Genomic DNA, 72089 nt, shown 5'->3' with positions numbered 1-72089 from the left:
GGCAGAATGGCTGTGGTGGAGGAGCAGAGACATGTGCTATGGGGAGAACCTCTAATGTGGTATGGGCTTGCGTGCACTTGTGTGCAAAAGTCAGGGCTTTTCTGAATTCTGAGGCACCAGGTAGATCCAGTGAATGCTGTCTGATGTGCAGGCCTCAGAGGTATGAATGGTGCCATTTTTGCGAAAAGGAATGCTCTATTGTTAGAGTTGGCTGGGGCCTGGAGTGCATCGCTGGGGGCAGTTACATCCTGAGGTCGGTTCCGGGTGGCAGTGGTGAGGATTCAGGCTCTGCCCACTTGGGAGGGGCAAGAGGGGAATTCCTGCTCTGTGGCTGGACTCAGGGAATTACCCTGATTATCCAGACTCCCTCTCTTGGGAGGCACTGGCCCCACCTCAGAGCCTGGAAAACACCCCTGTGAGGTGGGCAGGCAGTGGGCCTCGGCTGGCCGAGAGAGTTCTTTATAAATGGCCTAATAAAGCATATCCTTCATGCGCTGCCATGAGAAAAATACGTTCAGGGTCTCTAGCATTATTCTATTTGACTTGGTTCTCAAGTTTGGCAGAGCACTTTGAGGAGAAAAAGACTCTCATGGAACAATTTTTTTAGATCTTTTGGTTAATGACTATTAGTAAGAATAGCTTTGTTTTTGTTCACGTGGACATGAGTATTGGGTAGGACATGCATTTTAAAATGTTTCCATGCCTGGAGCTTCTCCTCGGGCTTGTCTGAGGGTCCTTACTCTCTCCGAGGGCGCTGGCTTCTCTGTGGAGGTTTGCATGGAGCAGACATTCTTGAGGCGAGTCCTGGGTCCCTCCAACTCTGAGCCCCACAGTGGAGCTTATGCACTAGCTTAATTTTTCTGGGTCTCTCAATACTTTCCTCAGGAAATATGGTCTAGGTCTGCCCCCACACAAGCCCTTCTGGGACATGTCTTTGATGGGCTTCATTTCTGTGTCGGCTCTTTGGTTTCCTTCTCCTTCCCTTGGATTACCTATCATAATATCTCAAGGCTCCCTTTGGCAGTCTCCCATTTTCTAAGCATCCTAAGCCTTGGGTCTTTGTATTCAAAACACCCCCATCTGTGTTGTATTCCTGAACTCCCTTTAACTACCACAGACTGCTGGATTCTGGGGCCCCCTGGGGAGACCATCTTTCTGGGTGCAGGAGCCCTGGGGAGGTGTTGCTCTGGCACACGCAGTGGCCTCTGTGCACCACCAACTGAACACAAGGGCCACAGTCCCTTCTGGAGGTCCTCACTTTAAACCTTGATTATTTTTGAATTCTGCATTGTTTTTCTAAGTAGTGTTTTTGGAAGTTCTGCCTTTATTTTCTAGAGAATTTCCTTAGCCTCCCTCCTCTTCCAAGCAGCCAGGAACCCAACCAACTAGACTGTAGCCAGCTGGGGCATTCATTCTTGTGGAAGGTGTGAGAGAAGACTCAACATCCTGCCTTGTGACCCCCTCCTCGGAGCCCGGCCACATGCACACCCTGTCATGGGGACAGTGCAGTGCATGTGATGTCCTGGGCCCTGCTCCGCTGGAGTATTTTCAGATTTGGGGTCCCTGGACAGAAAACGGATCCCGACCTCGGCCCTGGCTTTCCACCCCCACACTGCTCTGGGTCTACATGGAGGGGAGGGCAGTGCTTGAGGTCTGTGGAATGCTCTCAGCCTTTCTAGAGCTTTCATTTGTTTATCCTTTGCACATGGGCCTGCCACTGAGGCTGCCAGAGTGGGGGTCTCACTTTCTTCCTTTGGTGTGTAAGGCACTCAGACATTTCATGTTTATTATTGTTGAATTTTTCTCAGCTAGGCTGCAGAAATGCATCAAGATGGTTTATTCTCACAGGACTGAGTTCAGACCTTTCACAACATATAAATAATTGTCTTTAACATGTGCTGCTTACTCTATGTCTTCTTTGTTTATGAAGAATTTTCCTTAATAAAATGACTAATGCACAGCTCATGGGCTTGGTCTCCAATCCTGGATTCCTGACCTAATCTCATGCATGATTGGTGCTAAGAAAATGCCCTTCAATGTGGTGATGGGATCTGCTGCATCCCACTGTGTGACTGCTGCATGCTACAGAAGGTGCTGGATCTGGAACCCTGGTCCAGACAAAGACTCATAGGGTCCACTGTGGGTTCATCACAGCACATTCTTTTAGTCTGGTCCCAAATGAACTTGTATAACAACCATTTGAATGTGCAAATAAAATTTTGAATTAGAAAGCCAAAAGGACCTTAATAAATCAAATCCATAAATTAATTTCTCCCAGAGAAGCTTAATCCTAAGTCTTTAAAAAACTTACTGGCCATTCAATTTCTGACTTGAAGCTTCTATTAGTTTTTCAAACATAATACATCATACTTTCTGGAAAAGGGTTGTGTGCAATGGCTATTCTGGCCTCCCAGCTTCTGGCATCTCAGAACAGCCCAAGGCATGTCCAAACCAGAACTTACAGAGCAGGAGCTCTGCCTGTCAGAGGCAGGCTTTTTCTCCTAAAATTCACATGTTCTCTCTGCAAATGTATGGTATCTGTGCAAATCAGTACTTTCACAAAAGTCATGATTTAACTCAACAGTGTGATTTTGGTTGCCCTGCCCATACAAAACAAACGTTTTCTAAGCTCTAAAGTAAAATTGGAGGATATCTCCTCTTCATCTTATTTCCATAACATTTCAGACTCAGTTTTGGCACAAAGGAGTGTGTCAAAAGGCACAACTTTTGGGAGAAACAAGAAAATCCAGAGGGCATTAAGTATTTAGCATCTCAAGGCTCCAGATTTTAGCCTAAACGTTATTTAAAAATGTTTTTGAGCAAGGCAGACCTGGACTTGAATTCCACTGATGTTACTTTCCGGTCATGTCACTGAGCAAGTTCCTCTCTGATCCCAGCACCCTTTTGGTAACATGCAGCAAATAGACACCTACCCCACAGGACTGTGTCCACCCACCTGCACATGGTGGTGGGTATATACCCTTGCTCTATGTGGGCACATCTGACAAATTGTTCAGTCTTCTATCCATGTTATCTACCAAATCAAAAAAACCGGATCCCGTAGGTACCAATCCCAATGTGTTCACAGTGGTCTTTTTCTCCTAAGAAAGAAGGATGGGGAATGAAGCATGTTGCAGGTAAGGGTGTGGGATAATGAAGGGACAGAAAGTAGAATCAGGCTGAATTTATTGGTATGGCTTCATTCCACAAAGATCATGTATTTAATGTTGCCTCTTGTTGGGTTAGAAAGGGCTCTAATGTCTGTGTGAGGTGGCTGAAATAGGGACCCCCAAATGCTCAATTGGAAATGCCTGGCATAGCTTAGTTTAATGTAGAGGAAGGGATTCAAAAGTTAGAGTGGATTTGTCATTTAAGATCTACTCACCAATGCTGGGAGGGACCAGAAGACATGCTTTCACAACTATGAGAAATGATTTATGAGGGGAGCCCAACACTATGGAAGAGCACTGTGATTTCTCTCTGTAGGCCGGAACTCACAGTGGAACTGCTGCCATGCAAGTGGGAAGCCTAAAAGCACGGGGAGGAAATGGATCCAGAACTGCAGGGGTCATGAGGGGGCACTCAGCTGCTGAAGGCAAGGTGCACGTGGTTACCGTGAGGGACTGCGGTCATAGCAGCAGCCCAAGAGTCTGGCCTATGCAGACCTATGGTGCTGGCTAGTTGATCATGGTGTCCCTAGAGGTGAAATAGATAAGAAGCCTACTCTATTACCTGATCAGTATGAGCAGAAAAGCTCTAGGTCAATGAACAAAAGTCTACTCTGAACCCTAAAAACAGAAAGTCCCAGTCCCCCCAGGTGATTCTCAAACTTGAGCTAGTTTACAGACCTGGAATCCCTCGAGGAAGAGGAGGTGGGGTCCTATCCAGGAAGGACTCAGGTACACTGCCAAAATCTTACACTGCTAACTTCTCTCCCAGCCTTTCCCAAAGGGCCTTCAGCCTTCAGCTGTGCCATTCGTCTCTGGGGTCGCCAGCCCATCCTGCAGGTTTGGACTAGGCAGTCTCTGTCATCCTGCGAGTCAGCTCCCTAAATGAATCTCCCTCTGTCAGTATACACATCCTACTGGTTGTTTCTCTGCAGAACCCTGACTAATATGGGTACAGAAGAGATATACACACAGCGAGTGACCAGACACTGGTGCCCAGTGTCCCTTGAACTTGGGTGCAGCCTCTTCCCATGCTTTAGTGCCTGCTTGCCCTGGGCCATGTACTTGAGCTCTGCCACCCCTTCAGGTCACAGCTGCCCTCTCTCATGAGCTGGCTCTGGCCACTCCATCAAAAGCTGCACTGTCCTCTGAGTATCCTCTTCTTGCTTTGTTTTTTTCATAGCATGTATTTGACATAATACATATTTTACTTGGTTCTTTTTAAAAAATCTGGTTCTTACTACAGAGTATAAGTTCAACAAGGGTAGAATTTTTTGTTTAGTTCACTGCTGTACCTCCAGTCTCTAGACAGTGCTGGATGCTTAATAGGTATTTACTATTAAATGAATAAATCCTACTTCGTTATGGTAATTTCTCTCAACTAGAGACCAAATCTTCTGTCCTTTTTAACATACTGTGTTTTTTCTTAGAGATCAACTTCTTTTGGGACAGCTCTTTTGTCTCTTTTCATTCTTTGGCTTCCAATGGGTCTGTGATCAAAGCTCTCAGGGAGCCAAAATATAGACACTTTTGCAGGAAGCTGAATATACAATTGTCAGAATGTCTAGCATCAAAAAGACAAGAGGTAACAAATGCTTGTGAGGATGTGGAGAAAAGGAAACTGTGCTGTTGGTGGGAATGTAAACTGGTGCAGCTGCTGTGGAAACCAGCATGGAGGGTCCTCAAAAGATTAAAAATAGAATAATCACATCATCCAGCAATTCCAATGCTGGGAATATATCCAGAGTTAAAGACAACACTATGTCAGAGGGACATCTGCACCCTCAGGTTCATAGTAGTATTATTTACAATAGCCAAGACATGGAAACACCCTACTGTTCATCAACAGATGAACTGATAAAGAGATGGTACATATAAACATTGGAATATTATTCAGCTATGAAAAAGGATATGCTATCATTTGCAACAAGATGGACTTTGAGGGAATTATGCTAAGTGAAATAAATCAGAGGAGTGTGTGTGATTTCACTTGTATGGAGAATCTAAAAAAAAAATTCATAGAAAAATACATCACAATTGTGGTTACCAGAGGCAGAGGCTAGAGGAATGGGAAATTGGAGGAAGGTGGTCAAAATGTACAAGCTTCCAGTTATAAGATGAATAAGTACCAGGGTGGTAATGTGCAGCATTATGATTATAGTTGATGTGGCATATATGAAATATATAGTTGATATAGCTGTATGGTATGTATGAAAGTTGGTAAGAAGGTAAATCCTAGGGCTTTAGGGGTTCTTATCAAAAAGAAAACATTTTTTTTCTTCCTAGGGGTTCTCATCAAAATGGAGAAAGTTATTTTCTTTTTCTTTTTTTTGTACCTATATGAGGTGAAGGATGTTAACTAAAGCTCATATGGTAATCATTTCACAATATATGTAAGTCAAATCATTATGCTGTACACTAAACTTATATAGTGCTATGTATCAATTATATCTCAATAAAACTGGGAAAAAGAGGTGAGTATAACAATGTTTTGTAACTCTGTTTCTTTTTATTTGTATTTCCTGGTGATACCCAACTTGTTAACACTTGTTAAAAATTATTCTTAACACCCAGAAAATGAGTTGCATCTCGGTATATTAGCAATAAGCAATCTAAAAAGGAAATTAAGAAAACAACTCCACTTATAATAACATTGAAAGGAATAGAATTACTTAGGAAAAACTTAATGAAGGAGGTGAAAGATTTGTACAATGAAAACTACAAAATATTGCTGAAAGAAAGAAATCAGAAATAAGTGGAAAGATACCCTGTGTTAGTGGATTCAAAGACAATATTATTAAAATAATAACTTATTGTTAATTAATTGAATAAAATATGTCAAGGCTATCCACAGCTTACAATGCAAGCTCTATAAAAACTCCAATGACTTTGTAGAATGGATAAACAGAATATTATACAGCTTTAAGAAGTAATGAAATTCTGATATATGCTCTAGCATGGATGAGACTTTAAGACATGATGTTGAGTGAAATAAGCCAGACACAAAAATACAAATATTGTATGATTTCACTCATATGAAATATCTAGAATAGGAGAACTCATAGAGACAGAAAGTGGGATGGTGTTTATTGGGGCCTGGAGAGAAGGATGAATGGGGAACTATTTTTTGGTGGGGACAGTTTCAGTTCAGGATGATGAAAAAGTTCTGGAAATGATGGTGGTGATGGTTAAACAACAATGTGCATGTCCTTAATGCCACTGAACTGTACACTTAAAAATGGTTAAGATGGTAAGTCTTATGTCATGTATATTTTACCACAATTAGAAATAAATCATCTTGTCTCTGCACAGGAACCACCAGCTCAGTATGTAACTCTGTATCTCTGACAGCGTGTTCTGCCCATGACCACTGGGGAAGCTGGCCCAAATGTAACTGATGACACATGTGCGTGGTGGGAGGCCACAGTGCTTCTGGGAGCCACTGGTTCATTCTAAATAAAGCAGCTTCACTCAAGGAGAAAAAAAGAGCTGCAATTGCAGAAAATTTTCCTGAACACACGATTATTGTATTAAGTTCCTCTGAACCATGAGCTCTTATTACATGAGTCCCTTGCCCATGTCTGGAACTCTATCTTGTGGTCAAAAAAGGGAAACTTTTGGTAAAACTTTGAGGACATATATTGATTGTAGAGAGAAAGAAGCCAATTTTTAAAAAGTGTCTCTAATCACTTAAAAAAGAGCTGTTGCTGACACTTCAGAGGGACTGGGCAGCAATGCCATATGGCTTTGACTGGCCACCCCCACTTTTTTGGGGACTCCATTCCAAGCCCAAGGCTTTAAGGCTGCAAAGTGGTGTGGCTTATAAATAACCAAATTACGACAGCAAGCCTGCATGAATGATTTTTCCCCCTCTGTAATAATAATGTCAGGACTGTTATTACCCTTGGCTCCATGGGGGAATTGGAAGTGTTTCTCCAAAGGGAAGTGCTTCCAGCTCTCCAGCTCTTTCAAGAGCTCCATTCCCATGTACTTGCTGGAAACTTTCAGGAAACCGCATTCCTTTTCACGTCCGCATTTAGCAATGTGATCTCTCCCAGCCAGAATGCTTCCCAGACCACCTCATCAACCAGGCCTGGGAAAGGAATGTGACCATGAGGGGCCAGTGTGTTGGGGTTTAGGTCCTGTTTCCATGTTGTGTTTGTGAGCAAGAGAGGAAAGGAATTATTTTTTCTCCTGAGAATATTTTGTCAACCCCCAGCATATTTCAAAGGATTCAAAGTCTCTAATCTGGGGATGAGGGGGATGGAACTTGAGATGACAAGGCTATCAAATTCTCTCTCAGAGTGGATGGAGCTGGCCTGGCTTTAGGTCAAGAGGCATTTGACAAGTGTCCAAAAATCCAAAGGACTCTCACTAGTAATTTTCTGTAGCTTCATTTGGAAGTGATCAGACCAAAGGAAACTAATGGTAAGAAGGGTGAGATGGTGATCCCTTGTTTTAAAATTTAGTTAAAAAAAGTGAAGAAGGGAGAAAGAGAATAATCAATTTCTGGAAAACAAGGTAAGGATTTCAAATATTGTATGCCTTTAGATGAATGATTTAGTTCATTTATTTAAAAAATGTCATAAACCAGATCTCAACACAAAGCAAAAATATCCAACAAATCATCACATACCATATCCCACATCACGGCTGATGACTCCATGGAACATTTGGCCATGATGAAGTTCCTTCCTTACCACATGGAGTCTCTGTGGATTGGCCCTTTGATTGGGTGTGGTTTTCATTTTGCTAGGTAAATATAGATGGGGGAATTTTGGTAGAATGGGGGATTTGATGGTGGGAGGAATAATATTCAAAGGGGTGGGGATATTCAATGGTCAGATACAGCCCAGGTTTTATTTCTTCAGGCATGATTTGATCCAACTAGTTAGTATCCTCTATCATATACAAACTTAAAAATTATTTCCTCCCTGACTAAAATCTGTAAACTGAAATCAGGTTGGTTGTCGAAGGTTTCTAGGTAGTACCCAGAAATATGGAGGAAGCCCCACAGTCATTGTGGCAGGGATTTTGACTTTAGAATGTGCTTCTTAGAGAAGTAATGGAAGACAGAAAGGAAGTCTGCAGAGTAACTGAATCCAGTGTTTACTGTAAAAAAGATTGCAGAGAGGCAACTGCTTGCACATCTTACCTCAACATAATCTTTCATCATAGATTTTTATATATTTTTAGAGTTAATTATCATTTGGGTTTGCACATGTTTATCAGTGTCTAAGGCTGACTGATGCTTCTTGAATCTTTTGGATTCACTTTCTACTTTCTTAACACATATCCTTTAGCAGTAATTTTGGTGAGGATCTGTGATTGATAAACCCTTCTTCATCTGAGCAAGTTTCTATTTCACTCTCACTGTTGAATGTTAGTTTGGCTAAGTACAGAATTCAGGTCCATCTTTTTCTTTAAGCTCTTCAAAGTTCGTTGTCTTCCAGGTCTTCACTTGAAGAATATGCTCTTAGTCTAAACATCTTTTCTCTGTGCTTATTTTTAACACTTTCTTTCTCTTCTTAGAGTTTTGAATGTGTCTAGCAGTGGATTTATTTTTAACCTTTCTACTTGGGGCCTGTAAAGATTCTTCCTTTTGAGTTTTCCTTTGGATTTGAAAATTTCTCAGTAACTTTCTCTTTAAAATATTGCCTTACCCCACTCACTCTATTCTTTCCTTCTAGATTATTCCTATCTCATTTGATCAACTAGAAAGATTACATCCAGATGCATCAGACAGAAAACACAATTTAATGGTGGCTTGAGGAAATTAGAGGGAATTATTTTTTCTTACATGACTGGATGTCTGTAGGTAGGTAGCTAAGTGCCTCGTAACTTTCGTTTCATTTTCCTTTGTATATTTGCAAGACAACTGCTCCCCTTTAGCACAGTGCCCGTGTGCACACAGGAGGACTGAGAGGAGAAAGGACAAGCTTTTAAAGAGCATCCTCAGAACTGCATATGGAAACTTGTGCTTCTATTTCATTGGACAAAACTATATCACTTAGTCACCCTGTGCTGGGAGATAACGTTGCTGGGGTTCTGACTGCTATCATATATGTTGGTGCTACTTTTGTGTTATCTCTTTATCTCTCTGTTCTTAGATTCTGGGTGACTTCCTCAGATACACATGCTAGCTCACTAATTTTTTCTTCACCCACATCTACTACAGTGTTTAAACCAGTCATGAGTTTTTAATTGTATTGACTTTATTTTTTTTCCCTTAAAGTTCTAGTTTTTTCCAAACCACCTATTCTTCTTTTAAAGTATCTGATTATTTCTGTATGGATTCTATTATTTCTTTTATCTCTTTAATAATTTAAAAATATTTATTTTATTACTTACTTGATAATATCTTTCTCTTATTTTAAGTTCCTGGGGTTTGTTATGTCTGCTGACTCATTTGTGATAAATACTTCCTTGTGTGTTATTAAAATTCTGATGATGAGATTCTCTTGTGAGGAAATGTTTTCTCCTGCCATCCTGTGTGGTCTTGATGGAAAGAAGGTCCCTCAGAGCAATTTTTGCTTGTTCTCAGGCTCTCATGGTCCCCAAACCATGAGGCTATCAGACCATGTGAGGTGCTCTCACAGGTTTCTGCTGCTCACACACCTGTTAGCATAACCGAAGTCTGGGCAGTGGACATGAGGGCTGGTGTGCTGCTCGTTTTGGTCCAGCTGCTCTCAGGATTTCGGTTCTCACTTGTCTCTGCCCCTATGTGGTGTCTGGTCTGACATGCCACCCCAAGCCCTGGTGGGGACCGGCAGCACTGCAGAGATCTGAACTCACTGGAGTGTGGCTCACAGCTTGGCAGAGATGGGACGGCTTGGGGAGGAAGAAGTGAAAAGCAGTGTGAGATATTCCGGGGACTACAGTAGAAAGGGGGAATGAAAAGAGACAACCCAGAGGGAATTGAGTGTAGTATGTTTTAGTCCAAAAACTCAGGAATGCAGGTGCCTGAGCTATCTGTGGCAGTGTCTTGCCTAGCCTTGCAGACTGTCACTTGGGAAGCACAAGTAACAGTTAATGTTGGGAAAATAAAAAATGATCCACAGTTTCATTAATTTTACTCCCTGTGGCCCTCCAACAGGGTGGTATGTTCATTCAGTGATTCCTGACTCCTGCCTTTCTCCTCTGACCACCCACTGGGTATGAGGCCCTGTTCTGTCCAGGTGGGCAGAGAAGAAGGACTTTGTGTATTTGGAAGGGGAATCACAAACAGGTCAGCATAATGTAGTACATGGATAACTCAGGGCCAGAGGGACACAGAGAAAAGGGTGGCTGAGCTTTAATGAAGACTTCACCAGGAAGTAGCGCTTGGGCTAGATCTTGAAAGATAAGCAGAATTTTGATAGGTAAATAGGTCATGCAGTCACTTAACAAGTTATGAATACAAGGGAAGTTTATCTTTTTTCAAAAAATTAATGATTTTGGTTTTAAATAGGGTAAGTTTGATGCTTATAGAACATCAGTAGACAGTTGCAGTTTTACAGTTCTGGAAATCAAAAGGATGGGAGTTAGAGAACCCGTCTGGGAGTCAGTGGTGTGCTGAGTGGGGCTCAAAACTGGGGGAGTGATGGGCAGTCTGTGAGGCCTTAGGGAGAGAAAAGGGCACAGAGAGGAGCAGGGGAGAGATGCAGGAGGGGTGGGAGGGACGGCCTCTGCTCTGCTCTGAAGGTGGGCACTTTATGAGCAGATGATTGGTCAGCTCCATTAGATCCTGCAAAGAAATCAAGTAGGAAGAAAACCAAGAGTCTACTGAAGTGGTCTTCTTGGAAGCCTTAGTAAGAAAATGTTCTTGCAGACTTTTTCCAGTAGTTTCCAGAGGCATTGCCAGGAAGACAAGAGCCCCTGCTCACCTGAAGGGAAGCTGAGCTGGGGCTGGAGAGCCGGGATGGAGTGGCTCGGGGCAGAGCCGTGACCCTGGGCACCTCCTAGGCTGCCCAAGGGTTATGAGGAGCTCACTGCACGCATGTGAAGGCTGCCGCTACATCTGCCCTCCTCCGCCTGCCTGTGCATTGGAGGCAGACGTTCCTGGAGTAAGGAGGAAAAGGATTAGCTTGGAAGGGGGGCCAGACTTTCTCCCTCTGCACCAGAGGAAGCAGGGCTGTGAAGCAGCAAGCACCAGGACCCCAGGACAGCTGTGCAGGAGGGAGGGGCCCACAGGACCTCTACCTCCTGGGGGGAGGGGGGCGCACCGTCTGGTGAATCCCTGCATGCGACAGCAAGAGTCCTGCTGCAGGTGGGAGCTGTGCTCTAGAGTTGCCATGGCCATTCTCCCACTGTTCCCTGCTAAGTGATTAAGACATGACAGTTGCTCAACAGACAGAAAGTCAGGGACAAGGGACAGGCTTCCCATGGAGCTCATCCCCTGCAGCTCCCACTGTCCCCCACTCCATCCCCTTCCCTCTGGCTTCCTACCCCTTCCACAAGCTCCTGCCCTGCTGCTTGCTTTCTGTGCTTTTCCTACCCCAGGGCCTTTGCACCCACTGTCCTCACTGCTAGGACTGCTTCTCCCTTAGCCTGGCCTGGTGGGCTCCTTCCTTCCATCCTGGTCTCAGTATCTGGGTTACCACCTTGCCCCTTAAAGGAGTGCTGTCATTCTGCTGCGATGTTTGTTGATTCACTCTGTGACCTTCCACCTGACAGTGTTTGCTGGTTCACCAACTTATTACCTATGGCCACCTCCCTCACGGACAATGTGAGACCCATAAGAGTGGAGATATTTTTGTCTTAGTCACAGTACTAAGTCCAGAGCAGAGAAGAATATGCAGAACATAATCATGTATATGGATCATGAGTGAAATGGTATGCCTGATTCCCGGGCAGGGGAGCAGGATGGTGGGTGCACCCTGGGGCTCAGCGCCGTGTGGGGCTGCGCTCTCTCCATGCTCCCTGCTGGCCTCCATGCCTAGTCTTTAGCCTTGCCTGCAAGCCAGTCAGGATTCTTTTTATTTCCTTTTCTTATAGAAGGGAGATAAACAATCTTTTTCTTTTAATTTTTACACATAATAGCTGCAGAATTTATTTATCATCTCTGTCTTGAATTACTTCAAAAGCAGAGCAGCTGTTCCAGTGTCTTCTGGGTGGACTTATTCAGTCTGGTTTGCTTCACTAGAAGAATCTCCATGTCAATCAGACTGTGTCCTATTTGCTTTGTATTATACAGATGCAGAATCATCTTCAAGTTAAAAAAAAGAAAGGAAGAAAAAGAGAGAAAAAAGGAAAAGCATTCCACATTCAAAATGGCCCATACCTTCTTCTTTTCTTCTAGTCCCTAGAGTTCATCAAGGAAACATAAGAGTGTAATGTGTGAGATCTATCATTAGTTCTTCGGAAAGCAAAATGAACATATCACTTTTAAGGTTTCCCTTCTCCAATAGAAGCAATTGCTGGGGTACAGGGTCAGCAGATTTAGCCTGAGGTTCATGTGGATGTCTTCACGAATACCTTCATGACAGGTACCCCTAAGTTCTTACTCACATAGAGCATGTAGTTGACTAAGAAAGTAAATATGTAGCCTTACTTTTTGGCTCTCTGTGTGCATGCCTCATGAGCTGCTAAATTCATGGTAGAGTGGAGAGAGGGGTTTGCCTTAGAAAATGTAAGCTAGACACTAAGACGTTTCACAGTTGCAAAGTGGGTGGTGCCTGTAACTAGCTTCCATCCCCTCAGGCTCCTGTCAAGCCCCCCAACTTTCTGCCCTGGGGACAATAGAGGCAACAGCAGCCCCTGAAAGCAGTGGCCCAGCCAGGCTGTGCTTGGGGACATGTCAGCAGCACAGGCCAAGTGGGGCTGGGCTGCACCTGAGGAGTGCCTTTCAAAGAGAGGCATTTCCGCTGTCTTCAGAAGGGAGTGTCCTTTTGTTCTCTTTCCAGAAGGTCACATGGCCAGTCAGCCTCCTCCAGAGCAGAAGAAATTCCTCCGGAGCGCCCTTGAATTGTGCTTCTGTTCTATATCAGGACACAAGTGGTTGACCGCACTGTTTACAAGACAGCCTGTGTCTCCTCAGAGTGACCTGGTTTGAGAGAGGGGGTCGCAGGTGAGACATGAAAGCTGTCCAGGCTTCCAAGGCTGCAGAAAGCGTTTGTCTGTGAGGCACATCACACCATTTGATTTAGAGAAGATCAAATGCTCTGTGAACAGGGTGGGCACACAGGCATTCTCAGCTTTATTAAGGAATCTGGTGGAATGTGTTAATTCGTGTGGACAAATAAGGCTCCATTAACCCCTCTGCCTGGTTAAAAAAACCAAGCACACCGCCCACCCCAGCACACACAACCCTCCGAATCATTCGGTACTCAGAGAGCACAGGGAGGAGAAAAGCAATACTACAAATGTCTTTTGCTCCTAGCCAATCAGCAGTGTCAACACATTGCCTTTTTTTTGACTGTTACCTTTTTCTGGAATCATCCCTAGGCAAACGCATTTTAGGTCATTTTGACAAGACAGCAACTGGACCCTTTCAGCACTGCTGTTGGAGGAGCACAAGCACCAGTTGAGTAAGATTAAAAAGTTTTGTCACCAGAGTGGAGCAGAAGTTGTTTTTCTTAATTAAAAAGTACGAAGACAGATTTGATAACCATTTTCCCCTTCAACTCTTCCCCACCTGTTAAATGATCCAATCAGTTTTGAAAATGAAATTTTATGAGTACCTGAAGGAAAAGATTTACTTTGTACACTGCGTATGTGTGTGCCTTTTTACCCATTCTGAGAATCTACACTTCAGGGCTGTAACTTAAGTATGCCAGATGTATGCTTATCTGCAATCAGCTTAGTAAGTGACAGGAAAATGCAGACTCTATAATCTGTTTGGAGATTTAACAAAATTTGCACTCTTCAATTCCATGGCCCTTGTGGAAGATGTGGAGCTTAGCCTTCATGGGAGAATGGCATGGCACTGTAATATGAATGAGAGACGTGGGACGTAGGACAGATAGAGATGAAAGGAAAATGAAGCAGGAAATTCTAGTGGCGAAACTCCTTTCTCAAGTCCCACTGAAGGAAAACTCCAGAGTTAATGAGAGTGCTGAGCCCACTTTCTCCCCTGTTTATTTCGGTCAGACATCAGCCAGCCTTCCACCGGAAGACTGGAGGGACGCAGGGAACTCTGGTCATTCTGATTACCACTAACCTGCAACTTGCAAATAGTGTAATGCTTTTGTTAATAGCTCATGAAGCAATTTCTTCCATGTTAAATATTTTTATTCTGTGGTCCTTGAAAATAAAGTATGCCTTAATATAATTCTAGGCCTCAAGTTCAACATACATATTCTCAATCAACAATAAAAGGATTGGTCATAAACATGCATGTTCTCTGTTCTTTTTAAAATGTTATTTCTCTCTCCCAAAGGATGGAAATTAATGCATAACTTCCAGGATTTTGCTTAGGTGTCTGACTTTACCACGTTTATAAAATGTTCAGAAGTACTTAGAACCAAAAGAACACAACTAACAAAACTGTCCCCTGGAAAAGGCTTTTCATGTTTTTATGTGCTGCTCAAATTTATCTCACTGATCACCTGAAGTTTCCTGAAATGCAGGTAGCAAGCAGCATTATTATGATTTTATGAGTGTTGTGGTGAGTTAGAGAAAGACTGACAGACTTTACCTGAAGTCACATAATATTGTAGCAAGCTGCTGGAAAGCTAAAATCACCCCTTCTTTGTTTTATTCCTCCTATAGATGATATACAAAATAAGTTTTGTCTATAAATTCAGTCCTTTAGAATTTTTCTACATACAAGTTCTTGATTTCTCTGTTTTTGTTACCAAACAATAAAAACTAAAGATCAGTGAACAGAATTAGTTTCCAAAATGTTGGGGATAAGGAGCCTGATTTTAACTGCATGACATTCCGCATACCTAGTTATCAGCAGTGCAACAGCTCTACATATGCTGCATGACACAAGCTGGTGACTGATGTGTCCTCTATAGGCTCAGGAGGAGAACGAATGGCAGGCTTGTCCATGCACCGTGTGCCCATACCTCCCTGCTAGCATGGCCAGTGCTCTCAGAAAGCTGTCCTGTCCATATTTATGGAAGCACACACAGAGTGTCATCCAGAAAGCCCTGGAGGCTGTGACATCAGAGATATAATTTTGGGAGGAACTCTACAAGGTCAAATACATCACACATTGTTCAAGGTGTTTGTGAGCGGGGACCTGGCTCATCATTTTACCGATTTCAGTTTATCTTCTCTTATGAAGGATAAGAAGCTGGGATTAGAAGTGCACGGAGCCCAAGTTCAAAGCCCCTGCATTTCAGAGAGACCCCTACAAAGACTGGGGTGGGCTGGGGAGGCTGGGCTCTGTGGACAAACTTGAGTATCAGCCAGGGTGAGTTTCTGCAGGCCCTGAGGCCCTGTGGAGTGAAGCTGGGCTGTGGGCAGGTAGGGCCGGCCACAGGAAAGTACGCTTGGGAAGCCAGACTGACCCCAGGCTCTGTGCATATCGGCCCACACCTGCAGTCAGGTCCTAGCTGCTGGGGGGCTGGCAGTTTGGAAAGGGCTTAGGGTTTGGACTTTGGCAGAGGGTGGACTGTTTTTAAGTCTGGTATCTGTCACAGTGAGTCAGCCTCTCAACACTCTCATCTGTAAATGGAGATAATAATACCCACCCCTCAAAATTACTCTGTGAACAAGATGGATACGGGGCAGTTTTTAGCAGGTAACACATGTCCTTGGATGCTGGTTCCTTCCCAGCTCTGCTAGGTGAGGGCCTCAAGGCCTCAGGCTGTCTAGTAGAGCTGGTGAGGCAGGACCTGTGTGGCCCCTGGTCCTGCTTGTTAGCCCTGGTAAAGCTGCACATGATCCTGTGGCCCCATTTGGAGGCTTTCCTGGGGAGGTATGTGTTTGGTGGAACATGCTGTGCCTAGGGCAAGGTGCAGTTAAGGCTGAAGGATCAGCGGGGACCTTGGTGGGAAACTCAGGGACCACCAAGGATCAGGGAGAGGAGATGTGGGTGCGCTGAGCTCCTTGTGCTCTTTCAGTTTCCTTTCCTAATGCCGGTAAACTCTGAGAGGAAGTTTCACTTTTGCCTTTAACCTTGGACTGAAATGTAGACTGAGTCCTTGGTTCCCCTTGCACTGTAGTGAGGACGTCTCTGGGGCAGACCTGCCGTGGAAGCATGCTTCCCCTTCAGGTGCAGTGCGTTACCTGGTCGTTCCTTCAGCGCTCCTTCCTTCACGTGGTCTGTGTGGGATCATGTCTGTGCTCCCCTCCCACTAGGACACAAGCTCTGCCCATACTGTAACAGATGCTTCCTGTCTTATTTGACGCTAGAATGGTACCTTATCCAAAGTAGGTGAGCAGTGAATTTAAGTGGCTTAAATGATCATCAGATACACCGATGTGAAATACAACACATCAATTATCTAGAAGACTAGGCTTGGCAACAGGAATTCTTTGGAAAACGTCTTTGAATCTAAAAATGAAAATGTGCCCAATGTCTGAAGTATCAAGAAAAAACTCCTTACCCATAAAAGTAGTACTACATTCTTCCAACCCTGATGGTGGGGCGCTCTCTTCCAGTAGCACAAAAGTCTTGGCCAGGTTATCTCGGTTTCCAGTGGACACCAGATTAGAAGGAGCAGACATACATGGTGTTTCGACAGCTCTCTGACTGAGAAGTCAGCGTAGGGTTCTGTAAACACACAAGACAGCCAGAAGACTTGTACTTAGGCCCTGAAGTCCTCCAGGATCGGGTGGAAATCCTGCAATAAACAAAGGGGTGTATTTTTATTTCTCCTGAACATACCCTTAAGACTTGTAGAAGTACTTTACCTATTGTCACTTTATTAGGTGTGGGCACTCGAAAGTATGCTTCATTCTCTGGTGGCCAGTTAGCCATCTCTTCCTTGCTATTGACTTTGATGATGGTGTTTGTTTTGTTCTGAAGATAAAAAATATGGCACTGCCTTCCAAGTCCCACATGAATATCTTTCTTTTTAAAAAAAATACACATAGGGTTTTGTAATACTTGGACTTCAATTAAATTACTAGGACAGCTCTTAAAGATTATTCTTGTCTTTAGGCCATTAGGTGGGGAATATGGCTGTCCTACCAAATGAGACCGACACACTTGGGTCCTGTGAATGAGGCCACGGTGTGGCTGGCCCTCACACAGCTGCTCTTATTTTTAACTGCTTTTGTGTGAGAAAACAAAGAGATCTCTTACAGAAAGAACAGGATGTTTTGGATGTCCACTGCCACTGTATTTCCTAATACTGTAGTTGCAGAGTTTGTAAGACTCATGTGCAGGTGTGCAGAGCATCTAGAATGTACATTATTGTGCTGTAGGCCTTGGTAAGTAACAGCAAAGTTGAAGACACAAATGATATTGGAGTGTATGCCAGAGGTAAGTCATACATCACTCTGGGCTGGAATGATGCACTGACCCAGTGCAGGTAATTTGATTGATGGGGTTGTCTCCTAACTGTGTCATCATGGGCAGCTTTATCATTTTGAGGAGGGGGCTTGGTTTCCATATTTATGAGCTGAGAAAAACAACCCATTCTGTGACTCTTACACAGGGCAAGTGTACAATCACATGAGATGTTGGACAAGAGAGAACTTTGGAACTCTGGGTGCTGGCCGTAGGAGAGGCATTCCTACTTTTTTCTTTGAATTTTTATTCAAAGCACTTCCTCACTTCTGATTCAGTTGTTACAGCAACTCACAAGGTGTCTGTGCTTTGCAGGTGAGGAGGTTCACTTCCAAGTTCAACCCAGTGGGGAGGTGAATTTGGAACTTGTAGCAGCCCCTATTTGAGTCCTCCCCTTATTACTCAAAACAACTTAGGTTGTAAGGTATAAAATTGAATAAGGTGCCATCCCATGGCTATTCCTCCAGAGAATATAAATATAGTGACCATCTGAGAAGGGCAAAGCTCATGTCTCCTTAAACTCTGGGACAGCTGTGTTGAAGAACTCTCGTTTTTCCAGTTAAAAGGAGACTCTCCGAGGGACCTCTCTGCAACAGACTGAACTTGAACGGCCTCTCCTTGTTAGGGTTTCAGCCCTATCGGCTCTATTGACCCCAGGCTAATGTGCAATTTCAGGATCCAACACTGGGTTTAGGAGTGCGACACACCATTTTCTCCTGCAATGCAGATACAGGTCCAGCCTCCCTCTTAGGAGGCTCTCTCAGTGATTTTCACAGAGAAGAAGGAAAGTAAACTTAATGGTTTAATTATAGTACAGCTGCCATCCATTGACAATTGCTCTGAGGGAGAACATAAGCGTCATCCCATCTCCTCCTCCCAGGAGCCAACTTAGCAGTAGAGCTCAGTGGTGAAGAGGCTGATGGCCTGGGTTAAATCTTAGCTCCCTGTGTCAGTGACCCGGGCCAGCTATTCCATGGCTCTGGCCTCAGTGTCCTCATCTGTAGCATGCCTGGTGATTGCTGGGCTGTTGTGAGGTTTAAGTTAGGGTCATGTGAAGCTGCCCAGATGGTACACAGCACAAGGCAAGCCCTCCGTGGCTGCTACCTATTGTTAGTATGCAAGCCCTCCTGACAGGTGAAGAGCTGAAGTTCAGGGAGTGAAACCACTTAGGCAAAGTCACACCACGAGGTGGCTGGACTACCTCTTTCTTTCTTAAACATGATAATTGTCCAAAACTCACAGCATAATCTATAGCTGAGGAGGAAACTGCAAAAAGCCTGCTATCTTTGGTGGAGGATGGCATTTTGCCCTCTTTTGAGGGCGGCCGTCCCTTCCTACCCAGGCTCCTGTGAGTGTAAGGCCAAGAAAAGGCTTGGGGTGTATGAGCCAAAGCCTGACAGCTGCCACTTATAGCAGCTCTCACGTATTCTGACAGCAGTTCTGAAGCCCTTGCATCTTACTCAGAGAACTCCAACTGTCCGCAAAGGAATGATGCTCCTGCACAATGGACAAAATGCTTCCTTTTGTTTTCCCATGTAAAACTCACCACGATAAAATCTTTTTCTTGAAATCGTATGCCTGTAATTCTCACTAACTATGTGGCAGAAGGTGATATCAGTATGAGGATAGCACTGATTTTTATATCAAGTTACCTTTGCAAGGGTCTGGGCCATCTCTCTTGCCTGTGTAGGTCACACTGGCTTCAAGTTCTCGGTAGCAGACCCCGTTGCTGGGTTTCTGGGCCAGGCGGTGGTGGTTTAGGTGCTGGTGTGGTAGCTACAAAGTCAGAGAACATGGTGGGAGAGTCGGGTGGGACGCTTTCTTGGCAGGGGAAGGAGGGAGGCTTTTGGTTGCATCAGGCTTTCTACTGCTGGCACAGTTGACCTTTTGGACAAGATCATCTGTGTGAGGGGGAGGGGCTGTCCTGTGTATGGGCAGTTTGTTTAGCTGCATCCCAGGTCTCTATTCAGCAGACACCAGGAAGAAACCCATTCTCCAGTCATGACAACCAAAAATAGCTCCAGATGTTGCTAAATGTCTCCTCGGGGCAAAATCACCCACAGTTGAGACACACTCTGGAATTTGGAGTTCTTGGTTTGTCCAGGCTGATCAGAGATGGGGCATTTCAGCAGTCCAGTCTGGGTATGTGTGGCAGGGGTGGGAGAGAGGCATTAATTGATAGGATTCTTTGCATATGAAAGTGCATAATCAATAAATGTAATGGCTATTTTGCTGCATAGCTACTCACTTTGTAGCATATCTGATTTTTTTTTTTTTTTAATGGTTAGCTTAGTTTTGCCACATACATCCATAGGCATGTTGGGCTTTATTTCTCAGTGTTTAAAAAACAAACCTGTTATGTGTAAATATATCTGATCCTTACACATATCACCTTCACCTCCTTAGCAAATAAATTCCGTAAAAGAGGAACTGTTTGGGATAGGTAGATTATGTTAACTGTCATGCAGGACTACTGTGTGGTTTTCATTTCTTCTGCCCTGGTTTCTTTGGAGCCCAGAGCATGTTTGTGTGGTTGGTCTAAATCCTCCTCCTTCCCTACTGGGCAGAATTAAGGTGACAGGAAGAAGAAAAACAAAGAAGAGAGGAGCAGGCTGCCCAAGGCAGAACTGAAGGACTTCCTCCTGTTCCCTGACCTGTCTAGCTACAACCACTGTTTCTCAGGGTGTGTGTGTCTGTGTCTGTGCATGACTGTGTGTGCATGGGTGTGTCTGTGTATTTCTGTGTATCTGTGTGTCTTTCTATCTCTGTGTGTGTGTCTCATGTGTCTGTGTGTCCATTTCTGTGGGTGTGACCAGGCATGCCATGTGTGTGTGCCTGTCTCTGTATGTGTGTGTATGTGTATGTGTCTGTGTATATATGCCTGTGTGTGTCTGCTGTGTGTGTGTGTGTGTGCACAGTGTGCTTATCTCTGTGTGTTTCTGCATGTGGGTCTCTGTGCATGTCTCTGTATATGTCTCTGTGTGCATCTGTGTATCTCTGTGTGTCTGCATGTGCATGTATGTTGCTGTGTGTCTCTGTGTATGTATTTCTGTATGTGTGTGTGTCTGTGTGTGTAGCTCGGACTTGGCTCTGTTAATGCTGGGTGGCCCTTCCAGAACAGAAAAGGGCAGTTAGTAAATGTACTTAACTGCTCCTGGGAAGATAGACTTGCTTGGTGGAGCTTGTTTCAAATGAGTTTTGTTTTGAATCTACAAGTTCATTCAAATCCAATCACAGCAAAATTCATAGATTGTGATGTCATGCAGATAGAAACCAAAGAAGGGCTGTATAGGATGCTTTCTGCCAGATTTTACTCATGGCTTCAGGAAACTCCCCCACCCAACCAGTCTTTTTTATTTTTTTGTTTTGCTTTTGGATCCAAGACTTCAGGGCTGTGCCTGACTAAGCCTCATTTTCATTTACCGATTTTTCTTTCTTTCTTTTAACAGCTCTTGTGCCTAAGGCATGTCATTTGTGCTACTATCTCTCTACACTTATATCACTGATTTATTTCCACATTAAAAAGTGAGTATGTCTTTCTAATTGTAGAGACGCCAGTGTTGTCTAGGGCAGGGGAAGGGGGTGGGGTGGAGCAGGAATTTATTAGTAACCAGGTCCACCTGTTCTTTGTTTTAAAGCTAGTTGAACTGTGAAGGCTTTCTTAATCCTCAAGCTGAGGTCCCTCTGTGGTGGCTCTTAATGTTATGCAATCCCTGTGATGTGACACTGACTTCCCCTGGCCTCTTGGCAGACTGGAGACCTCACTGTTTTCATCACTGTGGGGTTGTGACTAGACTTTAGTAAACAGCATTGTCACGGGGAATGACTAAGGAAGGGATATACTTAAGTTTCTTTAAGGGAAGGGGTGGCACTCTTAGCCTTAGGTGATTTTGTTAAAGGAAGAGGGTGATTGAGCTGTGAGGACACAGCAGGGGAGGGACTGAGGTACATGCCCCACTGCTCTGTGTCTATGGCACTAGGAATGTGGCATGGGCACGCCAGTTATGTCCCTAACCCAGCCCAGGGCCCACTTTGCCCTCTGCAGACAGGAACCATACCCACTTTCTCAGGATTGCTTTAGAACCAGGATCACATCTGATTTCCTGCACAAAGTATTTCTAGCTAGAGAATACCAAAACCCACCTCCTCTTGAGGTAATTCCTGGATGATACTGGAGCGTAAATATGTTTAATTCAAGCTATTGGGAGCAGGGAGGGGAATTCAGGGAGCCAATTAGTGGGTAAGTAGAGAAGTGGCTTAGGAGTCAGACTGCTTGGTTTTGTCACAGTCTAGACATCTGATGTGCTGGTTTCCTCAGAGTACCAATGATTTATTAACTTGCCATGGCCTGCCAGGGCATGGCTCACTGGTCAGATGTCACCAGCTGTGTGAGGGCCTCTTTGGTTTTTAGGGAAGCAGGTACACGTTTTTCTGTGCTGCAGGGTAGGTGTTCACTCTTCCTATGATGCTTATTGTTTTGTGTTAACTTGTTTATGTCCATGAGTCTTCTTGGTGTCACATTCAGAACATGAGCTTCTCTAGAGAACATAGGATCTCTTGACTCAGTAAATGTCCCAGCAAAATTTTGCTGAGAAAAGAATGATTGCACAAGAGTAAGTGAGACAAGTCCCACTGGGCAAGCCCTCCCAATCATGCTGGTTATAGTCTGCTTGTGAAAAGGCAGTGGTGTGACACATGGCACAGAGACACCAGTAGGAAAAGCCAGGGAGCGGGGAGCTAAATGCCAAACCAGCACCCAGAGTGGTCCTGGTAATGTTTATGCAGCACGAGCTCCTCTCCTCCTACCACTGTTTCCCCAGTTACACTGAGACTACGTATCAAACTGTGTGTTCTCACAGTCATTCACTCCTGCCTGGACAGACAGATGTCTGTCACCTGCAGTGAGCTGAATGGCGTGCTAGGGACAGACACACAGCTCCATGGCGTGCCACCTGCTTTGTGTCATCAATGCATGGGTTTCCCGGCAGAAGCCCTCTCCCATTGGACAGTTTGAGGACATCATCATGAAAGGGACTGTGTAGGGAGCCGTGGGCAGGTGAGGGAAGGCAGCAGGAGTGGGCAGGCTCGAGGGCTGCCTGCTGGCCCTCACCCTGGAGCTGGAGGCAGGAGTCCCCTGGGCTCAGGCAGAGTGGAGGCAGGTGGGGTAATTCACAAGGGCACCTTGACCAAGTGATGGAAGTGACTGGCCTTGAAACACACAGCTGCTGCTGGGGCCTGGCCCACAATGACCTAGGGGAGAAGAAGTGGCACGGGGCGACTGGCCTTCAGAATGAGGAAGGGGAAGGGTCTGGACTGGTTCCAAGCTTGGTATCTAAATAAGAAGAGTACCTGTAGTCATTACCAACAGTAATGGGAATACAAGAGGAGGAGGAGACTTCCAGGGCAAAGGTGGGAGATGGGTCTTGGTGCTTTTGAGTTCGAAGTGCCTATAAAACATCTAGTGGGGACAGCAGCCACAGCTGGAAAGGGGGCTTGGCCCCAGGGAATACAGAGGTGGGACTGGAGACAAGAAGCTCTAAGCAAAGGGCTAGGACTGTTAGGTCTCATGTAGACATGGGGGTCCCTGGGGAGGATGGTACACTTGATTTTGACTTTAAAGTTTGGCTAGAATTGACCCCACTAGAGAGGAGGGAAGCCAAGATCTGTAGAAGGACTGGCTGTTCAGGCTGAGAACTCTAGAAGGCTGGCAGGGGATGCTCAGCAGGCAGGAGATGGGGGAGGGATCTCCTCCCAGGGAAGCTCCTGAGGGGCTGGTGCTCACAGTGAAAAGCAGGCCGATGCAGGCCGTGGAGATTTTCAAGGCTAAAACATGAGCTTTTTCCACAAAGCAGGGCTCTGAGCAGAGAATGATGACACAACGTGATGTGCTTGGTGGGCTAGGGCTGGAGGGCGCTGGCTGTCCTGTCCACCCAAGTCTCCAAGCATGTGACAGGGCCTCACACCCAGAGGCCTGTTACAGAGGCTAGAACAGTCACACTGAAAGGGAAAGCAGTTCAGGAGGAACTGGGCTACGTTTCAGGAAAGTGATGTTATCTTTGGTAGAAACTGGAGAGTCAGAGGCTGATTTGGTAGAATTGGGGAAGGAAGGTAATGCATTCTCTTGTCCAGGTACTGAATTTCAAATGATGATGTGAAGTTCAAATGAAACAGCTAGTTGCAGCTGGAAGAATGCACCCAGCCCCCTATGAGAATGATGAGGTCACAGCTTTACATTTCAAGGTCATCAGTATGACTGCCGGTATAAGATAACTGCTGAGGCAGACAATATGCAGACAAGAGCAGACAGCTCAGCTCTCAGCCACGTGGTTCAGCCACAGTCAGGAGGAGTCGTTGGGCTGGGGCAGAGATGGGGGGTGAGCTTCCTACAGAGAAGCAACAGGGAAATAATATTAGCTAGAACAGTCTTGCCAGCAAACACGTTTTTTTAGCCCTCAGCTCAGAAGAGAGACAATTCTGTCTTGGGCCCTGCCGTTAGGGCCTGAGCTCAGGCTCTGTGGGCCACACCAGCTGTAGATTGGGAACCCAGTTCACAAGGATTTTCCAATTAGTCTCCGATTATAGCCTTTCCACCGACAGCCTTTAAAGTTGTGCGTTATGAAGGTGAAAGTCCTTCCAGATAAATAATTTTTACTATTTTAGTTTCTACCTCTGAACAAGGGCCAGATACAATGAAGTCACACATGTGAAGATGTTTTGAGCCCAGGGAGTAGAGCATGTTCTTGAAGATTCTATAAGAATTCTTCATCTCTTGTCTGGTTTAATGTTATTTTAAAATAGTGTTTGTGGTTTAATCATTTTTTTCAGATCTTGCTACCAGATTTCAAAAATCTGTTGCTAGAAGCCAAGATAATTTGCTCATATAATTGTTTTGAAACAGATCTGATGCAAGATATTTTGTACTGGTAAAGCTGTGCTGCGCATCTGCTGACATGTGGCCTGATACCAAGAAGGACCCCAGCTGATTAGCAAAGTTGTACCCTTGCCAGGGACTGGATCTGAGGCACATGTGGCCACCCTCATGACTCAGAGGAGGTGGGGACTGGAATCCTGTGGGCTGAAGGAGTCTGGCTGGAGGCCAGCTCCTCATGCTGCTGAGATAAGCAGTTCTCCCCTGCCTGCAACATTTGCCATCCAGTCCCTGGGGGATGGGCCCAGTTTCCTCTCCAGGGCTCCCTCCTCCTGCCCCACTTCCTGGAGGCTCATAAGCCATCACAACTCTTCCCTGGGAGAAGTGTTGCCCATCCTGGGATTTCCCTGTAGCCTGAGCACTAACATTAACATCATATCTCTTCACTTTATATTAAGTCCTGAGCCTGGTCAGTGGAGTTATTGCAGAAAGACTGGGAAGCTCACCTAGATCAGCTTCAGCTTGTGATGTTACGTGTTCCTGGATCCTTGAATCTGGCCAAAAAAATCAGAAGAAAAATTCAATCAGAATTACCATAAAATTAAAAACAGTTTTCAGAAAGCATGGCCACAATTTGCTTGAAGCGGTTGGCTGGTAAGGACTTGTGATTGTTGAAAAAAAAATGGTTCCTGTCTACTTTTCATTCTAAGGCAGCTAGCAATGACCGTGTAGGCGGCAGGGGATCAGAAATAATGTCTAGCTTGGATTTCGTGCAATTGGGTCCTGCTCCAAAGCACAGGGCCTGCCCACTGACCCAGTTCGAGTTTTACAGGGACAGCAAGGAGGTATAGTTTGGGAAATGGCAGGCTCCTGGCGGGGCCACGCTGGGAACTTGCTGGATTGCAGGTCGCTCCTGACTAGAAGGTTGCCAGCTGTCCTGCTTCCCCGTCTATTCCGGGAACACCACAAAAACACATGGAGTTTCTTTCATTTTTTTTCCCGGGGCATTTTATTCTTCTTTTATTCCTTCTGCTCCCTCCTCTTTCTTCCTCTTGTTTTTATAGTCTCCCTGTAATGACTAATTGGCAGTGTTTCCCAGCTTTTTTATGTTTCTCTTGCTCTGGTTACAAGTCGTACTAACCCAGTAATATCCACAGGGACCTATAGACAGCCAACATTTCCAAATGATATACAGCATTCCCCTTTCTTTTAAAGTGTAAAACATTTACAAGGAAATGTACAAATGCATCAGGCGCGGGGCCCAGGGCGGTTAGAGCGCACCCTGCCCCGCCCTGTGCAGCGCTGCCCTCCCCGCGCGGCTGCGGGTGCCAGGCCGGCCAGGGCAGGGGCTCTGGCCCGCTTGACGAGCCTCCGATGCCCATTTACTGCGCGCGGCAGCCACGCTGGAGCCGCGGCACATCTGGATGGAGTCAGAGCCGAGCCCAGGGGCCAGCGCGCAGCCAGCGAGCGGCGGAGCGCGGGAGGCCGGCGCCCGGGAGGCCCGCCCTGCGGCTGGGTTTCCTGATGTAAACAGCGCGCCCCTCTGCTGGATGTGTCCTCTAGTGTGCTCTGTCTGCCGGGGTCTGAACAGCGACCTGGAAAAACAGAAGTCTTGCTTTGCATTTAAACGGCTAAAAGCCATGGACATTTCTGGTTTGTTGGGGAGTGGGGGCGCCTGAAAACCTACTCCTGCTTTTGTGTTTACGTATTCCACTTTATGGTAATTTGGGGGCTAATTTCATTATCTACAGCCAAATTGGAAACAAGATGCGCCTCCGCCTCCGTTAATGGTGCTGAAGGCATACGCCAGTTTCTGGGCAGTAGGTTGGGAGTTGCACCCCTCTCAGCGCCCATGCCCAGCAGGCCCACAAGCCTGGAGACTGACTTTCCCAGAAGAAAGCGCCTGTTTCTGCCGGCAGTGCATTGCTTTCTGTGACTGAGGGCCAGACAAGAAATGTGTTTCCTTCCTGGGTTTCGAGAAAGGATCAGCGCGCTGGGGTGAAGGGACAGGTTTCCTTGCCCACACAATGGTATGCGCGCTCTCTCCCATTTTCAAGGGCTGGGGACTGCACACCTCACCCAGCTGGCTACCCTGGTGTGTCTGGTCCCAGCTGTTGTCTTTCTGCATTTAACCACGTGGGCTCTCTTCTCTCCTGCTCTAGCAGGGAATGAGATCTTAAGGATTTTGAGGTTCTGAACGTTCATTAAGTAGAAAACAGTCAACTCTAAACCATGACAAAGTCATTTTGAAATAGGTGGTAGAGAGGGAAAATACACAGTGATGGCAGAGTTTGCTTTGTCATCACCGATGCTTAAAATGAAATGTAGATGTGTTTCCAGTTCCGTCACAAGCCATTTAAACGGTCGAGTCTAGAAAATTTCACCTGGCCGGCGTCATCCTCAGACACTAGCAGAGCCTCCCTAACCCTCAAGTAAGGACTAGTTTCACAAAAGTCTTTAAAAGGAAATTAGGAGGAGCTATGCGTGCACATCTGAGGCAGGTTTTGGCCAATATGCAGGCTGTAAGCAGGTGTGGAGAAGCCTGGGCTGCCAGCGTAGGGCCTCAGTGGGGCAGCTTCCTGCGCAGATTTGTCAAGACCTGGAAAGTCATCTGACCCTAACACTGGTTGGACGTCAGGAACCCTTGCATGTCAGAAGAGCCTTGGGTACATCACTGTGCTTTGAATAGGTCGGTAGGGCTCTCCTTTTCCCCCCACAGACTGTATTTGATAAATTTGCCAGAGTTCAGGCCAAGACTTAGGGAGAGAACCAAGTCCAATTTGGCAGATCGGCTGTTGCAGCTGTGCCTGGGGGTTTGATATGGACATGGGGGTAACGCCCACAGTTAAATGAGGCTCATTGAGTGTAGTCCCCTGTAACTCCAAGGGCAAATTCGGGATTAACCCACCCCTGTGCTCTCTCCATGTACTGAAATGCTAAGAAATAGGAATCTGCAGTGCTTTCTGTGGTTACTGTAAGTCTGAGGTCACAGAGAACTGGGAGAGGATGCAGGAGTCTCCAGAACAATTTCCTCTACCTGTTTACGTTACTGGATTTTTATCCAGTACCATGGGAATAGGCAACAGGTGCCAAATGAAGAATTCTTAATTTGCCATGTGAGAGACAAGCGTGGTTACTCAGTTCCAAACTTACACCTTACATGTTTTTAGGAGCTTCTTAATTTCATTTTGTTTCATCATCAAACCTTGTGTCAGACTGTGTATGCTGATTTTTAAAGTATGGATGATAAGTTAATGCTAAACATAACCTTGTCTATGTGGGTCAACAGGAGTAGTTGCGGCAGTAGGTTCTCACTGAGGCCATGGTGCCCTGCTAAGCACATGCTCCTGTTTTGCACCTGGGCCAGCAAGAACGTATGTATGTGTGTGTGCATGTGTATGTGTGTGTGTGTGTGTGTGTGTGTTTGTAAGGAGGGCTTCTGGGCCAAACAGGTCCACTTCCCAGCACTGACCCAGTCATAGCCACATTTTTTTCTCTAATTGAATTTTTTTTCTGAGAAGTTTGTATAATTCACATGTATCTACATTGTAAGAAAAAATATAAGTGATCCCAGATACTCTTGACTCAGTTTTCACTGATGGTAAGCTTGCAGAACTATAGTACCACATCTCAGCTAGGATATGGATATGGACAATTTGCATACCTTATTCAGGTGTCCTGCACTCATGGGTGTGTATGTTTATTTGTTGTATACAGTCTTATCCCCTGTGGGCACACATGCCCACCACCAAAGCCAGAACACTGTAACAGTCCATCACACAGGGACCCCTTCTATTGCCTTTGCCTCCCCTCTCCTTCCTGTCCCAATCCTTGGCAACCATTCAGAAACAACCCTGTTTCTAAAATTTTGGCATATCAAAACGTTACATAAATAGAAGCACACAGTACAAACCTTTTGGGATTGACGTTTTTCCATGGAGATTCATCCCAACTATTGCATAGATCAACAGCATGTTTCTTTTTGTTGCTGGATAATATTTCATGGCATGGCATGGCTGTACCACAGGTTTTTTTAAAACCAATTCACTTGTTGAAGAACACTAGGCTGATTCTAGTTTTTGGCCATTACAAATAAAGCTGCTATAAACACCTGTGTACATGTTTTTGTGTGAACAAGTTTTCATTTCTCTGGGACAAATGTCCAAAAGTACCATTAGTGGGTTAATTGAATGTTTAATTTCATAAGAAACTGCCACATTTTTTCAAGAGTGACTGTACTATTTTACATTTCCCCCATCAGTGTATGAGTGACCCAGTTTCTCCACATGCTCATCCACATTTGGTAGTGTCACTTTTTTCATTTTTGCCCTTCTATGTAATGAACTCATTATGATTTAATTTTACATCTTAATGACTACTGATGTTGACAGTCTCCATGTGCTTATGCCATGTGAATGTCTTCTTTAGTGAAATGTCTCTTTATGTTTTTTGCTTATTTTCTAATGGAATTATTACTATTTTATTTCTTACTCTTGTGTTTTAAGAGATATTTCTATTTTATAAATATTAATTCTTTGTCCAATATGTAGTTTGGCAATATTTTCTCCCAGTCTGTAGCTTGCCTTTTCATCCTCTTCACATGGATTTTCACAGAACAAAAGTTTTTAATTTTGATGAAAGGCAATTTATCGCATTTTCCTTTTATAGATATGCTTTTGGTGTTAAGTCTAAGAGTTAGTTGTCTAACCTTAAAAAGTCTGAAGATTTCTCCTATGTCTTTTATGTAAGTCTTATAGTTGTGGAATTTACACTTAAATCTCTGATCCAGTTTGAAATAACTTTTGTGTAAGAGGTTTAGGTAGAGGTTCATTTTCCCCCTTCTGGATGTCCAGTTTCATCAGTACCATTTCTTGAGAAGGCTAGCTTTTCTTCATTGAATTACTATTACATCTTTTCAAAAACCAGTTGAGAGTATTTGTCTAGTTCTTTTTCTGGGTTCTCCATTCTTTTCCATCAATCAATGTGTTTGTCCCACTGCCAACATCACATTGTCTTGATTACTGAAGCGATATTATAATACTTGGTACCAGATAGAGTGCTTCCTCTCACTTTATTCTTTTCCAAGGTTATTTTACTTTTCCCTGTGCCTTTCTATAAAAATTTTAGAATAAACTAGTCTATCTACAAAACATCTTGCTAGGTTTAGATAGGAATTGCATCAGACCTATAAATATACATGAAGAGACTTGACATCTCTATTATATTGAGTTTTCCAATTCATGAATATGGATGTCTACTTATGTCATCTTTTATTTTTTTATTAGCTTTTTGCAATTTTCAGCACACAGTTTCTGTACATGTTTTATTATTTGTATAAATATTTCAATTTCTTTTGGGTGATTGTAAATAGTAATTTATTTTAATTTTAGTTTCTAAATGTTCATTATTAGTATGTAGAAATGTGATTGATTTTTGTGAGCTGATCTTGTACTATGAGACCTTTGTGAACTTACCTTTTACTTCTAGGAAGTTTTTGGTAGATTCTTTGGATTTCTACATACATATTCATGTCATCTACAAATACAGTTTTTTCTCCTCCTTTCTAATATGTGTATCTTTTATTTCTTTTTCTTGCTATTGCAGTACTATGTTGAATAAAAGTGGTAGGGCTTTGCCTTGTTCTTGATCTGAGGCAGAAAGCCTTCAGTCTTTCACCACTAAGAATGATGTTAGCTGTAGTTTTTTTGGTAGAAACTATTCTTTATCAAGTTGAGAGGTAACTCCCCTCTATTTCTAATTTCCCTATATTTTTATCATGAATGAATATGGTAATTTGTCAAATGCTTTCCTGAATGAATTAATATATTTTTTCTTTTTTTGCTTATTGATATATAGGAATATATTAATTAATTTTTAAATACTGAATTAGCCTGGCATACTCGGAATAATCCCACTTGGTCACTTTGGATCATTCTTTTTATGTATTATTGGATTTAATTTGCTGATCTTTTACTGAGGAGTTTTACATTTAAATTTATTAGATATGTTGATCTATAGTCATTTTATTTTATCTATTATTTTTTAGCACTCTCTTTGTCTGGTTTTAGTTTCAGGATAATACTGGCATCAGAAAATAAGTTGGGAAGTGTTCCTTCCTTTTTCATTATCTGGAAGAGACTGTGTAGGATTAGTTTTAATTTTTCTTTAAGTGTTTAGTAAAATTCTTCTATTTAGTGAAGCCATTTGTCCTGGAGATTACTTTTTTTTGCAGCTTAAAAAAATTATGAATTCAATGTCTTTGCTAGTCATAGGACTATTCAGATTGTCTCTTTTGTCTTGGATGACTTTTGGTGGTTTGTGGTTTTCAAGGGATTGAGATTTGCTTATAGTCTTATCTTTTTAATAACTACAGGATCTGTAGTTTGTGATTTGTGTCTATATATTTTTTTCAGTCTTGCTTTAGGTTAATCAATTTTATTAGTTTTTTTTTCCATAGTACTGGCTTTTTGTTTCATTGATTTTTCTCTATTGTTTTCCTGTTTTTAATTTCCTTGATTTCTGCTTTTATATTATTTTTTTCCTTCTGTTCTTTTTCTTTAAGATTTATTTTGATTTTCTTTCCCTAGATTCTTGAAGTAGAAATTGAGATCTTTCCTTGTTTCTAATGTAAGTATTTAGTGCTATAAATTTCCCTCTCACCACTGGTTTAGCTGCATCCTACTATTTTGAAATACTGTGTTTTTGTTTTCATTCTGTTCTTTGTTTTTAAAAGTAATTTCCTTTGAGACTTTCTTTTTGACCCATGGATTATTAAAAGTTTGGAGATTTTCCTGTTGTGTTTTTTATTACTGATTACTAGTTTATTTCTATTGTGGTAAGAAAACACACTCTGCCTTTAATTATTCTAAATTTGCTGTTTGCTTTATTGTCCAACATATGGGCTATCTTGTGAATATTCCATATACACTTGAAAAAATTTGTATTCTACTGTGGTTGTGTGGTGTGTTCTGTATAATAAATCAATTAGGTCCTCTTGGTTGACTTCCTGGTTCAGATCCTCCATATCATCATGGGATTTCTATCTAGTGGGACTATCCATTGCTGAGAGAGGAATTTGTGAGCTAGTGTATTTTTCCTTTCAGCTCCATCAATTGTTGTTTCATGTATTTTTAGTCTTCTGTTTGCTGCATATATAATTAGGATCATTATTTCTTCTGGTGGATTGATCTTTTTTTATCAATACATAGTGTTTGTCTCTAATGATTTTCTTTTCTTTGAAGTCACTTTATCAGATATTAATAGGGCTACAACTGCCTTTTGAAAAAAATAATGTTTATTTGATATATCTGTTTTCATCCTTTTGCTTTCAACCTGCCTATGTTATTAAATAAGAAAAGAGTTTTTTTGTAATAGGCATATAGTTGGATTATGTTTATTTTTTTACTGTGCTAATCTCTATCTTTTTATTAATATATTTGGATAATATATTAATTATCTTTAGGGTGATGATTGGTATGTTAGTGCTTAGAGTGCCATTTTATTATTTCTTTTCTCAGGTTATTGATCCTCTGTGTTTCTTTCTTTCTTTTTCTAGATTACGTGAACATTATTTTAGAAATCCAAGTTGACTTATCTTTAGTTTTTATAGTGTTTCTCTTTGTATGATTTTTGTATCATTGAACTGGTTATTAGTGTATACATATGTGACTTATAACACAGGTATCAATATTTTACCATTTTCAGTTAAATATGGAAACATTTCCATTTAGTCTTTTCCCTTCTTTCCTTTCAATATAATTTCCTTATGAATCAGAAGATGTTATGATTTTTGTTTCAATTATCACATATATTTATGAGCTCATGAGAAGGCACATCTTACATGTGCCCATGCTACTCTTCCTGTTGCTTCTCTTCCATCCTGACAATTTCTTCTTCTATTCTTTATTCTATCATTTCCATTCTGTTTGAAGTATTTTCTTTAGCCAATATTTAAGGACAGGCCTATTAATGATGAATTACTTAGTTTTATTTGAAACTGCTTTTATTTCCCTTCTATTCCTGAGCAATAGTTTTACTGGATATAGAATTAATAACTGACAATTCTTTTCTTTTGGCAATTTAAAAATTTTATTTGAGGTTTGTTCAGCTTTTTGGATCTGTGTTTTTTTTTTTTTTTGACAGATTTGTGTGAAGTTTTTAGCTATTTTTTGTCTAAATATCCTTTCAGCCACCCTGGTGCCCCCACTTCTTTTCCTTTTGGGTATCTGATGATATGAATGTCAGATGTCTTGTCTTACAGGTCCCTAAGGCTCTGTTCATTTTTTCTTTTTAAGTGTGTTTTCTCTCTGTTGTTCATATCAGGTAAACCCTCTTGTTTTGTCATGAAGCTTACTGATTTGGTTCTCTTTATGTCTGCTCTACTACTGATCCCATCAAGCTGACTTTCATCTCTATTATTCTGTTTTCAGTTCCATAATTGCTATTCGGTTCTTTTTTTATAACTTGAATCTATTTTTCGATATTTATTTTTTCTAGAGAATTTGTATTTGATTGTTGAGGTATTTTTATGATGGCTGCTTAAAAATTCTTGTCAGATAATTCCAACATCTGATTAAAATCATTGTTATCATCAGTTTATTGTCTTTTTTCATCCAAACTGATTTTTCTAGTTCTTGGTATGACAGGTGAATTTCAGTTGTATCCCAGACATTTATCTATTATACCAGGAGTCTCTGGACCCTATCTAATTCTTACATTTTAACAGACAGTCACCTTTTACGTTTAGCATAGTCTTACGCTGTTTTCATGGACTGTGGTTCCAATGGCAGCTTAATTTTCAGAGTCTTTGCAGCATTGTCTTGGTTTGCTTGGCTTTCCTGGTTCCCTGGAGCTCCCACTGTCCCTGCTGGTGTGGCCTGAGGAGCAGAAGGGGCTGCCCCAGGTCAGCTGCTAGGTGTCCCTTGGTGGAAGTGGTGTGTGGTGGGACCCCAAACCTGCACCCCAGGTTGCCCAGGTGTGTCTGGGCAGAACGGGAGAGCCCGGGCCCTATGTGATAGAGGGTTTGCAATGGACTTCTCTGTGCAGGGTTCCTTCTCTGGGTCCACTCCTGCCCAGAGATGTCCCCGCAGGAAAGGGACATCTCAGGCTTGCTGGGAAGGGGAGCCCCTGACCACTGATCTGGTGGTGCTCCAATGGGCACCTGCTGATGGTTCACCTGGTGTTGTCAGAACGCTGTTCCTTCTAGAGGATGACCCACCTGGGTGCCTGCTGCTGCTGGAGAGTGGTCGGGAAGTGCCATGCATGGTGGCCTTCCTCCACTGGGTGGGGACTGAAGCCAGCGCTTTGCTGCTCCTCCAGCTGGGGACCAAGCCTGCCATCTGCCTCTTAGGTTCTTCTAGAGTCTTCTGGGTTGCCTCATGTAACATCCCAGGGCTGATATTTGTGCTTAGTAGAGGGGCAGGGAGGATAAGTATATTCCATCTTGTCCTTCCATGTTTTTAAAAAGATCTCAGCCCCTTACTAGTAAAACCCTTCAGTAATTTGGGTGTCCATCTGCAGTGCAGCAGTATGGTTGAGAGCCAGCCTAGGTCCTGGGCTCCGCTGGTCTGTGCATACAACCCTGACTCATCAATTCATGGGCTTGGATCTTACTCCCAGAGGTAGTGTGTCCTATATGCCTGTTGCCTTGGCTGATCCAGATTTATAGCTGTTGCCATTATGCAGTTATTAACAATGTACTCTCATTCCCCAGAGGGTGATGGTGTGGACAGTTGACCTGCCCCTGGGGCTATTCAGAGGGATCAAGGAGCTAACCTAAGGTAGAGTGCTTGGCACATTGTAAGGGCTCAATAATGGCACCCGTTGTTGTTATCACACAAATTTTTCTTCAAAAGTGTAATGTGTATATGTTGTATATGTCCTATATATCAACCACTTATTCAATATTAAGAAAGTGCCATTTTCTTATTTTATTTTAGTGAACAGAAATATAAATAAAATTGTAATCTGTCATTCCACACCCCAAGGGACTGCTCAGTCCCTTGCATGAAAAAAATCCCTGTGCTGGCCAGTACCCTCACCCCCTGCCCTGGTGAGCACCAGGAGTCTAATAGTAACTGGTGAGCATGGCCAGTGGTAATAGCTACAGAGACCTAGGGGGCTGGGTGACTGAGAATAATGTGACATGATAACACAGGGGGTCTATTTTGATATTTTGGTATTTCCCTCCATTACCACGTTCGTTATTCTCAGAACCATCCTTTCCCTCAGAGGCTGCTGGGTAAGGAGAGAGCAAGTGGTGCTTTGCCCTCAGGCTGGAACTCAGCTTAGGTATTTGGATGTTGGGGAAATCTGGGCAAACCTGATCCATCAACGTGGAGAGGGAAGAATTTGAGCTGTGAAGATGAAATAGAAGAGGGAGAAACCAGCAGGCTGTATCTTCTTTTATGTGTGATATTTTCCAAGCTTATTTAGTATTTTGTGATACAATATAGAAGCAAGTTACAGCTCTTAGGAGTTCTTAGGAGTAGGCAGCTTGGACAAAAAAAAAAGATTTCATGCTACTAATTGATTCATGAATGTTTCCCTTTTAGCAAAGTGTGTTTGAACTTCGTTCCACCGCTTGCTTGTTTAACATTCAGGCATTTTTAATAGTGGCAGAAACATGTTGCTTGGTGGTTTCCTTTGCTTCTCCATTTCATTTTTGTTTTAATTTCATGAAGTGCTACAGAGGAGGCAGTCCTAGTTTTGAAAAGTTGTTTGTATTATCTATATTTCCTAGAAATATGGATATTTGGAGAAGATTTGCTGGAAATTTGCCATTAGTTTCAATCTTTTGTTTTGAAAAAGACTCGTGTTTACAGCACAGTGCTATTAAAAAGTTGATGATGGAAGCCCTTTTGCCATTCAGGGAATGAACTGAAGAAAAACTAGTACATTATATTAGGAATAACCCTTTTTGGTATTTGCTGTAAAGTTTTTAGGGTATAATTAATTTTTCTCCCCCAATTTTTGTTTTAGCATTAATTTTCAGTTATACAAAAGTCTTAAATGAAGTAAATGATATTCTTGGTTAACAATGCAAGAGTCAGTGACTTGTCAAATAATTTCTTTCTTAATCTTCAGTTACTTCACTAACGTTTTCCATCTAAACTATAGAAGGCTGCTGAAACAATTTAGTTCTTCTCTGAATTCAGACTTAAAAATGCTTTCACTGAATGTTGCTTTAGACCCAGTGGGATTAATCTGTCTCTTTAATATGATGTCCTAAAGGAATTCATTAAGGATTCCAGACATTATCTCTTTAAATGTGTTTTCTTTTAAAAAGCACTAGATACTTTTTCACATATAAAGCTATTTTAATGTTTACTATTGAAAGAATATTAAGAGTAAGACGTTTCTTGAAAACCTAATGTTAGAACTATGTTACTAATTTAGACAACTTCCAAATGATTCTTAAAATATTTTAGTATTTCCTCACCTGCCTTATTTTTTTCCAATAGAAAAACAAAACCCATTGATTCTGTGTATAGTTTTATCATTCAGATGGGGTACTCTGCTGGCTGGTGTTTTGGGGCACATTCCATCATAATGATGCCAACATATTGCATTTAATTTCAGAAGTACACAGTACAATCAAGAAAAGTCACTTACAAATAGACGTAAACGATGGGGGGTGGGTATTATGAGAGGCTTAGTTAGATTAGACAGAAGCACTAAGAAGAATTTGTCAAGTCCAGATTAGACACAAACAACGTCATGTTAGCTTTGCACATTATGGCCAAGGATGAAGCAATCAGACTGGCCACTTTCTGGATGTACCTCTGTCAAAAGATCATTTTCAGAGAAAGATGAGAGCCTGATTCTCATACAGATAAGAAAATGAACACATGTTGAAGATTTCATTTTACTCAATAATCAATGACAGAACCAGACAGATGGTAAGACCGATCCAAAGGAAAGTCAAAACATAAATTTATATGGAGTAAATGAATTGAATTGCAAATGGAAGAAAACTGACTTTTCCATGGGAACAGTGATGTCTACTGAAAATCTACAGAACAGGACTAGTTTGCACATCCATCCTTTCCCGCAGCGTACAAAAGAGGTGCAAAATAGTTTGATGACAATGAACAAGGTAAGGACCAGACTGTCTGGGAGGGCGTGCTTTATGTGTCATTTTCTTTGAAGGAGAGCATCTTTTTTCATCCTGTCTGTGGGTTCACTCCACCCCTTCCAACCAAAAAAAAAGTGAAGTAAGTCAGGGAAGAGACCACCAGACAAAAACTAGGCTTGTATAATCCTTCAGCTCACTGGGAACAAACCATACAAATGAATATACGTTGTTTCCATTCACTTGATGAAAGGCAAATTTGAGTTATAATGGGAACGGGCTTTTCATTATTAGTAGTATCATTTTATTACTCTTCCAAGAATACACTGAGGCTATTACATTCCTCTTAAATCCAGTAATTATGGAATTCATACTTCCTACAGCAAGAAGATCAGAAACAACAAATCAGTAAGTAAGTTTAATAGAAGTTGTGGATAATTAGATAAAATAATAACAATTTTCCACTTACATAAGGAAAGTTTTGACTGTAGTATCTGTTCATATGCACTCCTGCTGGTGAGTCTGAAGCCTCTGGCGGCCCACAGAGTCCCCAGCCCCGCGTTCTTAGGCCCTGTGAACTGTGTGGTGGGTGCTTACACCGCGCTGACCTTTGTCACGAATGGGAGCATGGGATTAAAGAGTTTGGAAGTTTATTTCCCTTGTTCCAGCTTCTCACCAACAGCTCCAGCATACAGTGGAGGTTTTTGAGGGCAAACTTAGAGGTAAAACAATTCAAAATTTCCTCAAGAATATAACATTAGGTCTTTTTAGGTCTGGGAAGAAAGCATTGACTAAGTTTTCCTTTTTGGTAAGAAAAACATGGTATACTTTAAATCAAACAACAAAACATAACGATGTTTTTGAGTAGTGTACAGGGACACATTCTAATGGGTGAAATGAGCTACTTTCTCCAACAGCAGCCTTGTTAGCAGTGAAAAGCTGCTTGGAGCTTTGTCCTATCACCAAGTCTCTGAACCTTGGTTTACTTATCTAGTAAGTGGGGATGATAGAGAGTAGCTTACAGGGCTGTGAAAATAAAGTAAAATGCCAAAAAGCAAAAATAGATTGGTTCTAGTGGGTGGGCACTGGGGTGAGGCTGCCCTAAATCAAAGTCACCGCCAGCAGCCCTGCCTGACTTCATGTCAAGCCCACACCAGTCAGGTCTGCTTGACTGAGGAGGAAGGGTGGGTGGCCTGGCACAGGGAAAGGACAGCATAGGTCAAAGAGGCATGGCACCAAATCCTGGCTTTGCCACTAATGAGCTCCGTGGGTGGGCAGTTGGTAACCTCCCAATGGGACTGTTGATGTACTGTCTCTGAGTGGAGATGATCTGGCCCCACTAGTAAGAACTTAGTATTCATTCAGTAAGTATTTAGTAAGAGCTGAATGAGGTCAGATTTAGAGCTCTTGGTTGGTGGGGCTTCGTACCTGATGCCATGTCATTATTGTTACTGTTCTTGGTGACTCAGCTCCTTCCCAGTTGGCTCTGCTCTCAGCCTTTGTGGCGCATACCTCGCCATTTCTGGACATCCAGCGCAAACAGCTCCCTCATGGCAGGCGTGTGTGATGCTGGCACTTGGGGGCTCTGAGAGGGCGACGAGGAAGGAGGGCAGCACCCCAGAGGTCTGTTTGTGACCACTGACTGAAGGAAGAAGCTACACAGACCTGTTTGTGATCAATGCCAGTGAAAACGTCTCATAACATCGGAGACATGAGGGCCTTATATTCGACTTCTCTGAGACTCACTTATCATCAAAATGAGGATAACACGGAGTAGTAGATTTTATACTCTTCTGACCCTGAGCACATGAACAAAAGAGTTTATGACCACGTGAGCTGTGTAATTCCCGCTTCCATGTGTGTTCCCCAAACATCTCAGGATAGAGTTGACACACATGTGTCTTCCCAGTGGGTCTAATAATCCTGGAGAAGGCCCTTCCTGGCCGAGAACATGATTAGCCTCTCATCACAGGGGCCTGGCTCAGATACATTTCGAAAACCCAGGAGAAGACACACGTGCAGGTGTTTTGGAAGGCTTTCTGCATCTTCTCCTTGGGGTGCCCTGGAGCCACCCAGAACTGGCGACCTCCTTCTTTTCCCTTAATCCTCTAATGGAAGGAAGAAGTGCTTCCTCACTCCTGCTGCACTCTAATACACTGCCTGGAAAGACTAGGCACAGGGAGAGGGGTGGGTGAGCTGGCCTGTGGCTCTGAGGGGTGGAGGTGACCTCCCATCTCATGACCGTGTTTGGGGGGCTGGCTCAGAGTGAACAGGCCAGGAGCAGGGGCTGGTGGTACCTGGTGTGCTGAGTCCTAACATACAGCACTTTAGCAAAACTGCATTCTGTCCAAGGGAAGGAAGACATGGAGGAACGAAGCAGAGTCCTAGACTCAACTATGGTGATAAATGGTGATTCTGAGAGACTTCCTAGCTTGGGCTGTTCTTTTGGGTGAAGTATTGCTCCATATGCATGGCTGACCTTTGGCTTGTGTCCTCATGTTTGGAGGCAGGTGTGACGTAGTGATGCAGTGCTGGGCTTGGAGTGACAAGTCCTGGGTTTAAATCGAGATTCTGCCACTTTCTAACTGTATGATCTTAGACAATTTATTGTAACTCTTTAGAGCTCGATTGTCTCAGCTGCCAAAATGAGGACAACACTTTAGGTCACTGGATTGTAGTGGCAAATAAATAAGGAAATTTGTGAAATTGCCTGCCACCGGGCAAGTCCTCAATTAAGTTCATAAATTTTTTTTTACTTTGCCAATCCCAGTGTTGACATGAATTTTTTCTAGAAGTTTATTCTTGAATTCCTTTTAAAAGTGGTATGTTTATTATCTTTAACATGAATATGTTTTTTATTTATATCACTTATGATGGTTTCTTCCTTGGGAGTCTTCACCCTACGGACCACTGTGAGCTAGAGCCACGTCCTGCTGTCTGCATGAGGTGGTGGCACATTGCTCCCCTGCTTTCATCAGCAAAGTTTTCAGGAATCTCTTGACCAGGCAAATGGTTGGGTTGTTCATTACAGGAACTTCTTGAAAGATGAATTGACTCTTCCACAAGAAATACCGACAGTACACCCCAAGATTCAAAGGGATCCCTCACCTCCACATCCTCCCAAGGAGACTGTTGTGTGGTGATCCTTACCTGACCCTAAACAAGCCCTGCCTGAAGGGTGGAAAACTCCCAATTCTCTGGCAGGGGTGGCCTTCCCTTCCCTCCTCGGAGGCACAGTGGTAGCTTTGAGGGTGGTAAAAGGCGCTTACCTCAGCGAGCAATCAACTCAGCTGTCAATCAATTGTGCTGATGATGTCTTGGATGTTCTGGAGGTCCTACCAAGATCCAGGGGAGACAGAGACCTTCTGGCTGCAAGATCTGACCAGAAAACAGCCCATTCCTTTGAGGCCTATGGGGCTCCTGCTTGTTTGGGCCTTTCTGACCACAATGTGGGTTAAGTGGGTCTTGTATGGTTAGAACAAGCATGCCTTGCAAGATCCCCCAGATGCTGAGGTTATTTTGTTTCCTAGGAATAGGGAATGCTCTTTAGATACTGTTTGGCTGGCTGATCAGATTTGAGAAATGATGATCATTGGTGGAAATCCACCTCATTACTAACAGGACTGTTTTTCTGTCCCAGTCACTTTATTTCCCTCATTCAGCGGGACCTTGAAATGAGCTCATCCTGAAGCCAGGCTTGGGGACCAAGGAGTTCTAAGGTCTATTCTAAGACTGGCCTCCTCTGGCCCGTTTGCCATGGGTCACTCAGGAAAACCACTTGAGGACTTCCCTCCATCTTATCTTCTTCTGTCTGGTTCTGGGAGATCCCTCCTCTGCAAATATTCTGTTCTTCTGGAGCCACAAAACCTGGTCTGGGGTTTGTAGCTGGATGGCACATCTGCCTGTTGGGGCAGCTGAGACCTCAGGTGCATAAGCAACATTTTTGTATGGAATATTCCCAGGCTTTCATGGATTTGACTCAGTCTAAAATTAAGTCTTCCAGGCTGGACTCCTGCTTCATAAATAATGTGCTTACATTATAATCCAAATTTGTGTGCGTATCTTATTAAATAGTATGTTTGCTAATCAAGGGTATTTGTAGAGTTTGTTATGACCAAGATCGCTCATTGAAAAGGCATCTTAGAAGAAAAATGGAGAAACTCTCAAATTTCCAATACTGATTTTTTAATTAGCATGAAGAAACATCAAAACTAGATTCAAAACCTTTTCCTTAAGAGATTCCTTGGCTAAGGCAAAGGCAAAATGTTGGACACTTACAGTTGTGTCTTCTAGATCCCCTAAATCCCAGCTCATACCCAAAGGTGCCTATCCTGCTGTCCCTCTCCTCTGCCCACTCTGCCCCTGACCAGCCACAATCCCCTAAGGTGCAGTTGCCTCTAAAAGCTAAACATCCTTCAGAATGGGGGAGCCCTTGTCTATTGGTTTCAAGCTCTGGATTTTCTCCGAGCCAGCAGTCATTGTTAGACTCCCAAAGATCCACCAGAATAGGGAGGGGTTGGGACAATTTTAGGAATGTATAACCCAGAACTCCCTGATATATACCAATTGATTCAGTATTAGTGGGAACCTAAGAAGTGGAATGAGAAGCTTTGAGGGTAATTTTTAAAAAAACCTTAAATTTCATAGGAAACCAGAGGGGATCAGAAAAGCTACCAGTGCCAGGAGATGTCCTTGGAGCCTGTCTCCAAAGTCTTTCCTGTGACAGTAGATGAGTCTCTAACCCAGTCCTGCAGGCAAAGAGAGGACAGGAGCTGGGGAACTCAGAGGAGAGCTCCCTGAGACCAGAAGGCAGCATCCAGGGCCAGCCCTTGAAGCAGAGGGGACCAGGCATGGCTCTCTCCCCACTTTTTATAAATGGTGTTAAGCTAGAAACTGAGGGTTAATAGATAATCATGATGGAGAATGGGAAATCACCCCATTGCCAGGCCCCAACAACTTGCTGAGCTTTTTGAAAGCACCTTAAAATGAAGGAAAACATAACCCTGAAAAATTTATGGTTTTACAGATAAGACAACTAGATGTTTTTACCTCTGTTATTCAACCTCAAAGTAGGGAGTCTTTTGATAATGAGGACATAGACGTTGTAAGAGAGGTGTTGAAATAAGAATTGCTCTACCTTGGCTAAGAAAGCAGAAAGCCTACATAAAAAATGATGTGGTTGATCTATAAGAGGTAATTTGAAAGGAGAAGTTAATCTTAAGATTAAAGGAAAGTTGGCAAATAGTAGATCCCAAAAGCTATGAAACATGTTAAAATCTAAGCAAAGTTTGCTCAATTTTGATGAGGTTGTTTCTTTGCTTTACTGTTTATTGGCTTCACCTAAAATATGAAGAGAGTGTATTTTCAGTGTAATCTGCCAACATACTGTTTTAACAGAATATATTTTTGTGTTTTATGTTGGTTTTATTATGTCTTTGACTAGTTAAGAATATAAAGCTTATTTATCAAAGAGCTAAGACTCTTGCAAATTGTGGTACATTCTATGCTTATTTTTAATTGTTTTATTGCCACTTTCAAATGAGTAACCAAGTACTATTTTCTTAAACACCCACAATCCTATCTGGAGCATTCAGCTCTTATCTCAACATTTATTCCTTCCTAATATTGATTTCTAAATGTAAAATTAAGAAAAATGGTTTTCAGGATATCTTTTGCACCCAGAACTATCTTTGAGATTTCCAAGATACCTAGAAAATTACAAAAACTTTTTCTTCCATTTAAAAAAAAAGAGGTGCCAAAAGTAATTAGGACTATTTGTTACTGTTGATGAATATCAAGGAAAGAGTTGTCAAATCAGAAGAGATATTGGCTTTTCTTTTTGCTAAGTGTGTAGAGAAGTATTATATAAATATTTTAAAACATGTACACACATTTTCCCCCTCAGCATCTTGATGTTAAGCAACAATAATATATTATTAGCCATAATTTTGGTTGTTGTTTAAAATATTTCCTTGGTCATAATCTTAATTTAATTTGAATCTAGCACCTAATGTTTTGTACATCAGACTTACTTAGGGAGTTCTCTTAATATACAGATGTTTAAGACCTACTCCAGATTCACAGAATCTGTTTACTTGATATACTGGTATATTTCTATTAAATTCTTGGCATATTCTTGATATGTTGCATATGTTAAATCTCTGGATTTGTGTATCTCAGTGTACAGATTAATGTACATTGAATTTGAAGGCACTCTCACTCATTATCCTTACAGACATTCTGTCTGGAACTTTAGACTGCCTCTTTTATGTTTATTTGCATGCCATGTAAGCAACCAGATTTCTTTGTCATTCAGATTATAATGAACTCTCATCAGACCTTCACTGTGGAAATGACCAGTAAAAAGTGAACCATGGCTGTGTCAAGTCTCTGTCATGTACAAATACCATGTCTTTGACTTGAATGCTTCCCTGAAGCCTCTGCTACATGCTAGGGATTTCGTCTTCAATGAAGGGCTGTCTCACAACCCCTTGGGAAGAGCTCTATCATTTGCCATTAACAACTAGTACAGCTTTGAAACTCGTGGGGATTGACTATTGGATTTATGTCCCTCAACTAAAGAGAGATGAACATCCTCAGTCACAGAAATATTGCCCCCATTGGCGACCTCAGGTTGAGGGTACTTGGGAGCACCCTGGAGCTGCTGGTCCTTAGACATTGGGCTTCCACCCCAGACTCAGAACCAGACCTTGACTATGACTCTAATCTGAATTCCTTCTCTCATCAGCTACTTTCTTTCCTCTTACTTGCTTCAGGTGACTTTATTTACCTATAATACCCCTATTTCTAATATTGCTTTTGCATCTTCAATTCCTCCTTGGTATGAGGCCAATAGCTAGCTGTAGTTTACCGCAAACTGGCTGAAGAGGACAACTGTTGAGTTTGCATGTATTTCTCTTTGGGAGCACCAACTTCCTTTGGTTCCATTTCTTTGTAATAAATCAGTTTTTTGAGTAACTGTGCTCAACCATTTAGTGAGGTTTGAGATTGCAAATGCCAAAATGGGCCAGGCAGCCAAAAAACCTAAAGCTCCCATCACACTGTGCCTATAGTGCTCCAGGTCTCCTGTGGGAGCCAGTCTTCTAACCAAAATGGAACCTGGAAGGGGGTTTGGGAACAGGTGGTATCTATGTGGAGCCTGTCTCATTGTCACAGAGCTTACAAGTATAGCACATTACTGTTTGTTTTCCTTTAGACTTGCCTAATCATTGTGATGGACAAAATTCTTTTCCTGGCATCCAAATATTACAGCATTATTGGAGAATCCTATATGGATAGCTGGCCCAGAAGCTGGTCCCTGATTAGTGGGGTCACCCTGACTGGTAGATCTGTGGCACCATGGCCTGCTGGTCCTACTGCAAGCTGGGCAGGTACTTACCACTTTGGTAAACTAATCGCTTTCAGGATTATCTCTGACATCACCAGAATCCACTTGGCTCATCAGTTTGTCCTTGAGAAAAAAGAGATTAGTGGAAAATTTAATTCAAGAAGGAGAAAACCTGGGTCCTTAGTGAAGAACTGAAACATTAATTACTCTAGGGGAATTCTCACTTATTTCTTTCTCTGGTTCTTTCTTGCTTGCTTTACAAGAGGCCTGGAAAATCATGTGAATCCTGCATCCTATGGTTGAGAGAATAGCAGAGAGTTAGATGAGGACACCAAGGCCACCACACTCCTTGCCTGAGAAGTTTATGGAAGAGGGTGGTGATGTTCAGAGCAGAGCTGCCTCCATACAGTGTAGCCTCTCAAGGGGGAATGTGTGCTGCCTAGGGGAACCGTGCTGTACTTACAACCCTACCGACCTTTCTAGGGTCTTTCATATTATAAAGATCCAGGGAGAAAAGTAAGAAATTGGAGATCTAGGTAATTCAGCTAAGGGTCCCATATCTGGATCTATGGACTCTTCAAATTTGGGAAGGTATCTATTCTCTTGTTTCAGCCTGGGCCTTCTTAGCACCTGACTGAGAAGTGGGCTACAAATATTTGCTCACAATCCTTTTCTAAGTATGTGTCTTATAGCAGGGTCTGGATGTATGATCTCAAGAGTCTTTTTTTTTTTTTTTGGGCTTGAGGAGACATATCCAGAAAAAAAAATTACTAATGCCAATGTTCAAGAGTTTACTGCCTATGTTTTCTTCTATGGGTTTTTCACTTTCAGGTCTTATCTTTAGGTTTTTACTCCATTTTGAGTTTATTTTTGTGTATGGTGTATGACGAAGATACAGTTTCATTCTTTAGCAAGTAGCTGTTGAGTTTTCCCAGTACTATTTATTGAAGAGACTGTTTTTTCCCCCTGTATATTGTTACCTTCTTTGTCATAGGTTAGTTGACCATGTAAGTTGACTGTTTCTGGGCTTTCTGTTCTGTTCCATTGATATATGTGTCTGTTTTTGTGCCAGTACCATACTGTTTTGGTTACTGTACCTTTGCAGTATAGTTTGTAATCAGGGAGTGTGATTCTCCCAGCTTTGTTCTTCTTTCTCAAGATGGCTTTGGCTATTTGGAGTCTTTTGTGGTTGCATACAAAATTTAGGATAATTTTCTCTAGTTCACTGGAAAATGTCATTGATATTTTGACAAGGGATTGCAATGAATGTGTAGGTTGGTTTTGATAGTATGGCCATTTTAACAATATTAATTCTTCCAATCCATGAGCATGGTTTATCTTTCCATTTGTGTTATCTTCAATTTATTTCATCACTGTCTTATAGTTTTCAGAGTACAGGTCTTTCATCTCCTTGGTTGGATTTATTCCTAAATATTTTTTCTTTCTGATGTAATTATAAATGGGATTGTTCATTTCTCTTTCCACTAGTTCATTGTTTGTATATAGAAACAATAGATTTCTTATATTGATTTTGTATCCTGTGACTTTATGGATTTCACTTATTAATTCTAATAGTTTTTGGTGGAGTCTTCAGGGTTTTCTGTATATAGTATCATGTCATCTGCAAATAGTAAAATACAATTATACTTCTTCAAAAATTTGGATGTTTATTATTTCTTTTTCTTACCTGATTGCTACAGCTAGGACTTCCACTGCTGTGTTGAATAAAAGTGGTGAGAGTGGCATCCTTTGCCTATTCATCATCTTAGAGAATAAGCTTTCAGCTCTTCACCATTAAGTATGATGTTAGCTGTTCGTTTTTCTTTTGAAAAATTTTTTATTAAGTTATGATTGATATACACTCTTAAAAATGTTTCACATGAAAAAACAATGTGGTTACTACATTTACCCATATTATCAAGTCCCCACCCATACCCCAATGAAGTCACTATCCTTCAATGCAGCAAGATGCCACAGATTCACTATGTGCCTTCTCTGTGCTACACTGTTCTCCCCATGATCCCCTACACCATGTGTACTAAACATAATAACCCTCAATCTCAATCCCCTTCTCCCTCCCTCCCCACCCACCCTCCCAAACCTCTCCCCTTTGGTAACCACTAGTCCCTTCTTGGAGTCTTTGAGTTGGCTGCTATTTTGTTCCTTCAGTTTTGCTTCATTGTTATACTACACAAATGAGGGAAATCATTTGTCATTTGTCATTCTCTGCCTGGCTTATTTCACTGAGCATAATGTCCTCCAGCTCCACCCATGTTGCTGCAAATTGTAGGATTTGTTTCTTTCTTATGGCCAAATAGTATTCTATTGTTTATATGTACCACATCTTCTTTATCCATTCATCTACTGATGGACAATTAGGTTGCTTCCATATCTTGGCTATTGTAAAAAGTGCTGCAATAAACATAGGGGGGCATATGTCTTTTTGAATCTGAGAACTTGTATTCATTGGGTAAATTCCAAGGAGTAGGATTCCTGGGTCAAATGGTATTTCTATTTTTAGTTTTTTGAGGAACCTCCATATTGCTTTCCACAATGGTTAAACTAGTTTACATTCCCACCAGCAGTGTAGGAGGGTTCCCCTTTCTCTACATCCTCGTCAGCATTTGTTGTTCTTAGTCTTTTTGATGTTGGCCATCCTGACTGGTGTGAAATAATATCTCATTGTGGTTTTAATTTGCATTTCCCTGATGATTAGTGATGTGGAGCATCTTTTCATGTCTGTTGGCCATCTGAATTTCTTCTTTGGAGAGTTGTCTCTTAATATCCTCGGCCCATATTTTTAATTGGGTTATTTGCTTTTTGGGTGTTGAAGCATGTAAGTTCTTTATATATTTTGGATGTTAACCCCTTGTCAGATATGTCATTTACAAATATATTCTCCCATATTGTAGGATGCCTTTTTGTTCTGTTGATGGTGTCCTTTGCTGTACAGAAACTTTTTAGTTTGATGTAGTCCCATGAGTTCATTTTTGCTTTTGTTTCCCTTGCTTGAGGAGATGCGTTCAGGAAGAAGTTGCTCATGCTTATATTCAGGAGATGTTTGCCTATGTTGTCTTCTAAGAGTTTATGGTTTCATGACTTACATTCAAGTCTTTGATCTATTTTGAGTTTACTTTTGTATATGGGGTTAAACAATAATTCAGTTTCATTCTCTTGCATGTAGCTGTCCAGTTTTTCCAGCAACAGCTGTTGAAGAGGCTGTCATTTCCCCATTGCATATCCATGGCTCCTTTATCATATATTAAATGACCATATATGGTTGGATTTATATCAGGGTTCTCTAATCTGTTCCATTGGTCTATGGGTCTGTTCTTGTGCCAGTACCAAATTGTCTTGATTACTGTGGCTTTGTAGTAGAGCTTGAAGCTGGGGAGTATAAGCCCCCAGGCTGTGGGTTTTTCATATATGGCCTTTATTATGTTGTGGTACGTTCCTTCTATATCCACTTTGTTGAGGGTTTTTTTTTCTAATATATAAGATTTAGTAAATAGGATTTTTTAATCCAACTTATTTGAGTCAGCTCTTTTCCTTTCTTTCTTTCTTTATATTTACTTTTTAAAATTAAGGTATTATTGATATACATTCTTATGAAGGTTTCACATGAAAAACAATGTGGTGCTACATTCACCCATATTATTGAGTACCCCCCCAGACCCCATTGCAGTCACTGTCTATCAGTGTAGTAAGATGCTGAGAGTCACTATTTGCCTTCTCTGTGCTACACTGTCTTCCCCATGATCCCCCCCACACCATGTGTGCCAATCATAATACCCCTCAATCCCCTTCTCCCTCCCTCCCACCCTCCCTTCCCCACCCCTCCCCTTTGGTAACTGCTAGTCCCTTCTTGGAGTCTGTGAGTCTGTTGCTGTTTTGTTTCTTCAGTTTTGCTTTGTTGTTATACTCCACAAATGAGGGAAATCATTTGGTACTTGTCTTTTGCCACCTGGCTTATTTCACTGAGCATAATATCCTCTAGCTCCATCCACTTTGTTGCAAATGGTAGGATTTCTTTCTTTCTTATGGCTGAATAGTATTCCATTGTGTATATGTACCAAATCTTCTTTATCCATTCATCTACTGATGGACACTTAGGTTACTTCCATATCTTGGCTATAATGCTGCAATAAACATAGGGGTGCATATGTCTTTTTGAATCTGAGAAGTTGTATTCATTGGGTAAATTCCTAGGAGTGGAATTCCTGGGTCAAATGGTATTTCTATTTTTAGTTTTCTGCTCTCTCTCTTTTTCTTGATGAGTCTAGCTAAAGGTTTATCAATTTTACTCTGTTCAAAGAACCAGTTTCATTGATTTATTGTACTGTTTTTTAGTTTCTGTTTCATTTATTTCCACTCTGATCTTTATTATGTTCTTCCTTCTACCAACGTTGGGCTTTGTTTATTTTTTTTCTAGTTCCTTTAGGTTTAGACTGTTTATTTGAGATATTTGTTTTTTGAGGTAGGCCTGTGTTGCTATAAACTTCCCTTTTAGAACTGTTTTTGCTGTGTCCCAAGGATTTTGAACAATTGTGTTTCTACTTTCATTTTTATTGAACTATTCCCCAGAGTCTTGAATGCTTGTGCACTCCCACTGTTTGGTTGAATCATCCAAGAAAGGGTCCTCTGGAAAGAACTGGAAAACTTGATACTTCTGGAGGTTGAGAAAAGCATCACTGGAAATTTGGCAGTTGGAATAAGTATCCATAGACACTTGTCATGTGATTATGTCACTTCAAACAGCTGTAAAGACCTGGATTGAGCACCCATTCAAGTATTAGTCAATGATCTGTTCTTCTAGTCTGGCTGAAGAATGATCAGAAAGGAGGCTGAACCCAGTGGCTGTCCACCCTCACCGCCAGCCTGGACACTGAGAACCATAACCACACCTACTATGCACACTAACATACTTTGCTCATCCTTTGTTTTCATAGCATGAGTTTATTTCTCTACAAATCTCTTGCCCAGACAAATGGTTTGATTGTTCATTGTAGTAACTTTCTGAAAGATTCATCAACTCTCCCATGGAAAAACTCCAACAATTTATGCCCTCAGATTCAAAGGGATCCCTCCACTCTGAGTTTTCACCTCTTTGTTTCCTCTCATCCACAGCTATTGTGTCATGATCCTTACCTGACCCTAAATAAGCCCTGCTTAAAGACAAACTCCAAATTCTCAGGAAGGGTGATCTTACCATCCCCTCTCTCAGCGCTGACAAAATTTTGTGAGATGGTGGTGTCCGTATCAGAGCAAGCAAGAAACTCAGCCTGTCTTATCAACAGGCTGTGTTGGTGATGTTTGGAAGGCAGGTTTTGACATACTTTTTACATGCTAGCTATTTCAGAGAAGTTATGAAATGTAGAATTTGAAAAATGTGTGCTTTTTCTATTTTACATCTTAAATTATTGCTCTAATTCTGAATTAAGATTTATGTACTTAAAAATATTTCAGCTTCTTGAACTCCAACTAAAATAAATGCAGTATTTCTTTTTCAAATTTCAATGTAAGCATACTTGATTTTCTAAAATATTATTTCTGTCAATTTACTGGCCATTTACTGATAAATCTCAAGAGAGTAGATCTAGGGAGGTGGCTGCCAGCAGCAGCTGGTAACTAAGAGCTACTGGAATCAAGCACTGCTCAGTGTCAGGCCTTGTGTATGTAGCTTCACATTTACTACCCCATTTTTAATATAGCTTCCCTGCCATGGGAATGCCATCCTTACTTCACAGGTGAGGAAACCTACTCTTGGGTCAAAGGGCCCAGCTAAATAAGAATTCAGACCCATGTCTGTATGACTGCAAAGGAGAGAGTCCTTTCATCCTGGCCATAGCATGTACTGTCTGGTCTTGCAGATTGCCTGCTGAGCATCCAGCCGGAAAGCCTAGCCTGGACCTCCAAGGGCTTGCAGACCTCCATGGACAGTCATGATGTTCCATGGGAAAGGTGATGATATTTTTGCAAGCTATTTTGGGAGCACTGAGTTGCTGAGGTAGGACCTGTGCCCTCTGGAATCCTGCCACCCAACCTGAGTCTCTGATTCCAAGTCTGAACCGATATAGAATCTCTGGTCTCCAAGCCCTCCTCTTCCCTAGAGAATCTTCCAGACTCCCCTGTTGGGTGGTCACACTGTCCTTTTGGTGGCTATGAATGCCAGTTTGTGCTGCCTGTTGGCTTCTGTCTTCTACTGCTATCACTGCTATCACCCTAATGCCACTCATGAGTGTCCTGGAGTGTCCTCTTTACTCACTTCGGATTGGGCTTCCCAAAGGGTTTCTTACAGTGCTCTGTACTGGAGCTCACTGATTGGGCTCATGCCTCAAATAGGCCGATACCACATCTCCCTTCCTGCCCAGCCTTGGGTCTTCAGCTTTCTTTAATGTGAGAAAGAACTTTCTGTCCCTTAGAGGTGACCCACCAGAAAGCTCAAGCATTCTCCTCATTGTTTCTCTCAAGGAGACACTAAATCTTCATGCCAGAGATCTCCTGCAGGCCCATGGCATGTTCCCAGAGACAAAAATGTATATCAGGCTGATCGGGAATATTCAGCACACACACTTTAAATGACTTGATTCCTTGAAATGCATTCAACTCTTATTCAGGGTTGTCTTTTTTAAAATGAAGAAAGCACCTGAATTTGTCCTTTCTTCCTCCTCTTTCTTCCTCTGTCCTCTTTGTCCCTGTCTCTGTCTCTCTCTCTGTCTCTGTCTCTGCCTCTGCCTCTGTCTCTCTCTGTTTCCCTGTCACCTCGTTTCTCTGGATTTGTCTCAATAATATACTATCAGGATTGAGAAATCTGCTTGAAGACATTTGAGTTTCAGGAAGGCAGGCCCTTTTCAATCGTCATAAATTTAATTTGGGTTCCATAACTTTTTAGTTGGTCCTTGACCACAAAGAGTCACTTTTACTGGGAGTAAGTTATTATTGCAAAGTACTACATTCCTAATCCTTTTGGATTTTAAGAATCTATTGGAAGCAAGTGGGACACTGGTAACTTTCAGTCCTTTCCAAATAAAATAACCTTGTTCCTTTGTGGCAAGAATTTATTTCAGTGTTATGGCACATTTTAATTTAATTATTTACAATTCACTTATTTGTCTCTTAGAGGGAATGATGCTGTGGAAAGAAGTTTAACTGAATCAGATGTGGAAAGATTTTCGGCATCTCAGGACAAGGGTAGGCTCCTCCTCTTCTGGGTCTTGTGGTGACTGGTGCCCTGTACTTGTGATGGGCTGCTGGCAGCGAGCCAGGGTGGGAATCTGGAACGGGGTTCCCCAGGGGAGGTTGTCACTGGGCTCCAACCATGACTGTGACATTAAAAACAATGCGTCCGCCCAACTAAATGAAATCTCTTTTTTTGAAAATACCATAAGTTCTGGAAGCCCCATGATCTTGAACAAAAATAAGAATTATTTTAAAAATGCAAAGGGAAAGCTTTTTCTTCCAAATACTATTTTACATGATATCATCTAAACATTTTGAATTGGGTTATTTTCCTTTGTGATGGAATTAATTTATTTTTTAAATTCATAGTTTACCCCAGATCCTCTTCTGCCAGTTCAGGTTATTATCACTCCTTGTGGACTCAGGCCATCCTTTTGCAATTCTGTATAAGCATTGGATCTTCATTTCAGGTTGCAGGAGTTCTAGTTTTGTTGTAAAGCAATTTCTTAGTAATAGAAAATGGTATTTGATAGGTTATTTAGCCAGGACCCATAATAAATCCTGTATACATTCTTCCTAATTTCAGTTAAATGGCTGTCTTGCCAATGGGTTTCAGCCCCAGGCAAGTTTGCTATGGATTCATTGTGACCAAAGAAATTGACAGCAAAACGTTCTCTGGGGTGAAAGGTTTTATTACCCTGCTTGTTCTCCAGCGGTAGGTCGAGCACTAACGTCTCTGCCTCTGCCCAGAGCACTAGGCCGAGCTCTCTATATAGTGCAATAATAGCTTATTGCCTGAAGGTGTGGAAGTGGTAGCCTAGCAACAGACCAGTTACAGCATCAGGTGGTTTAAGTTCAGTGAGGATCCTGGCCATAGGAACCCCAACTTCCCCACAATTGCTAAAACTCAAATAGTCATGGTCAGAGAATCTGGGTTAGAGGTAGAAAATCATCTCTGCAGTGGTGTGCAGGTATTGCTCGTTCCTATAGAGTTTGTGGCCTTGGAAAGCTGAGCCTATTTGCTTTGCCTGCCCAGGAGCGATGTTAACCAACCCCACTGTCCCTGCCCCCACCAGTAGATTAGATTTGTGTCTGGCCAAACCTTGGCTAAAAATCCTTAACACTGGAGACCTTGCACTAACCTTTTAACGTAAAGTCATTCTAGCAGCTTTCAACTGATTTATGTGAACATCATACGACTTTGGCTTACCAGCAAATGCTGATGTCAGAGCCATTTTCTTGACAGCTTTAACACATAACTGTTGCTTCAAGGGCAGAATAACTGAATACCATTAAAAGGTGTAGCTTACAATTTCTCAATTAGAAATATGAAGATTGTTTGGTAACTTTAGTCCTTATTGCGCCAATACATTTGGATCACTCTGTGGTCATTTCTGGTCACTGTCAGAAAGGATTTTACTAAAGGTCTTGTCTTCACTCACCAGCTTTTCTGGGTAGAAGCTGAAAAAGATGTGTGGCCACAAATCTGGCTTCAGATGGCAATTCCATTTCACTGGCCTAAGGCTTTGAAACAGGGTACACATTGAGCCAAGCTGCCATTGAAGAGGTTAAAATGAAATATTTAGAGGTTAAAATGGAAAAGCAGCTTCACACCTGAACAAAACACCTCAAAGTCTAATTCAAGTAAGAGTAATTTCGCAAGAGGCAATTCCCAGGCGGCAGTCGGTGCTACTGGCCACCAGAGCTGCCCTGGGAGGATCAGTCTGATTTGCCTCGCTGGTGTCTTAGGCCCAGCATGAGGCCAGTCATTGCTTTGGGTTCTTACCCAGAGAACAGGACGGTGTTAACTGGAGCTCCTAATGTGATTAGGACTGGTTTGGAGAGAAGCTAGCTGCTCAAAGAAGAAGACACAATCATCTTTTGCTAATCGTCCTCCTGAGGTAAGGGAAGAAAACACACGAGATTACAGACCTGGTTCTACTAATGCCTACTGTTTTCACTCGCTGGCTGTAATTGCAAGCATTTTGGGCAGGGTTTAGCAAGGACTTGGTGCAGGCCCCACAGTGAGATGTGGCCAGTATTGGGTGCGGCTGCGATGACTTCTGTCTGAGAACATTGCATAAATGGGGACAGGCTTTTGGCAAAGCAGAGGCAGGGAACAGCTTGGAGGGGCTGATTCTTAGGGAAAAAAAGTAGTGGAAAGGATGTGCTTATCATCCACACTTTGAAATCTCTGACTTTGCATCCTGAAACTTTAAATTTGGCACTAACAAATACCCCATTGTGAGGGAATTTGGGTTAAGTCACCATGGACAGCTTACTTGGCTTTGAGGATTTGGAAATGGCATTTCTCACCTCCTCCACACTAGTCTTTTCAGTTGCTTGCCAAGCATATGGGGGAAAAAACCCTTAATTCTGGTTAGAAGTGTGTTTCAAATGTTACATAAAGAGTAGCTTGGCTGGTTTACTGCAAGAGCAGTGTGGCTAACTTCTAAATAAGTTTCATTTCAGGAAGCATTTAAGTATGCTCTGCAGGCTAGCGCTGCTGGTAAACACTAGTGATTTAAAGCCCCTCTGTACACTTAGACCTTGGCATACCTACTTTACTGCCTCATTATTCTGCCTAAGAACACCACCAGTATATAAAAATAACAAACACAATGTGTTTGTCGAAATATTTTGGACTATGTTTGAAAAAGTGCAATAAATTCTAATTTGAAAAATAAAATTCTTGGAAGAAAATGTTTCTTTTCCTATGTTTTAGGTTTTGCGTTTTGACTTTCAAATGAAATTAAAAATCAAATTGGCACATAGTAAAGCCGGTACTCCCACATCATTTAACACTTCCAATCCTAAAAATACAGTTTTCATTTATCAATGAAATTAGAAATGCTGTGTCATTGATAATATTTTAACTTCTAAACCATTACCATTAGCTCTTTGTAGACAAGGAGAGCCCCAACAAATTCCACTCTCCACTAATTATCTAGAGAGCAGTGTTGAGTATTTAAACTACAAAAGTAGCTTTCAGTTGAACCTGGGATTTACAATTTGTAGGAAAAAACTGTGTGTCCCTGTTCTGGTAAATTCAGTGGATGCCACAATGGTGTGTCTCAATGCTTTGTGGCTGGGAACAAAATTCCATGCCCAGTCTTGGAGCACACGTGGGAAAAAAGTTCTCCCGTAGAACAAGGGTGGTCACGGTAGGAAATTCTGCGATGGCTGCCTAAGACTGCAGGGTAATCTTACGAGGTAATCACATGAACCAGGGTGACATGGGGTAGAATTCTCTTCAGCTGTCGGTGCTTCCTTTTTGTTGGGTAGAACTTGTTCCCTAATGCATGGAGGATTATGTGCCAGGATTCACTAGTTATGACAAATGCAGCTCTTTCTGATATTTCTAAGTACGTTGGGAGCTGCAATGTTTATACATAGAGCACCTGTCACCAGCTATGCTATCTTGCCAGGAAACATCCAGCATCTTCCACTGATGATCCTCTAGAGGTAAACATCCTCTCAGGAGAGCTGACTTCACTGGGTGACTTTAGGGAGCTGGAATGTGAGCTGATTCTGGAGCCTGGTCTCAGCATCCAGCTTCTTCTCCCCTCCCCCTTTGCTGCCCCTCCCCTCTCAGCCCCCATTCATTTCCAGGAGTCTAAATTTTGTTGCTCTTTAGTTTAAAGCATGTTTTGGTTTTCTTAAGAATTCCTTAAATAATACTTGGAGCTTTTCAGATAAAAACCTCAGTGATTGCTGTATAGAGAAACTAATGAGGGCACTTAAAGAGATACAAATTTATATTCTTTCTGTATAAGGACTAAGTTGTCAGGCCCCACATTTTAGATGGGCCCTTTAGATGCCCTGCATCTTGCTGTGGAGCGGAAATACCACTGTGACACTGTTTGAACGGCAGCCCTGCGGTGGCTTTCTGGTGAGTGGGAGACTGGGGAAGGGACTGAAGGAGCAGGGAGAGAAGCCGGAGCTGGGGGCCGGGCACCGAGGGCTCTGTCAGTTCAGATAAATCGCACAGTCCTGGTTCCAGACCCCGGATCTTCAAAGCTGCAGTGTCGGGTTACATTTTACAAGTAGAAAGTCAGATTCAAAGGACTCACAGAAGATAATCTAGTCTTAACTAAGAGACACTTAAACACGCACTTTTGATATTTATATGCGTATTTTCCAAGGTGCTCTCAGCCATCCGTTTGCAGTCGGAGTTTAAACCTGGAGGCTGCACAGAGGCATCCGGCCCTGGAGCCACCTGCCCTGTCCGGGTGCTGGAGGGCCACATGTGCATTCCTGGGAGGGCTCTTCTGTGCAAGCATGGCGCGGGGCTCTGGGACAGCTCGCCGGACACTGTAACTTGTAATTTATTCTCTGGTGTGTTAAGTCTGCTGCAAGGTTTCTCAATCACTGACGGGCTTGCTGGTACCATTCCACGTTTAACTAGAGGCATCTGGTGCCTTTGCTGCTGTTTACGAAAACCCTTCATTTCACTTCATAAAACCGCTGGGCCAGTGGGGCGGCCCTTCCTCAGGCTGCCCCCCGGCCTTCTCCACGGAGAGCTGCAGAGACCCTGTGGTTGGGTCTGCACGGGAGAGCCCGCTGGTTCATTCTGATAGATTCAGACATGCAGCTCAAACTGGCCGGTTTCCTTCCATTTGAACCCCTTGACTGTCTTAACGGGGTTGCGTGCACTGGTCAGCCTCTTCAGAGAATCACCAGGCCTTTCCCAGAACACTTGCTCAAGAAAAACTGCACCGCCTACTTCTGGCTACCGCCTAAAGGAGATGGTCAGGAGGGCCGTGGGGGCCTCTGAGGGCAGGGGCGCGGGCCGGGGCTGAGGAGCGGGGTGGGGGCCCAGATTCCGGGGTGGGGCCCAGAGGCCGGCCGGCAGCCTCTCTGCCCCTCCAGCTTTGCGCCCAGGACGAGCTAGCCACACGGTCCTCCACACGGTCACAGCCGGCCGCGGCTTCCAGTGGCCCGTGCACAGGGCTGTCTGCCTCTCTCTTTTCTTGCCTGGGCGTCGCTTTATTTCCACAGCCCCCACTGCCGCTCTCCACCACCAGCTCGCCACCCCCATTAGGGAAACAACTTGTTTTCCTTCGCATTCCACTGCCTCCCCCTCATTCACGTGAACATTTTGGAAATCTGTTGAAGGTGACTATGGCAGATTGAGCTGAGGGCTGTAAGGGAAGAAAAAGTTAAGGGAGTAAATAAGTGTCAAGGAATTCATTGTCTGCGCTCCACCTGTTGTTATTCTGGTCCCAATCAACCTGCTCGCCAGGCTGGAGCCAGCGGCCATCTGGAAACACTGCTCTGTTTATAAACTTGGCATGAAGCAGCACTCCCGGGCCTGACCTCCCACACGAATCTGGAAACAATTAGAGCAAGATGATAGGCAGGCAGGGAAGGCTCCAGGGAGGGAGGGGGGGAGAGAGGCCTGCAGGGGAGGGGGCAGAAGGAGGGGAAGTGGGGTTCCTGGGGTGTGTGAGCAGCCAGCTCAGGGGGTGGGGGGAGCCAGGGGTGGGGGAGGGCTGGGGGGCAAGGAGTGGGGGAAACCAGGGTTGGGGGAGGGAGCCACAGATAAGGGGGTCAGGGAGACCAGGGTTCCGGGTGGGAGCCAGGGGTGGGGGGACCATGAGGTGCGGAATCAGCCTTCGGATCAGCTAGGGAGGCACTGGGGTCCTATGGGAACTGGGGTAGCCAGCCAGTCTGGGGTGTGAGGACCAGGAGAGGGGTCAGACCCCAGGTCCTCCTGCATGCTGCACCCTCAGCCTTCCAGGGCCACCTCCTTCCAGTTCCTGGGACCTCTCAGGGAACAAGACAGGCTGATGAAGCAAAGAAAAGTTGCTGCCTGCCTTCTGCGAGCTGAGAGCTAGTATGTATGTTGAGAACATATGTGGTGGGCATAGTGAATGGAGCCTTTTTTGGTTCCTAAAAGAGAAACATTGTACTGGCTCACTCGTTTCTTTTTTTTTTTTTAGTTTTGGAAACACATTCTTGAAAAGCTCCTTTTAACCAAAGGAAGTTTAAGCAATGTTCCATTTTGCTACAGAAAAGCTAAGGTATTTGAACTATAGGGGGATATTTCTATAAAAGGTACAGTATGTGTAGATGTACACATTCCAAATTGTGCAGACCAATGTCATGCGTTTGTGTTTTGGGAGCTGATTCAGGCTTCCAGGGTCTTGAGTATTAATCGAGATGAATGAATCTCTTCCTCTTCACTCAAGAGACACTCTTTCTCTCTTTTTCCCCTGTAGTTTTGAAATGTGATTCCTAACTCTGAGCTTATGCTCTTTTCATGCTCAGCTGGGTTTCTAACTCCTGAAATATTAATCTGTGGGAGTTGCTGGCAAACCAATAATTGGCACCAATTAACAAGCACTTGGTTGGTTGGCCAAATGGTCCTTGAAGAGAGAATTTATCCCCTGCTGCTCTTCGTGGCTCCTGGGGGCTCAGGCAGGGCAGCCCCACTCCAGCAAAGGGGCCACTCCCCAGGCTTTTTGTCCTGCTGCAGAAGCACAGAATCCCCTGCTCTCAGCCTGGAGCACTGGCCCCTAGTGCATTTGCTTAGATCTCCAGGACTTAATCCATCAAAAGCAGTGTCATCAGCCAATCGATTCCCAGCACCCCTTCCATGTACAAATGCCCCGTCTCCCCCTTGCCTTGTTCTCACCATTGACTTCCTGTGTTTTTTCTTTTTTGCCGAAACATATTTATTTCACTCTTCCTATTTCTGATACACTCGTTACTAAAACCCAGTCTGAGAATGTTTAGGACTGTAGAATATGCAACATACCGTGTTGTTAACAATCAGACAAGATCTCCCAGGCCCTCAGCATCGTCCAGAGAGCAGCGCTGGGCTGGTTGTTGTGCACGGCTCTTGCTGTGCGGCGCATGCAAGCAAACTCAAAGTAGTGCTTGTTGCATGTCCCTGGAGATATTCAATCTGGTAAGCCAATTTTAGACTGAGTCTCATTGCAAATGGATTCATTTGAACTATAATATGAAATATTGTGTTTATTTAACCCCTGTAAACTGATCGCCTTTGTCTTTGTGAACTGGCTGGGCAGTGGAGGACCCACATTCCTTCTACAGTTAATAAAACTTCTTATTTTTCTATTTATTCATAAATTTAATTACATTCAGACCCATTTAATCTACATCAGTTTTCCAAACTTTACCTAGGTTTAAAAAGCACAGCCCCTCCTTCTGCATCATGTACTGTAATCGTAATCTTCACATTAAATCATAAATTGAAAATTCATTTTGCCAGTTTTGTCCCAAAGAAATCATTTTTTATCTTTTCCGTTTCTGAGCTGAAGGTAGTAGAGATGTAAATTGATATGACTATAGTTCTTTGCAAGATAATAGATTTACACTTTAAATGTCTATATTTGTTAAACTCATTAAAACAAACAAAAAGCACCCCCTCTTCCCCCCAAGAAACAGATCAGATCTAACTTACTTCATGTAAGACTGTGATTTTGAAAGTCTTCAGAATATTCAGCTTGTTCTTGGGGTTGATACATAGTCAAAGGAACTAAAGCAGGTGAACTGCCTCGGTGGTGTCCTCACCCAGACCAATCTTGGTACACAGTGAACAGTAACAATTCCTTCTGTTTCCTTGCCTCTCCCAGACTGGTTTTTGAAAATGAGTGACACATCTGCAAAGTGTTTTGCTCTTTTTGAGAAAAATAAATGCACTTTATTAGCATCCAGGAATCCTCTGTGTCTTCAGCTCCTATGTTCGAGATGAGAGTTTGAGCATCCAGCCAGGGGCCAGAACCCTCTGTGCTGTGGCTTTCTCCTTCTCTTGAATCTTCTCTAAACAACATCTAGGCAAATGGTGCTTCCAAACCGTCTTCCTGCTTATAATTAAGAATACCAAGACCCTCTTAATTAAAACATTTATCTTCCTTTTCAAAGCTTGGTGTTCTCCTTATCTGCTGTCTTCAGAGAGCTCTTATAATCCCCCCTCTGGATAGACTCATCTGCCAACCCCTCCCTCCTCTCTTCCATATCTTTTGATCACCATTTGGCTTTGCCCAGATTTGATTTGTGAAACAGCGATCTTTGTTCCTATGGAAAGAAAAAAAAAATCAAAAACCCAAGCGAAGTTAAACCTGGATGTATGCTAGAAAATGTTATTTTTTTCTGTTTGATGGGTTTCTTAAAATTTCATAATGTACTCTTACAATATATTATGATACTATTACAAAATACTTCATATGTCAACTTTACTGAACTGTTTGGTTCAAGGAAGACATTATGAATGAGTCTTTGCAGCTTTCTCAGCCAGAAGTTAGCTAGGATTCACCTATTGGGTGAATGGAAGTGTAATGACTTCTAAGGATGTACCTGCAGACAGAAGTAGCTTTGAGGTCGGCTCTCTTTCTAAGAATGCTCAGCTGAGTAGTGTGGACTAAAATTCTAAGACTGGTGGCCAAACTTCCAAAAACTGCACAACAGTCTTGCTTTTCTGGAGGAGAAGGGTGAATAGCATTTCCAATCTCATGCTGCATTTCCTCTGTGGACTCTATTGGTGGTTTAACTGTGAGGTCATTCAATGGAGGATGATTTTTTAAGGCAATGTGCCATCCGTCATGTGTTGTGTCCTCAGCAGCACAGTGCAGGGACCAGGTCTCTGACCGGATGGACTGTGAGTTTCCTGGGTCATCTGGCTCTGCCGGTCATCTGGTGCACTTAACACTGGCGTGTGATGTAATGGAAACATCCAGAGGTGTTTGTGTGAGCATGGTTAGGGCACACCACCAGAGCATGACACGGTGCTGTTAGTTATTACAGGAAATGCTCCATAAACATGGAGTGCTGCACTAAAGCTTTGCGAAAAATGCTAATGGAATTATTTGTGTTTCTCTTTGTGGTAATACATTCATGTCTACTTTATTGGCCACTATGTATCCTGTTCCTACTGTGTTGCTGGATGAACAGTAGGCATTCATTAAATAAATGCTCAGTGAATGAATGGCAAGGGACACTTTTCCATTGAGAAATTGGGGAATATTTCACAGCAACAACAGAGGATGTCCAAGAATGTCCTGGAAGGATGGCACATTCAAATAATATTCTATCTCCTACCTCTGTCCTCTAAGCAGACCACTTAAGCATATTTATTATTGTTACTTTCATTAGAAGCAGTATTAGCACTACTACTAGCTGTGGTAATAGGGGTAGGAGGTCTGTAATGGGGACAGAGTTTCCAGATGTCACATTGTTCTCATCTTTGTGTCCTACAGGCTTTAGCAGACACTGGTTTTTGAGACTACGGGAAAAGAGTGGACACAGCCACCTACTGAACAACAAAGACATTTCTCATTTTTGACAGTCAAACCCAGTTTTTATTTGGCAACTTGATAGGCTTGAAAGCAAAGCTTTGCAGAGAGCATAAGAGGGAGGGAGCCAGCAGGGAAGGGAGGGAGGGGAGGAAGATCACATAGTTTCTAGATGCCTTAAATATCAAGTATGGCAGAGCTTAGAGTATTGCTCACAGTATAAGGAAGATAATGCTTCAGGTAAAAGAGGGGTTCCATCAAGAAGTCAGAAAGCCCGAGGCCCAGCCCCTTGTAAGTACCAAGGGTTAGGGAGGAAGAACGTGATGAGGGCTTGTGAGCTCAGGTTGGTTGCTTTAGAGACAGACTGGCAGGGGCACCTGAATAAAGAGGGGTCTGCAGGCACCCTCCCCTCTGTGAGAGGGGTCTGTGGCTCACAGGGGAAGCTGTGCTCAGCCCCTTCTGCTTCCATGGAGACATGGGATGCTGCCATCCCCGGGGGCTGTGGCTTGGTGGCAACTTGAGAAGAGAGGAAGGGTGGGCGACCTCAGGAAGGCAGCCTGCACCCGTGAGCCTGAGGCATCCACATGAGACATTTAAACAGCCCTGATGGAGATTTAAATCAACTGGGGAGGGTTTGGGAGGAAGCACTGATCATCCTGTTTCTCCCTGTCCTTAGTCACTGTTTTGTTTCAGCACTGCTTCATTGCGAAGCGATGCTGAAGAGCTCAAGCTCGGTGGGGGAGTGTGTGCTCCAGCACCCAGCCCAGGGCCTGCATGCAGAGCTGCTCAACAGAGGCCACTTCTGATACTCATGTAGGTGTGCTCACTATGGCTGTTGAAATGAGAAAGCCCTGTGTAGTCCAGAAGTTCACTTAATCTGATTACCTATTTGGGAGTGCATAGGAATATTGGGCTGCACTGCAGGCTGAAGCGTGCTTCTGAGGGGTATGTGCATGCACACGTATTTCTAATGCTCTTCTGATCCCTCCTGTACCAGGCTAATAATAGCTGACACTATCTGTGTTTGAACTTCTGCAGTTAGGTGTTGGGGGGGAGGCACTTTGGTGCTTCCATTTTGTTTTTAATTTTCAACTTTTTGCTTCTGAACTGTGCAAAGATTTCAGTGTACCATCTCCTATTGCTCTCACTTGGCTCTCCCTTTCTCTTCCAAGTCCTGTTCTCTTTTCCCTCCCCTCCCCACTCCCTCCAAAGCCACCCCTCATAATGATCAAGTAGCTCCTACTGCACATCCACCCTCACCTCATGCCCGAAGCCCTTGCCACGGGCCCTCTGGGAGCTGCACCATGAAAACGGGCTCCAGCTCTCCAGTCCTTCCTGCACAGGTGTGCAATGTGACTGTGTTTCCCATGGAGACACTAATCTATTCCCCACTCTGTGAGTCTGGGCTGTCCAGTCATTTAAATTTGGCCAGTAGAATGTGGTAGGACATGTCAGTGCCCAGCCTGGCCCTTGATGGCTCCCCATTACTTTTGAGAAGATGGAGTCCAGAATTCTCAGCATGTCTTCCTGAAAGCTGTTGGTTGACTCTCCACCTTTCTTGCTCACCACCTCAGCATTTACAGCATTTACATAAACACATCCTGCTTGCGTTTACTCTGAGGGTCCCATTTATTGTTCAGTCAGTTTGAAATACTCCTCCCACTTTCTGCCCTGTTAACTTGGTGCCGCTTCAGCTCTGACCTATGACCGGTTCCAGAACCTTGAGTGGGTGCAGGGCCTCTGGTGGCTCTGAGAGCATCCTGTGTGTGCCCCAGCTGGGGTCTGCTGTGTGACAGCGCTCAGCTCCTCACCAGCCGGCTCTCAGCTCTGAGCTGCTGAGCCTGTAGCCCTCACTGTTGCCTCCCAAATGCATCAGGACTGCCTGCTATTTAGTCATGCTAATAACCATTTGGTGGGCACGTAAACGAATGAGCTTTGAAGGATTGGGGAAAGGAGAACACTGCGTGAAATCTAGAAATAAGACTCGAAGTTCAGTAACTTAATTACTGAGAAGTCAACCAGAAAAATGGTGCTGCTTGCTCTTCCTCGGAGACTCTCTGCATTGGTCCCTCAGACAGTTGCTGGACTGTTCACGTTAGAGGTGCAGGGCAGTCTTCCTTCACATAGTGTCTCCTTCTATTAGCATTAGCAATGAAAACTGGATTTGTTTCACATATTACTCTGCAGAATTTGATGTTGCTTTTATGTGAGCATGACTGCTCTGAAAAACCTCAAACATTTTTCTCTATTAGAATTGGCAGATGAGAGGTTATAGAAACCTGTAGCCAGAGGAGAGGTTCCCCAAACACTGCTAGTGACATGGAGGGAGGGGAGAGCTTTCCGTGGGCGTCTGATTCTTCTCAGGGTGGTGTGGGCCTGGGCTTGCATCTGTTTTCATTGTGACACTGCTCTTTAATCACCAAGATGGCCCAGGTGCTGGGAGGTGACCTGGCCCGGGTCACATAGTAACTTGAGTGTGCTACAGCCCCTGAGAACAGGCCTAGGTGTCTCTCCCTGTGGGCCCGTGCTGATTCCCTGTGCTCCTGGGTGGGAAAACTTGGCACAAAGTGCCTCTGGCGACTCAGAATAATAAGCCTGGGGGAGCTGATGACACACGACGTGAGGTTGCTCATGGAGGAGGATTCCTGTAGGCAGGTGGCCCTGAGTGCTGGCTTTCGGTGCCAGGCAGCTGTTATGTGAGCCTGCCCTACGGGAGCTCTGCCTGCCCTGATTTTTGACTCCATGAGGTATGCATGGGGGCAAGGGCAGGGTTGGGGGTCTGCCATTGTTTTGCCATAGCTAATGATCATGAGAGCAGGTAGGATAGACCAAGGGCTTCATACGTTTCCAGCTCTTCCAGAATGGGATCATTTAATTCTTCCCTGGGATCCCCAGGGAGGTGTATGGTCACTCTCAGTGCTGGGGCAAGGAAACTGAGATACAGAGGGTTCCAGGACTGTCCCCAAAGCAATGTCTTCCCCCTTCTCTCAGGTTCTTGTCCCACGTGGGCTCTGCCCACTGAGTGATGTGCTGGTCCCCAAGGAGGGTCTGTGGCCTGGGCTCCTGCTCATAGGGCTCCAGGGTCCTGTCCACAGAAGGAATCCTCTCTCGTCTTCCTTTCCTGGCCCTGCCCCCACTCCCTGACTATTTCAGCATACTGTAGAAGAACTATTTCTTATATTTTGAAGTGAGGGCATGTAAGTTTGAATATGCAGGGAAGGTGGTGAGATGATCATATGTGGAATAAACGGAAACATCCCCGTCCCCACCAAACATGGGTGTTTGCGTTTAGTAGACTGGCTCACATACCAAATAGCTTTGCTCTGTATTTTTGTGTTAACTTGAATGTGTTGGTCAGAGACAGCAGAGGACAGCTGAAGTAGGATGTAAGCAGGAAGAGGCTACCCCAAACGACATCCATCTCGTTATGGTGAGAGCGTGACCTTGTCTTGACTCCATCCTTCCACAAACCACTGTGCAACACTCACCCCCACGCATCCTGTTTAGAGTCAGCTTAGGTCCTGCAGAATTTTCCTTCTATTTTTCAGCAACAGAATATGAGGCAAAGGCCAAGAGTTGCCCATCTGTCTGCAGTGTGTGGAAGAGCCCCGAGCTGTTGTTCTGCAGATTGGAGAGGAAGTGTGCCTGGCCCTTCCCAGCTCCCTGCGGGTTCTGGGCGGTTAGTCAGCAGCCTGTGGCCTACTGCTCCCCAGTGGCCTGTGTCTGGCTTTGGTCCCAAAGGCTGTCCCATCTGCATTGTCTCCCAGCATTGTGTCGCCATGGTGAGCATACAGGTGGCAGAGTCAGGGGAAGTGGGCCTGAGAAAGAGCCATGACTCACCAGGGAGCCCAGGGGATAAGGCCCCCATTCCCTCGGCCTGCCTGGTTAAGTGGTAGTCACCATGATTCGTAGGCAGCGCCATTGCAGCCAGTGGGAGCCTGGGTGATCCTTATGTGGCTCACACACCACAAGCCACCCATGCCCTCAGCCTTGCCACTCTCTTCTCTCCTCTGACGTGAAGCTCAAGTTTAGTGATGGAGCAGGCTGATCTCTGTGGGAAGCTCAGCTTCACATGGGGGGAGATATGCAATAAGCACAATCAAAAAGAAATTTTCCTACTGTGTTAAAAAGGACCAGAACTTGGTGAAGCATAAGGTGGGAAAGGGCTGGGAAAGCCTCAGGGGGGCTACCATTCACAATGGATGGCCAGGGCTGGCCTCTCTGTGGAAGTGACATCAGAGAAGTGAGTAGAAAGGGGTGCAGGGGGCATATCTCTACTGCAGAGTGTCCTAGAAAGAGGAAACAGCCCAGGCAAAGGCCCTGTAGTGTGCAGGATACCTGGGCAAGCCAGGCCACCTGAATGTTCAGCACAGCAGACAGTCACTGTTTCAAACCTAGTGCTGAGTCACTTCCCTGATGTCACTGAGAGTGAATGCAGGGGTTTATGGTGGCCCCTCCCCTCTGGTGAGTGGCCCCTCTCTGACCAGGCTGCTCCCCTGCGGTCATCACCCCGTCAGCTATGTTGAGAGTGAAATGTGGAGAGCAGCTATGGAGGGCAAGGTTGTTAAGAGGCCTTGGCAGGACTCTGGGGTTGGTGATGGGAGCTACCTGAGTGAGGCTGGGATGCCCTGTGCATCTGGCTCCAGCCACACCTCCCAGGCACGCCTGGCCATCTGCTCCTGGGAGTGGCTGGCTGTTGGTTGGGAGGATGGGAACTGATGTGGGACTTGCAGATACTCAGCAGGGTGCCCTGGGGAACTCTTCACGAGGCAGCTCAGAGATCCCTGTGCACCAAGAGGGTGAACCACAAGGAGCAATACTTTCCAAGTTTTAGCTTGCTTTTCACAGAGTCCACACGGGAAGGCATATGAAGTGCACAGAGGCCTGGCCATGTTGGGTTGTCACTCACCAGTCACAGGGGAGGTCACTGCAATGATCTGGGGCATGTGCTGGTGTCATGCATCAGTGGCTTTCATTAGAGTTGGTGAAAATAGCTGATTTATGAATATCTTCTGAAGATGTAGTCAACAGATTTGGCTAATGGACTAGATGTGGAATATGAGAAAGAGACACAGAATATGAGAACTCAAGGGAGGCTGAGTTATCGGGCTTGAGCAACCAGGACAGTTGCATTGACTCCAGTGAGGAGGTTGGCAGTGGAGCCAGCCTGGGGATCTTCACCATCTGGAGTGCCAGGTGTCTGGTAGGGACATCCACGTGAATGCTGAGCAGGCAGCTGGGTACTGGATCTGGAGTTTGGTGGGTGAGGCTTGGGCTGGAGATATGCATTTCACCATGAAATGTTTTTAAGATGAATGGACTGATTGGGTTTGCAAAGAACCACAAAGGTGTGTCGTCTAACTTTGGTGAGCACTTATCCTGACTTTACTTAGATGTCGCCTATGAATCATCAATTTAACTAGCTTCAGTTGACCAACTGCTGAGTGTCTATTATATACACTATTCCACAGTAGCCCCTAAACTATTGGGGAGATGAAGATACATATATGTAACTTTATTTGTATATGCAAGTACATTTATTTGAAAACAAAGAATATCTTAATGATTTCAATAAGGTGGGGACGTTTTTAAATCATGTAAATATAGATGTACATACACACATGTGAGCTGACCTGCCTTGTTTAACATCCCAGTCAATTAAGCAGAAGAGGGATGCAAAGGGCTCAGATCAGGGAAGCACCTGCCTCAGGACCCTCCCCAGCATTGTGGGGCAGGGCTGGCCTGGGGTTTCTGAGCTGCACCTGGGATGCTCTTTACTGATTAAAAACTAACAGGCAATTATCACTAAAAAGGAGAGGCCAGCCCACTCCATAGGAAGATAAACCACAATGTGGGCATGAATTCTGGGTCAAAAATTTTCCTCAAATAATTTGTTTTTGAGCTTTTTGTTTTGAGGTTATTATAGATTGACATAAGGCAGAAGGATCCCATATTTTCCTGGGTGACAACATCTTGTAAAACTATAGTACAATATTACTTTATCACAGCCTAAATGTTGAGTGGATACACTCCACTGACTATTCAGATTTTACCAGTTCTCCATTTATTGGTGTGTGAGTGTGTGTGTGAATTTACTTTGATGTAATTGTATCACACGTGTCTATCCGTGTGACACAGTAGCTGTCAAGATGGAACAGTTCCATCACAAGGGTCCCATGCTTCCCTTTAGAACCATCCCACTCCTACCATCCCTAAGCCCAGGCAGCCACCAAGTTCTTTTCCACTCCCATCATTTTATCATGTTGAGACAGTTATATAAATGCACTAAGCAACACATATGAGGTTATTGTCTCATTCAGCATAATTCCCTGGAGAGCCACGCCAATTGTTGCGTGCCCCAAAGCTCACTCCTTTTCACTGCTGTGTATTGTTCCGTAGTGTGGATGGACCACCATTTGTTTAACCTTTCATCTGCTGAAGGGCTTCTGAGTTGGCTCCTGCTTTTGGCTATTACAAAAAAAGCTTGTAAAAACACTTATGTACAAGTTTTTGTGTGTACCTAAGTTGCCAACAATTAAAAAAAGAAATCTTTTCAAAATCCTGAATCAGTAGTCAGCCAGGTCCCCCATGCACCATGGGAAGAAATGTGGAAGTGAGGATTTGCCTAGAAAATTGCCTGGATGGGGATGACCAGTTGGCAACCCCAGCAATAAAAAAAAACCTAGAATGGCTCACATGGAGTGTGTGACTTCGAGCAGCATCAGCTCCTGCTTCCTCCAGAAAGGTCGGCTGCAGTCAGTGTTCACCTGCCATCCCCAAACCCAGCTGATGAACGGAACCCTAGGGCATGTTCCATGGGAAGGTTGGTGCCAAAGGCTCTTTGAGCTTTGCTGAGGTCGGTTTTCCTTCTGAGTGCACCGAGCTGCGCTGTGTCTTCAGAAAGCCCTCAGTGTAAAGTCAGAGATATGTTAGCACCTGAGAAGAGTGTTCTTCTTTTTCTTGTGGCTCGGGCAGGATGAAGTGCAATACTTACAAATTTTTAACTGGTTACTTTGCAAATGTAAAAGGTTGGGGATGAGGACTTCTGTCTCCTGTATATTTGTAACAAAAAGATTCATATTGTTTTATGGTCGCAGTTGACACAAAGCCTCTTTGGTCTTCATTGCCTCTCAGACCCATCACCATGGGATCGTGTGACTGTTGGGAGCACAAAGTGGGCGCTTTCCTCAGAAGAGACGGTGTACTCACTTATCAAGTTGTGCTAGATAAAGAAGGAGGTTGTTCTTAGAATTTGATTGGATTACTCTGGGTTTTTGGGCAGCCTGACTCAAATGTACCTCTATGCAGTCAGGCAAGTTTAAATTTGAGGTCGGTCAAATTTTGGAATAAAGAAGACAAGATATCTTAATGGAGTGTTAAATCCATAGTGGTGATATCACTGTTTAAACAATCATCTCTAAATAATCAAATATAACATATTGGGCTCTTGTCTGTTATTAATGGAATTGTTCTTGATTTCAAAGAATTGGACAGGGTTGCCTTGCATGACATTTTGTATTTGAGTGATAATATGATTATTAGTTACCCAAAGAAGTAGGGTGTTCTTTTCTGGTGAAAGCAGGATGCAAGAGGCATTTGTTGACTGGGTTCCCCTGTTTATCTGTTCAGCCTCCTCCTGACATGTTCCCGTAAGTTCCTGTTCACCATTTCAGTCCTCCTGTACTTCCCTGAAAGCCTGTTGTCTCTATTCTGATTGCCTTTCCCAGACATTGCTGATATTTCTGCCAGAATATCGTCCTTTATTGCTTGGCCACATCTGACTTCTGGAAGGTGCAGTGTCACACTTCTAGAGAGTCATTTATTCATTTACTTGCTTATTTGCTAAATCACTTAACATTAACTGACTGTTTACAGTATTCACATATTTTGTTAGGTGTTGAGGACATAAAAGGCATAATTCAAATTACCTTCAAGTGCCTTCAAGACAGGTGCAAGCCTGGAATTTGCAGACAATGATGCTGTGGTACAGATAGTATGGGAAGGCTGGCAGAGGGTGGGCAGGGAGGGATGATCTCATCTGGTGCTTGAATTGGAGTGCCCCCTCAGCATGCATGCCCGGTGTAGACTTGGCACAGCACATTGTGTTGCTTTCTCCCCCTAGACACTGCAGGTGAACCCCTCCCCCACCAGCGCCGTTTGGCACATAGCACGCATTCTGTGTATACCTTGTTTCAGTTCTTTTAACTGGCATTGGGTTTGACTTCTTTTCTGCCTTTGGTTAGTATTCTAACTACTTCAGAAAAATATTTTAGGTGGCTTTCAGTGAAAATACACAGGACCATTAAAAATTAAATTAGAGGGAAACATCAGCTCGAGGAAGGGAGGGAAACGATGCCACTGGGACTTTGCAGGTTTGTGGGTCGCTCTGAGCTCCCTGGCAGCCACTCACTCTGCTCTGTTTTACCTTGGCCATGATATTCTGTGAATCATGCAGATTATTTTAATGTGGGTAATGAAGAACACATTTGCCAAATGAAGCAGAATATGGGATGATAGAATTTTCAAATACTAGGTCTTCCATAATTTGCTATCCTTTAGGCTCTGAAACCAAGGAACTCAGCTCTCTGTGTGACAAATCCAGGAGAGCTGTGGCTGATTTTTAACTTCTATGGAATTTCTTCTTCCCTCTGTTTCTGAGCCACATTCCCAGCTGCACTTCTTTCTATGCAAACCCTGTGGAAGTCCTTTGATCTGGATTTTCAGTATCTGTGTGTGTAAACTAGGGAAATTGATAGACACCTTAAATAGGTGTGACTGGGCATATTAAATGATGTAAGCCATATAAATGCTCAGAAAAACGGCTACAGGAAGTGGGTTTGTGGTAGTGCCTAGAAGCTCAGGTTGTGGTCCAGGTCTGCTCACTGCCTTTGATGGTCCTCTGGAGCACAGAGTGGTTAGAGAGGAGGGGCCTTGCGGTGCACACTGGAGAAGGTGCACCTACCAGCTCACACCTGGCAGGTGGCTGTGGCGCCGTGTTAGGTGAGCCCCCCACCCCTGCCCCAGCCCCTGCTCATGTGCCCTTGGCTGTCCTGGCTGCCATCATTTACAGGCCTGCCCCCAGGGCTCCTGCTGCAGGGCCCAGCTGGGATCCCACTCTAGCTCACATGGAAACCTCACTGTCCATGCTATGGATAAGCAGAAAGCCAAAGTCCTGTATTTAATGATATCATAAGTATGTTAAATTCTTCAGCGTTGTTTTATATCCAGTGATTGTTTTGAAAGAGGTCCACCTAATGCCATTATATTTCAATAATGTCTTGGTTTCTGCTTTGTCAGCAATTGAGTTTGTCGTTATGGAATCTTTAATAGCATTGGTTAAATACTGGCATTATTCCGAAAGGTATTATATAAAATATATATTAACTCAAAATTTAAAAATACTAATGAGTTCATAGAGTTTCAGATTCAGAATGTACACAAGTTGCAATGCCATTCTCTTGCTCTTTTCTGGGCACCCATCCCTTTTCCTGATGCAGTCAGTGTGATAGGTTTTTAAATATCTTTTCAGACATAGGTTATGCATCTGTAGAACAAATCCATGCATACTCATATTCTTTTCTTTTACAAAAATGTTTAAAGTACTATCCTTTGTTTCTTTCATGTTGTGATATTTTTGGAGTGCATTCTCCATTTGTACATAAAACCTTTTCCAGTCTTTCTACTGTATGGTGGGCTGTGTTATTATTAACAGTTCCTTGATGGATACTTTTGTTTTTTTCCAACTCTTTTATTTTACAAGCAGTATTATGGTGAAAAGTGTGTATATGTCATCTTAAATGTACAAGAGTATTTCTCCATAATCAATTCCTAGAAATAAAATCACCAGATCAAAATATACATGTCAGTAGCATACATGTTTATTACCAAAGTGCTTCACAGGGGTTTTATCAGCTTCTACTCTGGCCAGAAGAATGCACTGATGGATTTCTTCATCTCTCATGGCTACACCGTGTCATCTAATTTTTCATATCTACCAATCAGAGAGGTGAAAACTCATAGGACTTTATTTGACATTTATCTTATTATGAGAGGGCAAGCCTTCTTTCAGAATGTTTGAAAGCCATTTGTCTATTCTCTCTTTCTTTTTCACGTTTTCCTACTCTGTGTTTGGCCTGTTCCTTGTTGATTGGTAACAGCACTGTGTATATTAGAAAATTGGCACTTTTCTGTATGTGAAGTGTCATTATTTACTTCAGCTTCTCTTTTTAAGGAAAACTAGCTTAAAGGTCTTTTCCATGTAGAACTTTTTATAATTAAAACATCTACAAAGATAATTTTTAATACCTTCTGGGTAAATGTGACATTCTTTTAAAAGGCCTTCCCTTTGGAGGATTATTCAAAATAAATTACTCCATATTTTTCCTACAAATTTATGTATACATGTGTATTCACATGGGATATATATGTGTATATATATATATATATATATATATGCCTATTAGGAAATTGATATGATATGACTATCAGATGTGAGAAAATAAATACATTTTCAAGGACTATAATAAAGCTTTAAACACTTATGGTAAATATATATATAAAACATGAAATGTACTGTTTTCACCATTTTAAAGGGTACAGTTCAGTGGTGTTGAGTACATCACCCTTGTGCGCACCTGTCAGCTCCGCCTGGTCTGGAACGCTTTCGCCAACCCAAGGGAGACTCGTGCACACCGGGCAGTCGCTCCCCGCTTCAGTCCCAGGCAGCCGTCTGCTTTCTGTCTCTAGGGACGTGCTTCATCTTGACACTTTGGGTAGGGTGGAGCCACACAGTGTGCCTTTGTTCCTGGCTTCTTCACCTGGCTAGTATCACGACATTGAGTTCATCTTTGTGCTAGGAGGTTTTTCTGGCTGAGTGATATTCTGCTGTATGTTTACACCACATTTCGTTTCTCCATTCATCAGCTGACAGACATTTAGTTGTTGCCCCCTCTTGGCCTTGTGGACAGTGCTCCTGTGAACAATTATTACAAGTTTTTTTAAACACTTATTTTCAGTTTTTGCAGGCACATCCCTGGGAGGCTTGCTGGTTATTTGGCAATTGAAAATTCAGTGTAGGAGAACCACCACACGGATGTGGCAGAACTCTACCCTCCCTGGCGCCTCCCAGCCCTCCCGGGCTGCAGCGCATCTGCGACTCCCAGCTCTCCCTGTCTTCAGAGAAGCTCTTGGACTTGCCACTGGGCTCTGAGCAGGTTGAGCTCAGCAAAACAAAGGGAGCCCTTGATCAGTCCTTGAGGACATCCTGGAGAATCGAGGGCAGTCTGTGTTCTGGGGAACCGGGTAGCCACGGGATGTGGGGTGTCATCCTCCAGGCTGCCATGCCCAGGGAGTGGACAGAGCCCAGCTGTCAGGTGGGCCCTGGCCCCCAGCGAATCCACTCACCTTCCTCGGCTCATGGCTCAGCTTATGTGTGGTTGTAAACATTTGGCTGTCTCCCAACGCTCAGGAAGGTTGACTTCACATTTTCTGTCAGGTATTTTGTTGTTTCTGGTGACTCCGGGGTTCCCTATGCTGCCATTTTCTCATTATACATTTTTAAAAGCTGAACTATGTTCTGTCTGGGAGTCCGAGACTAACAGCAAACACTTTGAGCTGGGCAGACAGACTTCCATCCCCTGTCCATGCTGGCAGTAGCACATGCTCAGGGTGAGTTGGATAATTTCTCCAGGTCAGGAAACAGCCTTGGGTTTTAGTCACACCTCTCAAGTTTATGTATGAAGACTCTTTGATCACAATTTGATGTCAGTTTTTGTTCCTCTCTTCAGCTGGTGATTTAAGCTCAAA

Source organism: Manis pentadactyla, chromosome 3, assembly GCF_030020395.1.
Source record: "Manis pentadactyla isolate mManPen7 chromosome 3, mManPen7.hap1, whole genome shotgun sequence".
Classification (NCBI taxonomy): Eukaryota; Metazoa; Chordata; class Mammalia; order Pholidota; family Manidae; genus Manis; species Manis pentadactyla.
The sequence above is the reverse complement of the archived record's forward strand: the minus strand, read 5'-3'. Positions refer to the sequence as shown.